Genomic DNA, 59,298 nt, shown 5'->3' on the forward strand with positions numbered 1-59,298 from the left:
TGAATGACAACTAGATTAAAGGTCTAATAAACTTGTTAAGCATGTGAGCAAGTGTAATATTATTGATGAATAATCTTTGTGGGAAAGATTCTATTAAATGGCTCATATGGTGAAAAGAACAAGTGTGATACATGGCATTGTTCATCTAAGTACGAAAAGCAAGCAATGGTGTTAAAGATGAGTTGAGGCTTGGTTGATAGCCTCATAGTGCAAGATTTCTTAATTTGAAGATGAATGCCATAGCAATGAATATTGTATAATCTCATGGTGTTCATGTGTAATATATGACAAGTAAATTAAGGTGAAGATAGAGGCATGATGGCATTGGGTTATTGTTCGGTCTCTAAATAAAATGAGAAGCTTGTTAGCAACAAATGGAATATTGAAGTCAAAAGAAGATATGATCTCAAGTGGGTTTCATTCTTGATGTCAAAACAAAACTAGACTCAAATGTGGCAGCAATTGGATGAAGGAATCAAGCAAGGGATTAGCAATGAGGTACTAAGCGAAGTTTGGTCAAGTGGTGACTTGGGCCATGAGCTTTGCTAGGGTGAGTGGCTAGTGCTTGCAGGATTTTGAGGTATCAAGTCAAGCCTTAACGAGTATAGCAATGGGTTGCATCAAATGTTTATTGAGTCATATAAAAGGGTGACTTGTGATCTAAAGTTGGATTTCATTCATATGTGTTGAATATTGATCCAAGTCACTAGCTCAAGGTTGAAGTGCTCAAACCAAAGAGACAAACATGGATACAACCCTCAAGTGGATATATTGATCAAGTATGGCATAGTTCATGATGATGAAGCTCAAGTAAAGGAATAGTGTGTTTATATTTTAATCTTGAGTATATGTTTGCCGTACTACCAAGAGGGGTGCATCACATGGTTATTTGACAAAGTCTCAGTGCTCAAGTTTCCTATGTGAATTGATGAGAGACACAAAAGCCACACGTACACACTCTGTCGATTCAGGCAGTGGCAAAATCAAAAGCTCCGGTTTTAGAAATAGGAAGTTCCGGTTTTGGATGCCACGTGTCACTAATAGCTAGTTGGTTTGAAAAACCGGATGTTCCGGTTTTGGGAAACCGGTAGTTCTAGTTTTGGTCTGACACCCTAATGGCTAGTTTTTGAGGGGTGGTGTATTTATACCCCACACCCTCTCCAGTTGCTTGCTGCTGCTTCTGAGGTTGCTTGTGTACTTCTTGCCTGTTCTAAGCTAAACTAAAGCCAAGATAGCTCTCCCCAACCCCTCTTTGTAAGGTTGTGTGATCTTTGTTAGTTCTTATGAGTTGGGTAGTAAAGAGGAGCCATTCATGAGTATAGTAGAGCACTCAGTTCCTTGAGCACCGGTTTGCCTCGTCAAGTTTAAAGTGAAGCATTTGTTACTCTTGGAAGTGTGACTCCTAGACGGCTAGGTGTCGCCGGCTAGCTCCCAAAGGTGTGGTGAGCAGCGGCAAGTTTGTGAAGGCTGCAATATTGCTTCCGCAAGAAAAAAGGTCATCTAGTGGGAACGAGGAAAGTGGTTGAAAGAGACCCAGCACATTGGAAGGGAGTTGAGTAGACTCGTATTCCAATGGGCTCCTCAACGGAGATGTAGGATTCATAGTGGTGAATCTGAACTTCAGTGAAACAAATCATCGTGTCTCCTCGCTGATTTGTTCTCATTTGCATTCATTGTTGAACTTGTGAATTTGGTTGATCTACTCAGGTGTTTGTGTTTGTGAAGTGCAGGAACTTTGTGAGCCTGATAAGAAACACCTACTGAGCCTCTACACCAAGTCTAGTTTGACCTTGAGCTCATTTGCCACTCTGTGCGTTGGGGGTTCTCTCTACTCGAGCCAAAACTGAAGGTTCCGGTTTCTGGCAAAGAGAGTTTTATTCCACTACAAATGTGCTTAGTCTCTTAGCTTTGAAAATTTTCGTAGATTGCTTCAGAAATTCTGTAGGTTACGGAATTTCTGGAAACATATCCAAAAATACCAGAAGTCGCTGATAAACTTATTTTTAATTTGCGATAATTTCAGGGTACGCCTATTCACCCCCCCTCTAGGCGATATCAAGATCATTTCCATCACTCATAGGAATACCTAGGTAAGACATTGGATGCCCCCTCCCACTTTACAGTTTAGCATATCTGCAATTCTCGACTGTTCCTCTTTCGAGATTTCGAAGGACAGAACCTCGCTCTGGTGATAGTTGATTTTAAGGCCTGACATCCATTCAAAACAGTACAACAGGAATTTCATGTTGATTATAGTCTTGTCATCGCAGTCCATCATTATGACCGTATCATCTGTGTACTGAACATGAGTGAGTGTAACAACTCTACCTAAATTAAGTGCTTTTAACTCTAAACGAGTGATAAATCCTTAATTTAAGAAGTGAAATGACCTTTATAAACCTAAGAAGCTCCCTTTTGGAGTTTGAATTAAAGCTTGAAATTCTATATACAAACTTAAGTTTCTGCCCAAATAAGAGTTGTAAAACTTTTAAATTCCAACAACTTTTGTTAAAGGCACTTTGACCATTTCGGAGTGAAAGGAAGTCAAAAACAGCAACCGAAGCCGGCTTCCCTAAAAGGACCCTGAAAATCTCTTAAGTCCTGGAATTCGAGTTTCCCTCCATATTGCAAGCTTTCATCTTCCGTTTTCCCTATCTAAACTCGAGTCAGAGCCTTAATAGAAGTTGTAGTACCTCGAGAGTGTTCCAACTTTGTTACACAGACCCAGATCCAAATCGGACCCGAACTTGTTCAAAACCCCGGTCAAGGGGAGGTAAACCAGTCAACTCACCTCAGATGCCTTAAATCCTAAGTCTGGAATTCCAGATTTTTGGCTAACTTTGGCGTAAAATATCTTCGAATCCTCTCACAATCAAAACCGACACCTTAAACAAAGTTTGAAGAACGATCAGAGTTGAACAAGTTTGTTTAAGGGAGTTTCGGGAGTTGTGTTGAAAGATTCGGAGAAGGATCGCTCCAAAGCTGTTCAGGCTTGCTGCCCGAAAGGAGCCTCGACGCCCGCGCACTCGAGCATGTTCGCTCGCGCGTCGCGTGCCGCGTGGCCACCGGCCACCGGCAGCTCGCCGGCGCCCTATCACCAGCGCGACAGCGACAGGACGGGAGCCACGGCGCCCAACCCGCGCCCGCGACAGGACGGAGCGAGCGCAGGGCGAGCCAATCGTCAGCCGCGCGCAGGTCGCCTTCCACCTGTCACGGCTCTGCTCCGCCAACCCTGTTCTGCCCGTTCGCCGAGAAAGCTGAGACGCCCCCGACGTCCCGCGCCTCCGCCCGCTCGCCCAACCCCCACGGTAGCCTCTCCGCCTCGCCCGCCCGACAGACCGGAAGCCTCAGACGCGCGCCGCCCAAGGCCAATTGCCGCCGAAGACCACCCGGAGCTCCGCTTTCTCTGCCCAATGGCGTCGTCGGCCAATGGCCGCCTCGCCCGAGCACTCGCCGCTCCCGGCCTTATCCTTTCCCCACCGGAGCCCCGCCTCGACCCTCCGCGCCACCCCGGCCCTATAAAAGGGAACCCCCTCCCCGGCAATGCCACCCCTTGCCACCGCCCGCACCTGCGCCGTCGCTTTCCCCGCTGAGCCACCGCTTTCTCCCCGTGCCGCCGCTGAGCTTCCGTGGAGCTCACCCCTTTGCGCCACCCCACCCTCCGGCGATTTCGCCGCCACCCTTTTGAGAAAGTTCCCCTCTCCGCTCCAGCCGCTTCTTCCAACACACCAGCCGCCCGCTCCTCCGCGCGGTACTCGAGCTTGCTGATGTCCGCAAGAAGCACCGCCGCCGCCGGACCACCGTCAAAGTCTCACCGCTGCCCAAGCGTTAGCGCGTACGACTTCCCGCCCCAGCCTGCTCCTGTTCGGCCCCAAGGCTTCACCGGTAGACCTGGAGGTAAGCTACTTAACCTCCCTGTCCTTTCCGTCTCGCCCGACCCCTTTTTCCTTTTCGTTTCGCCCGACCCCTGTCCTTTTCGTCTCGCCCGACCTTTTCCCGATCGCCTCACTCGACCCTGCCAAGTTTCACCGACCCTTTCTCCGCCTCGCCCGAGGGCTCGGTTGTAACTTTTTCTTTGACCCGAGGGTATCGGTGAAATATTTTCGGAGATTCCTCTGTGTTGAGTCTGAGGACCTCGGTACGGTTTTTCTTAAACCTGAGGGTCAGACCCTAAGTTTCCCCCAATCCGACCCTCTGATCCTGCTCTCCACCAACAGAAGTTGAACTTCCCCCACCTTTCCTGTAGCTTTGCTACAAGTGTCCGTGTTAAAACATGAGTGTGTTGAAATAACCATCTAAAATGTTTAATCCTGCATTGCATTTCCGTGTAGAGTTGAATCTCGCCGACGGAACGTACGAGCTTCACCCGGCGCCGGAAGAAGACTCCGCCGAGGAACTGCACCCCTTCGAAGGAGAGCCCGAACCGGCGCAAGACCCCGAGGACCCACTAACTTTTCCTGAAGGCAAGCCCCGGAGCATAAATTCCTATCTTGAGTTCATGCAATATTATTGATTACTTGATTGCGCATTTACGTTTCGAGGAGTTGTAATGAAACCTTAGATGCATAAACTTAGTACCTTGTCTGAATACTAGTTGCTAAGGTCGAGTAGTGCAATGCTTAATAGGTTTCGGTAAAAGTCGAGTGATTTCCTGTCACTCGCGAGTTATAGGAGTTGAATGTTCAGATTCGTCGCAACTATAAGGACGACGGACGGGGTCAGACTTGTGTTCGATACTTGGTGGATTGCCCCGTCTATCTAAATGAAAATGAACTAAGGTCGAATTGTGTCGGCGTTCGTGATCAAGTGTTTGAAAGTACTAATCTCATACCTAGTATGGGATGGGGAAGCCTAGTACCTGATTGAACTGGGGCGTGGCATACCTTCCGGCTGTTCTTGGAACGTCATTCCCATGGTGCATCATGTGGGTGCAAGTGCGGTCACAGTGCAGCAATAGGCCGGGACTGTGGAGCATTGCATGCCAAAGGAAGTTGGCCCTGACACGTGCCTAAGGGATCGATGGGGACGGCTGACAAATGAAGCGACCCTTCGTGGTGCGCGGATATCGTGAGATTAGGTTTGCAATGCATGGTTAATAAATTCGAATCGATTCGTCTGGCTCTCACAGATTGGGACTACTTGATCGCTATTCTGCACTGAGTAAAGATGGAACATGATGATGATTTTAAATCTTGATGCTTGTTCATTAATTGCTTGGAAACCATGTTTGTTTAGTAAAAGTTGCTAATCTAGAATGGATAAAGAACATAGAACATGAGCTAAAATTTTGAAAGTAAGGACTGACTTTAGATGCTTTTGGCAAAGAAAACCCTAGAGCTAGAAAGCCTTGCATGTCTAGGTCTCGGTCTTGTCTTTCCGACGGGCCAGTCTTGCTGAGTACTAGTTGCTCAGCCTTGTTGTGGTTAATCTTTTTCAGGTAATGTCAATAGCTTGGGTGTGGGTACCACTTGGCCCACCCAGCTTCCCCCAGGCTGGACCGTCGAGTGGGATCCTTCCTCGGACGGCGAAGGAAGGAGTTTTTGATGTCATGATCGGCTCTGTCATGATGTCATGTATCGACGTTTAGTTTCCGCTAGTTTTATTTGACTTCGAACCTTGCAAATTTTGGTCTAAATTTCGAAAACTCTGATGTAATAAAATGTGGAACTTGTTGTCGTGATGGAATGTTGTAATCTCTGTGCTACTCACCTTCGCGTGAGCAATGCTTCTCGATCCTATTTATGTGGTTTATCGGAGGAAATCCGACGGTCGACCAAGTTGACTTGCTTAAAGTGCATAATCGCGTGTCAAGCGACTTCAATGCATTTTAGTCAGGTTAATTTGGGCGGTTCCGCCACAGTGAGGCCCCGAAGAACAAGGTTGGGAACCACCCCTCTAATGTGACCTTTCTTTTAGCTTTGTTCAAGATGTTGTCTAAGGCATCTGCAGCTAGGTTAAAAAGCAAAGGTGACAGTGGGTCCCCCTGCCGCAACCCGCTGTGTGTCTTAAAGTATGGCCTGTTTTCGCTGTTGATGTTAATACATACTTTCCCACCCTGCACTGTGCTCATGATCCATTGGATGACGAGAGGATCAAAGCCTTTCCTCTTTAGAACCTGTTCCATAAAAACCCAACTTACGCTATCATAAGCCTTCTCGAAGTCGATCTTCTTTATCACCCCCTTTTGTTTCTTCCATCTCAGCTCATGCATGGTCTCATGTAAGAGGACCGCACTGTCTAAGATGTATCTCCCCTTGATGAATGCTGACTGGCACTTGCCAACCACCTTGGATAATCTTGACATTATCACTCGTGTAAAGATTTTGAAGCTGACATTGAGGAGAAAAATGGGCCTGTACTGCTTGACATTGTTAGCATTCCCTCCTTTTGGTATTAACGTGATAACCCCGTAATTCAGTCTTGTCATGTCTAATTCCCCCCTGTAGAAGTTGTTTATCATTTCCATTAGTTCCCTTTTGTCTAGATGCCACATGACCAGAGGTCTTGCAACGAAAACATAGTGGGTCATTAGTGTAGCCTGACTGCACCATTGGTAGGATCCCATCTCTCGGGAGCGAAATCCACCAGTCAGATTACCTCCCTTCTCACAAAAATCATCCCATATCCCTCTTGCACCCATCTCGAACCGAGGATTTCCAAGTCTCATGTATTGGGGTGGGGATTTTGTTGCCTTGATTTTGCTAGGGTATGTTCTTCAGATCATCCAGGTTCATCTTTCTGAGGTCTGCCCCCCTTGGGTCAATTGCTCTTCTCTTCGTGTATGTCTCATCACCTCCAGAATCCTAAGGAGGGCCGGAGTGAGTTGACCAGCTTCTGGGAGCTTCACGCGTGCCGTGCAACCTTTCCCGGAGTTGAGCTTCTTTGTGGAATCCATCGTTGGACCGGTCCTCCCTGCGTTCCCGATCAAATCGACCACCCCCTCGGAGATCTTCCTCAAAGTTGTGCTTGGGAACCCCTCCCTGATCTGTCCATCTTGGAGGTCTCTGTTGATCTCCTCTCATCTCCCCAAATCGAAGGGCGTCTGCGAAGGAGGCGGCAAGTGGCGGCGGTGGATAAACCCTAGCTAGACAATCCCTGCAAATTTCCTCTTTTCTGGCTGGGTATCCCGATTCCCCCAGCAGTGCAGGTTTGGGTATCCAAATCCAGATGGATATGGGCTCATCTCTCCAAGAGTGAGCGTAGAGGTCCTCAATGCTACGGCCAAATGGGGGCCATCCCTGTTTCTAGAAGGCCCGACCCGTTCTGACTTCGTCTCCTTCCTCACACCCAATTGCAGGTCCTCCCCTTTGAACTGAGAACACCTCGGAATCCTGTTGATCGTCGCCTCCAATTGAAGCATGGATAGCTCCAAATCCGCATCCCCCCAAATATCATGTGAGCAATCGCTCGCAGCAGCTGATCCTGAGATTGATTTTGAGTCCCCCCTAAATAAGCAGACCTTTAGCTCGCGGGCAATTCGTTTATAACGACTTAGGTTTAAATCAGCCGAGATAATCTTAAGACATGCCTATAATCTGGTTGACTCAGCTTATCTTGAGCTATATCGGCTAAAGTCTGGTTTTCAGCCCAACCTAGCGCCTTAGGGAGGGTTTATCTTTGGAGCGTTGAGCAGGACGCCAAGAAATTCCTTTAAGGAAGTTGGAGAACGAAGTCCCTGCTACAACCTTGTTAGTTGGACCTTAATCCTTTTCGCCTTCGAAGATTCCCAAATCTGCAGCTCAAATCAGCCCCGACCCCTGAAACCGACAGACCGCAGTTTTTCTCTAAGTCCCGAAACCAGTGTTCTTCCAAACTTTGGAGCCGTGGATCCCCAAATCCACTGCGTTTTTGGACTCAGTCCAATTGCAAGAGTTGGACCTTGGCCTGAATTCTACAACCTTTGTTAAGGCAGTAGAAGTGGTGCAGTTTGGAAATTGGGAGAACCAGAGACTGGAAGATGGACCCAAAAACGGATCCCACAGATCTCTCGGGTCAAGCGCGCCAGAGCAAGCGTGCGTCCTATCTCAGAGCCTCGCCGCCGTGTGGCTTAACCTCCCCGATGAGCGCCGCCTCGTCCAGTCGCCGGTCACGACAAGATGGATCAGCGCGCCTCCTCTCCAATCGCGCGCAGAAGCGCCCGCCCTTTTCCACCTCGTCTCGTCTCGCCCGCAACCTCGCCGGCCACGCCAGGCGCCCTATCGCCGCTGCGACCAAGGAATGGCCGCTGTTGCGCCAGTCCGCCTCGCCTCTCGTGCACATCTCCTCACCAGGATCCCCGGCCGCGCGCCCCAACGCCTTCCGGCTTTTCCGTCGCCCCTCAGTCGCGCTGCCCACGCGCGCGCCCCGCGACGATGCTGCCTCCGCCAACCACTGCGCCGGCAGTGACAACTCTTTTCCCCCGCCTCGCCAGTAGCGTGCCACGGCAAAGCCGCCGGTTCTGCGCTTGCTAGCGTCGCCGCTCACTCGGTCACCTCACCTGCAGTGCCCCTTCCTTCCTTCCTGCCGCACGCTGGCCGAGCTGCCGCACCCAATCCGGCGCTTGACGCGACCAGACCCCGCGCTCGACCTCGCCAATCCTTCCCTCCGGCAAAACTGCTCCTGCATAGCGCGTCTTCAGTGCCCAATACCGTAAGACCCTGTCCCCGGAGCTCCGCTTCGCCGGCCAGTGGAGGCATCGACCAATCACCACCACGGCAGAGCACTCCATCCTCTTCGACCTTATCCTCGCACTGCCCGAACTCTTTCTCTTCTGCGCAGCTATAAAAGGGAGTACAAGAGCCTCTACCGAAGTTCCCTTCGCCATCGTTGCTTTGCCGCACCTTCCTTTGTTTCATGCTAAAGCGCTGCCACATAAGCTCATTGAGGAACTTCCCCTTTCCGCTCAACACCCGCCTTCCCACACCCACCAGCCGCTTGCTTCCTCCACGTCGAGCTAGAAGCTTATTTGTTGTCCACAAGAAGCACCACCGCCGCCAGAAACTTAGCGTCGTTCATCGTTCCGCCTGAGCTTGCTCCTTCCTGACCCCAAGACTTCACCAGTAGGCACAGAGGTAAGTTGCCGACCCCTGTCCGTCTCGCCCGACCCCTTTTCGTCTCGCCCGACCCCTTTTGGTCTCGCCCGACCCCTGTCTGTCTCGCCCGACCCCTTTTCGTCTTGCCCGACCCCTATCTGCTTCGCCCGACCCTTGTCTGCCTCGCCCGAGGGCTCGGCTGTATCCTTTTTCTTTTGACCAAGGGTATCTGTGTAAAATTTTGGGGACTTCTCTGTGTTAAGTCTGAGTACCCTGGTACAGTTATTCCTTAGGTCTAAGGGTCAGATCATAAGTTTTTCCCTATCCGACTCTTTTATCTTATTTTCTATCAGCAGAAGCTTAGTTTTCCACACCTTTCTTGTAGTTTTGCTACAAGTTTCTGAGCTAAAGCTTGCAAGTGTTGTTGAAATAACCGTCTAAGTGTTTTAACCCCTGCATTTGCATTCTGTGTAGAGCTAAACCTCGCCGACGGCACGTACGAGCTGCACCCGGTGCCAGAAGACAGAGCGGTAGCCGAGCTGCCTACTGCAGGAGCTGAAGCAGAGCACCCAGAAGATCAGTTTGCTTCCACCCCGCTCGAAGGCAAGCCCCGGAGCATAACCCATTCTTTCTAAACTTGCGCATGCCTTCATTTGTATTTATGTGCATTTACGTTATAGGAGTTGTTTGAAACCATAGCTGCATGCCTCAGTTCCCATGATCTGAACACTAGCATGATAAGTCCGAGTAGTTGCAGTGCTTAATAGGACTCGGTAAAAGTCGAGTGATCCCCTGTCACTCGCGAGTTATAGGAGTTGCTTGTTCTCCTTCTGGTTACAACTATAAGGATGGTGGACGGGGCAGGGCCTTGTGAACTATTTTGGTGGTAGGTGGATTGTCCCATCTGTCTACTTGAAATTGGTTAAGGTCGGAAAGTGTTGGTGTTCGTGATCAAGTGTTTGAAAGTACTAATCTCATACCTAGTATGGGATGGGGAAGCCTAGTACCTGATTGAACTAGGGCGTGGCTTATACCTCTGCTGTCCCTGGAACGAGGTTCCCATGGTGCATCATGTGGGTGCAAGTGCGATCACAGTGCAGCAATAGGCCAGGACTGTGGAGCATTGCATGTCAAGGGAAGTTTGGACCTAACACATGCCTAGGAATTGATGGGGACGGCCGACACAGGAAGCGACCCTCTGTGGTGCGCGAATGTCGTGAGATTAGGTTCGCCATGCATGGTTAAGAAATTCGAATCGATTCGTCTGCCTCTCACAGCTTGGGACTGCTTGATCGCTATGCTACACTGAGTAAAGATGGAACATGATGATAATGTGAACCTTAATGCTTGCTCTTTAAATTGTTTGGAAACTTTGTTTGCTTAGCATAAGTTGCTAATATAGACTGGTTAATGAATTTAGAACCTGAGCTAAAATATTGAAGGTAAGGACCTACTGTAGTTGCTTTTGGCAAAACAAACCGCTCAGCCAAAGAACTTTGCATGTCTAGAAGTTGGTGGAGTAGTTTTCCCACCGGTCGGTTAAGTCTTATTGAGCTTAGCAGCTCAGCCTTGCTTGTGGCACATCTTTCAGATGATGTTGAAGCTTCTGAGTGTGCTGCTGTTGACACTTGGCCTCCCCAGCTTCCTCCTGGGTGGACGGTTGAGTGGGATCCCTCCTCGGACGGCGAGGATAGGGACCAGTGATGTTCTGATCGGCCTCATCAGGGACATTCGACCCGGCGCTAGCTTCCGCTGTTCTGTTTTATTTTTCCGCTGCTCATGATCTTTGTAAAACTCTGATTTTCGAACCTGTGTTGTAATAAAATTTAAACTTGTTTAGGTGGATGATTTGTTGTGTTATCTGGAACCACTCACCTTCGTGTGAGCTATGTTAACTCGGTCCTGTATAGTGATTTTATCGGATGAAATCCGACGGACTGCCGAGTTAACTTGATTAAAGCATATGATCGCATGTTAGACGACTTAATTGTGCTTTAGCCAAGTTAATCCGAGCGGTTCCGCCACGTCGTTCCCTCTCAATCTCACGATCCCAATCCGAGGTAGGAACTCCTTCTGTTGCGAATCGTCCACGGGTGTCCTGCTTGCAACCTCCGATCTCCCCCTCTGATTAAGGAAAAAACTCTGTTCCCCCCTTCGATCGTGTGGTGCGGAGCAGAAACCACCATGGGACTCACCTCGGTTCACGCGGTCTTAGGGGGAGACTCCGTCGAGGCCGGGGTGTCTCGTCGGGGTCGCCCGCTCGCCGGAGGAGGGTGCCGCCGAGCTCGCTCTGAGCGCTCTCGGGTCTCTGGCCCTCTTAACATCCACCATCCGGCCGCAGATGAAGTGCCTGGGCTTGTCCCCGTCGATGAGCGCGGCCACCGCGTCAGCCTCATCCTCGAACACGACGAAGCCAAAGCTGCGGTCGTGGCCCATCTCCCTGTCCCGCATCATGATGACGGAGCGCACCTCCCCGAAGTGGGCGAAGTGCTCCCGCAGCTCGCCCTCCTACGCGCCTGACGGGATGCCGCTTCCGGCTCTCCCCCGCCGCCCCCTCCTCGTCCGTCGTCGGGCCAGCACCGACCCCCTGCGCCGCCGCCGCCGCCGCCGCCGCCATCGCCGACGAAGAAGGAACCATTTTACCCCTCTCCATTTTACATTAGGCAGCTAGAGCCGATGCACGGTACCGCAGGATGGTGTAGTGCATCTATTCCAAGGTCAGCCGTTCCATGCAAATTGTTGGAAGTCCACTTCGCCGCGGCTATGCTTGCAAAGTCCTTTTGTCTTTGTGTACTTGTTGCAATGCAATGTAAAGCAGCAAAAGGTTTATTCGGTGGAATTGGAACAGAAATGCTAGCTGCAAGTAGCAGCGACGTCTCGACTTGATCAAGTCAACTGAGCTGCGTCAGCGCTCCTGTGTTTCGAAACAAGACGTCTTACGCTCAAGGTTGATTAGTATCGTTCCTGAATTAGCCTGAGTAAGATGTAATTTGGTGCAGAAAGATGAAGCAAGGAAATAATAAAGAGAGGAGCTGCTGAGAAGTTGCGCTTATTTTTTTCGTGAATACGCAGGAGAGCTGCGTATCTTTGTATTAAGAAGAAAAATGTTTAGAGCCTACCCGGACGCACGCACACGGTTTTCGTTCATCGTTTAGATTACATTACGCAAAAGATGCAAAAAGGAAGCATTGATGACAAAAATCAGAGTTGGAGATCCGGAGCTCCTGTCGGTGCCGGCCAGCCTACTGCCGCTAAATGTTTGGCCCTGGAGGCGCACTCAAGCTTCTCTGCTTCAAGCTGTGGCCCGTACACAGTGGTGAGACTCCATTGATCATCTGACGTGCCCAGGGCGATGTTCACGGTGATGGAAAACCGGCCAGTGTGAACGGTGTAGCATGAAACCTCAGGGCCTCTACACGCGACGAGGATGCCACCACTTGCACCCGTAGACGGGAGCTGCGCGAAGCTTGTGAAACGCTGGCCAAGCATCTCGCAGACAAGAAAACGCGAGAGGTCTTGCAGCTTGGTCTCTTGGAGACACTCCACTGTTATGTTTGCGTCTCCTACCATCGTTCGCAGTGCGTCTCTACGGCAGCGAGCATTCAACCCGCGAACGTTCCAAACCAAAATGTTTTCGATTAGGCTGGTCCATGGAGGATTACAACAGAGAGGGAGCAAACGGGCTCGGTCACGCAGTGAGGGCGGCTGACGCCTGAGCGGTGAGCTGTAAGAAGTTGCGCTTATATGCATAAATTTCAGACACCTTGTGTTCTGAATTCCTGATGCAGTATGATATGCAGATAAGAATATTCAGACATTCAGTCGCAGACCGGGATGTGTATGTATATATCACAAGTTGATTTAGAAAGCAAAATGGTAGTATATTCATGATGAAAACAATCCCTGTTAACTCATAGGTTGAACAAGGAAATACATTATTGAGACTTGATAGGCATATAAATGGTGAGCAATCTGACAAATGTTAAGTAGAAGACAGATCTGTAAAAGCGAGAGCAAAACTTTGCTGTACTCTAAATTGTGTGCCAGAATTCAATATCCTTGGAATTATTTGGAGGGCAAAAATATCCCGGAGACTATCATGTTGATTCAAACTTCGTGTAAATTAATGCACGTGTCCTTTCTAGATGGAACTTCAAGTACTGCCAGGTCCATGCTCAGTGATACTGTATATACTAGCATCGTGTAGTGTCAGATATTGACTTAACATAAGAGGAACTGCATCAGATATTCAGAATAATCATGGTTTATCAAATGAGTTTACTGACAGTGGGTGATTTGCTACAACATTTAAATTAATCAAATGCAACTGTTGAAATAGATCTGTTCGGTAACTCTATTTTTGTGACTCATAGTTGCCCTGAAAACTAGTGTTATTTTCCATTTTGAGATTAAGCCACATATAGATGTTGTTAGGTTGTGGGGGCATACATTACATATTGATGTAGCAAGATTGCAGTTTGGTCAGATGGTGTTCCCACTATGTATTCATAATACCTTGATCATATCCTACTTTGATCGTAGCTTGATCTAGCAGAAGATGAATAGATGATCTACAGTTTCTTCAGAGTGTCTGTTACTTGTAATTTCAAAATGATGAAACATGCCATTATCCTGGATCCAAATGCCTTAAAGAAACTACTGCAGTTATTAATTCGGTACTACAAAATTACAAAGGTAACATCGTAGACGCAACTCTTGCAGAAACGAATTGGCCAAGAATTAATAACGCTGGAAGCTAGGAACATGCATCGAGATCAATTGTCATCTACATGCAGATGCAAGGCTTCTTCACCTGAAAACCCTACCTGCTGTTCCATCAAGGAGCAAATTAAAAGCTGCGTATCAATTGGTAGGACAGAACTTACATGTATGCGTGAATCCTTGGCTTTAGCTTGGACTTACCGTCGTTGGTGTAGATCTCGCTGCGTGGAAGAAGATACACGTTGCCTAACTCTAGGGTTTCAGCACAAGTATAGGTGTGTGCTGCCACAAGAGAATGAAACTGCTAGATGATCTGGTCGCCTCGCCTATTTCCCGTGCTGTCCTTGCCCAGACATGATCACGAAGAACGCGTCCGCTTTCAGATCATGCTGGCAGCTTCATCTTCTTGTGCTGCACAGACTAAACTGACTGAAGCACACCTCACCGTGCCCCTCTCACCTCCCGGCCATACTTAGGAGGGAGGGAGGGAGGGAGGGAGGGAGAGAGAGAGAGAGAGAGAGAGAGAGAGAGAGAGAGAGAGAGAGAGAGAGAGAGAGAGAGATTAGCAATTAGCATTGGCGTGCGGCTTGATGGTGTGGGGGCTGTTGGAGATTATGTAGGACTTTTTATGGAGTCCTTTTCGGTGTAATCTTTTGTTTGTTTGTACTATCTCCAAAAGCTGATGCGCAGGGGAAGAAGAATAATGCAAAGGCGAGGGGAGAGATGAGTGCAGTACGTGGTCCCGATGGACAAGGAAGATGCAAGGAAAGTAGAACTTGGCATGCCTGAGCTTTTCTTCCCTTTGATTAACCAATGCAAGCTATGCTATGGTGGGGCTCCCGAAAAGACAAGCCTGCACTGCACTTGAGGAGGCCCTTTCGAGCATGCATCTCCATACCTAAATGTGGAGCTCATTCTGCTTAGCTCTTTAGGCGTGAAGTTCGCGTGCGCCCGAGGTACGCGTGTCGCTCTTCCCAGCGGCTACCATCACTCCGGCCATCGAGCGCGTCGACTTGTGTTGTGCTTCGATTGGCAGGGGCTCAAAGCATGTCCAGCATGGATAAGATTTCATTTTCGAAAATAACGTTGAATGAACTAGGGATAGCTAAGAGAATCAACGGTCGGATGAAAAGTGTGGTAAAAGCTCTGTAATTTAGACTAACAAATTTAAATATCGTGCTTAATAATGATCAGGTCATATACTATACGATTTTGAGCTAAAAATAGATAGCGTTGAGTTGGATGGTAAAGAAAGCACGAGGGTCATGATCCATTACCACTAAGTTGAGATAACACTTAGTCATGAGACAGCGGTGGAAAACTAGTCTTCTTCCTCCTCTTCATCTATACATGGCCCCATGTTAGATATGCCCCTGTATTCACATAAACGGTATCATAAGAGCTCCTATGTGTAGCTTCTGGTAGCTGGTTAAGGAAGGAGTTGCTATGCCTATATACCTTATGATCTATGAATGTTGGTTGAAGTACGTAATTTTAAGACATAAGATGATCAAAACAAGCTCTAAACACGGTCCAGTAAAAATAAGGGTGGTAGATTTAACATTTTTAAACTAGATTCAACGTTTTCTCAAACCTAAATCAAGTGGTCTAGTTCAATACTTTATCGTAATATTACAATAAAAAAATTAAAGTAGTATATTTAAAATATTGTAGGGCACTGAAAATGTTGATACCACGTTCTCTCCCCCACCATAAATATATCATTGCACTGCAGCTAATGCAAGCGCCGATCATCATGTTTTTCTCTCTGTTTTTTTAGGGGAATCATCATGTCTAAGCCCGATCGAGTCGCTTTCGCCTGCCGGTACCACACGTGGGCCGTTAACAGTGTGTAATCCAGCTTGCGCCGAGCGCCACGGCCCAGTCCACCCGGACCAGGCCGTGCCGTGCTGTGGGCCACAAGGAGACTACAGCCCTATGTAATCGAACGGCTCGATAAGCCGACGACAGCCCACAGAAGAAACTCCTCACGTCGCACGGCCCAATAAGCCGACGACAGAAACATCTTGGTCCCTTTGCCTAGCCTGCGTCATCGGGGTGGGGCGACCCGGCGGCTCTTTTGGAACCAACCAACCGTTCGGCAGAGGCGTCCGTTGGGGTGCTCCACGCGCAATCCCTGCCTTCATGACGCCGGCGCCGGCTATCAGCTACGGACACCGACGGATTGCAGAGAACAGGACGAGCTCACGAGCACCAAGAAAGTCACAAACTTACAAACCCAAACCAGAGATCACCACCGATGCATGAAGAGTTCCAGACAGATGCAACGAGAGCTAAAAGAATGCAACTAATGATCACAATTAAGAATCGTGGCTCATATATGCACTACTACAACCAAGGATCCGGCGACTCCGAAATACTACGCCGCCGGCCATCCATCGCTACAAGCCTACAGCACGGCACTGTACGTACAGTGTGCAAGAACACTGCCACAGCAATGGAGCTGCCACTAACGTTGGCTCTCGACGAATCGGAGGGTCAATTTGATTCACGAACTACGGCCACGACGCGAGCGCCGCCCGCCGCCTCTGCCTACTTCGCGGTGCTATTGCTCATGGAGCTAATCCTCTGCGCCAGCGCGTCCACGTACCGGCCCGGCGGCCGTTGCCTCCTCTCCATCTCCGTCGGCACCGGCGGCACCGCCGTCCCGGCATCCCCGCCCCTCATCCCTTCGCTCAGCAGCTCCTCCCAGAAGTCGTCGGTCAGCTCCGCCGCCAAACCGCCCTGGGCCTCCTTCTCGTCCTGCTTCCGCTTCCCGAGGCCCTGGATGTTGAGCGCCAGGTTCTCCAGCTCCGAGGTCCCCGGCTCGCCGCTCCCCAGCACCTCGAACCCGCCCGGCCGGAACAGCAGCTCGTCCTGATGACGCGGGCACCCACTGGCCTCGCCACCGGCGAGCGACGGCGCGGCGTCGATGGGCCGCCGCCGCTTCCTCGAGACGGCGTCCTCGAGCTCCTTCCTCCGGTCCTGGTGCTGGAGCAGCTGCTGGAAGAAGTCCGGGCTCTGCATCGCCCGCGCCAGGAACCCCATCATCTGCACCTGCTTGTGCTCCGCGTGCTGCAGCCGCGCCTCCATGGCCGCCATGTCCGCCCGCGTGCTCTGCTGCTCCTGCCGCAGCTTCACCACCTCCGCCAGCAGGATGTTCTTGTCGCGCTTGAGCCGGTCGATCTCCTCGTCCAGGCCGCCGAACTGGCCCACCTCCAGGCATGTCCCCAGCTGGGCCGCCTGCTGCTGCTGCTGCTGCTGTGATCCGGGGAGGTAGGACGGCGGCCGCCGCCGCTTGATCAGCCTCAGGAGCTGCCTCTGCCCCCTCAGGAAACCTTCGTTCGCGAACTCCCATCTGTCCGGATCGATCTTTCTGAAACCCTGCAGTGATCGCAAGACAACGAACAGAGCAATATATAGTTAGTTCAAAGTTGTCCAGAAAAAAAGCGCAGATGGAGGTGAAAGGTGAACGAAGAAGGCAGATTATCTGTATGTTTCACAAAGTATGTAAAACTGTAGGTTTCACATAGTTTCTTTCTTGTAGCGTCATCCGATGTCTTGATCCATCTAGCTACGCAGTAACAAGTTGAACAAAGAACGTGTCAGAAATTTAACAGCTTGCCATGGAGATGCATGCAGGTTCTGCCATCTCCCGTCATCATCCTGTGCGTCTGAATCATTCTTTTCGGTTTTATACGCCACATTTGTCACTACAAAATTACGGATATTGGCAAACGATTCCATCAGTTCAACTAGAAATCCAGATTGTGCAGAAAATTCATCTAACGTCACCACCATTTCAAAAAAAAAATTACATCACCAGGAAATGTGATCTTGCTCAGGAAATTCATACTGTATATTGACACAGATCGCAATGTTTAGTAGTAGACTCGACTCGATTGATCACTCATGCTACTGCACTCCACAATGCAAGGAACTTACTGCAAAAAACATCACCTCACAAGCACAAATGCACACTACTCGAGAGCAAGTGAACACACCCAAGAGAAACTAAATTGGCAAGCCAGGACAGGAGACTCACATAGGTGTTGAGCTGGCGGACGAAGCTGGAGAAGTTGTTGTGCTTGAAGAACCTGGGGAGCAGCACGGCGGCGAACACGTGAGGATCCCACACGACGAAGCTGTTGCCGGCGCGCCCCCACGAGACGACCTGGTCGGTGGCCGGGTCCGCCACCAGGTCGAACGTCTTGGTCAGGAACGGCGGCGGCCCAACCTCGTGCAGCCCCTCCATCGGCCGCGGCGCCCCCTCCGCGTCCATGTCCTCCACCTCCTCCTCCGGCGGCGGTGAGCCCGGCGGCCACTCCTCCTTCACCGTCACCATCCCCGGCAGCAGTGGGTGGTCCATCGTGCCACCGCCACCCACGAACCAACCCAGACGCCGAGCCTTTTCTGCCCCCGGATGAGCCGCAGCCAAGCAACGATCCCCAGGCGAATTCCGCTGCGATCGTCGAATCCAGCGCTGGCGATCCCGAGAACCAAGAATTAACAGTCGTCGCTCGTGCTATAGTGCTCTGAGCCACTCGTGGCGTGGCGTGGCGTGGCGTGGCGCGGCGCGCACGGGAAGAGAAGGCCTCTGTGCTACGAGAGTGGCGGTGCGGCGGCGATAAATACCAGCTTGACCTTTGTACGCGACTGGTCAGGAGGGGAATGGAACGTTCTAGACCGCGGGGCGCGTTCGTGGCGGGGTGGAGCTCGGAAGGTTCTGGACGTCGCGGGGTGTAGCTGAGGTTGGCGCGCCCGGCGCAAGTGGCGAGATCCACCTCCCCAGAATCGACCGCCGACAGGAGGACGACGACGGCGACAACTCGTGGCCATTTTTCCTGATCGCCTCGCCTGTAGGCACTGCGCGTGATTGGCTGCCGAGCTCGTGATTGGCTGCAACTTGCCGCGCCGATCCGCCGGCGAGATACGCCGCGTTCGCCGCGAAAGGGACGTCCCTTTTTTCTTCTCCGAGTTTTTTTTTCTTCCCCCACAAACTTTTGAGATCTTTTTGGCCTCGCGAAAAGTGTTCCTCATCACCCTACTCACATGTCAGTTGTCGCCACTACGAAATGTATCTGAAGATGTTTGGTAGTACGTACCTGTGAGCAGCAATCATGATCAGTTGATCATCTCATGATCCATTCTCCTAGTTTTTAGTCGAAAAATTTGGCATGCTCAGGAAATTTGAAGATTTTGTGTGGCAATGTAGTCGCACACATAAGTAATTCACCGGCATCACAAGTGTTCTTCGCAGGTGATCATCTCTGCCGACCAATGCTCGCAAAGCGACTAGACGGCAGCCGTAAAACGTGTTCATCTTCATGAGCACACACTTTCTCGGCTGGAAGAGACCTAGGACGAACCTGGTAATCATTCCAGGAGCCAGCCAGTTCCATCACTCATTTCACTCTGCGCGAACTTTTCGTTAATCAGCAGTAGGACTGTACTGTGACTACATCATTACGAAGATCTGGTCGTGCTACTCTGAGAAGGACTTGAGTTACTCCTCTTGACCGGGTGCAGACAAAAAAAATGTTGGACAGCAAAGCAATTGAACCACGCCAGTCAATCAGGCTGAGAGTTGGTATGAGGAACTTTCAAGCATCCCTTTCGGCAAGCCAATCATTGCGCGCAAGCTTTTCACAGATTTGAGACGAGCAGAGGGTTTGAATCTTCATCATTCATCAAAGACCACATCATTCATACCATTTTACAAAATATCTACGAAAGATTTGAAGCAGGTTTTGTGCAAACTACTGAATGGCACACGAGCATGATTGTGGTATGAGCAGATTGCGGTAGCACATCTTATTCGGCAACACTTGTAAGGTGTAGCACAACAAGCAGACTCGATAGCAAACATGCCGATATGCTAGTGCACATTCAACGAGCTTCAACAGCTTGGTTTCCACCTCGGTTGATGATTCTATCGACATACTCCTTCCTGAAATCATGAGAAAGTTTCATTAAGTCAAGGCGAACAGAGGATAAAGTGGGCGATGAAAGGGGAAACGAGAATCCAAGAAAGAACGTATGGAACATAATAATGCTAAATTTTCAGAGTTCAGACATAGGTACCTAGCCGGGAGATGGTCATGGGGGCGATTGTATGGCGTCCAAACAGGCTCTCCAACAAAGAGACGCATTGCCTGCACAAGCCACAAACATAATAAGAAAAATCCCATTCAACACCTTGATTCACTAATGTTCGTTATTCTATATAGCTTATTATGGAAGATTTAAGATGTGATCAGGAAATTTGCAGGAGTGGCATAACACATAATTCATATCATAAACAACAAAATTGGCCCTCTGGAATTACATAGGCGTTTTCTTCCACTTAAAATAATCGTAGCCTAGTGAATACTTCAAGAGTGAATAACATATATAGCTACATGCAGAAACATCATTGTTTAATCAATTTAGACAACACCAGATTAAGAAGACAAAAACCCGTAGTGGGAACAGGGAAACAAGTCAAAGATACCTTGATGTAGTTGTCCGTATCCAATGTAAAGCGGTGATACATTCCTGCAGGCAGAACAATCATGCCTCCTTTCTTCACTGCTATGCGGATCCACTGATCATTTTGGTCCCTCACGTCAAAGTAGCCTTTAAAACACATAAGAGAAGCAGTTGTGTATGTCAATTAGATAAAAAGGAAATATCTTGATTGTTACTGCTCTAAATGCAAACAAAAGGCACCTACCGCTACCCTCAAGACAATAGCGTATCTCTTCATCAGTATGCAAGTGTTCTTCAAAGAAATTCTTTATCTTAGCCTCATAGTTTGGCAACTTCTCTGGACACACATCACAAATGTCCTGCATAAGGAAAATGTTTATCATACTAGTTTGAATAGGTATTGACCTTGCCACTCTAGATAGAATCTAACAAAATAAGTAGCCAGAGAAAAACTTATTGGCGAACCACGTAAGAGTAACCCCTGGCTTCACGAATTTGCTTGAGGTTTTCATCATTCTCCCAGTCATCAGCATTTAGACGCCAGCTTAATATTCCTAGCTCTGGGGGTCCAAGATGGTAACATTTCAGCATCAATAAGTCTATCATATGGATTCAAGATTAGAGCAGGACATGCACAAACCTGAGAGTTTGTCAAGAGGGATGAACTCTTTGGGCTCACGATGATGTGGAAGCCTCTGGTCCTCTTCACTCTCATCCATGTACCAAGCTTGGATGACCTCCTCCTTGCCATCCTATGTTGATAATAACCATTAAAACAAGATCACATAGTTAGGATGCATTCTGACAAGCACAAGCATGTTCGGAGAAAGGAACCATGACCTAGATTACCCAATCGCCATGTTACAAAATATATGAATCATAATTCATAACCAGTGCAGAATTGTGACTTGTGTATATAAGCAAATATGAGGCTTTGGCAAGCTTAATGCAATTATGAATTAACCAAACACCTAATGCAGTTCATACTGTGTGCTAAGACTCGTATGGTGTCTAACATTCTCAGGAGTTTAAAGAATATATTGAACTGTGCATGTTGCATTGCTCAAGACTAAAAATTTACAGTGTTCAACCAAGGCAGGTCCTTAGGACCATAAGCTCTTAGGATTAATATCAGTGATTAATTTCTACGATCTGTACTAACTTATTCTGCATCGGACTCAACAACAAGTTGTGCAACAAGTAGAAGTAAAAACTAAAAAGAGCCATGATGTAGCAATATCCAATCACCGTACTATCTTTCTGGCTTTGTGTTTGCACCATAATTCAAATCAATGCATAAATAGATGAATTATAAAAGAAAAATATGATATGCACCATAGTGACAACACGAACTAACCATCATCAATGCACGGTACCACAGGTACTCTACTAATTTAACTTAACAGTCGCTGTATGCTAAAACCCAAATGGTCATCTCATATTCTCACAGGTTCAAGAAAGACCCCACTAAAACTTATTGCTCAAGAGGTGAGGTCAGAGGACATTAAGCTTTTAGGATTGATGTCCATTATTTATGGTTATGATCTTGACAAACCTAGTACGAATTGGACCCAGCAAATGTAGTTCTACAACTGGATGCAAAAAGGAAAAAAAAATAGAACCAGCACCCAGCTACTACTTTTAAGTTATACTATAAGACTTGAGGGGCCAACAACACACTTGAGGGGGCTCTTTACTCTACCGAAGAAATGGGAGATGCTACTGAAGTACCTGAAATAGGACTTGTGTCGGTATGATGATGACAGTGCAAAGCTTTGTCTGGTGGACAAATTACAACTTGTCACGATCTTAATAACTCCAACCGTTTAATTTACTAGGATACTACTGCAACTTCTATATATTAAAGTTTAGGGTTGCTTTACGATTACTCAGACAGTCAGACTGTGTGAACATCGTGTCCAGGCTAATCTTATTCCAAGATCCCACTTTAGCATGCCTCAAAGCCCTAATCAGCGAAGAAGTTAACCGAAATGGATATATCAAATCCAAACCTAATTTCACATGGATAGTCTCTCCATCCCCAACTCTATAGAAAGTTAGAAACCACCTCGAATAATTTGGGAGGAATTCCAAGTCCCATCTATCCGGGCTTCGATTAAAACAGGCGTTTTTCTGCTATTACCAACCAAATCACGAACCGGGGCAATCGAATCGACAAAAACCCTGAGGAAACATGAGCGGAACAGAATACATATTTCCTGACGCCAAATTCATCAACGTCTCAGTTCAGGAACAAGAACGTGGAAAAGGATTCGAACAGAGAGCTCGCGGTACCTGGAACTGGTCCTCCATATCGGAAGTTTGTGTGCGGTATCGCTTGCTCTTTGCCTGCCTTCGTCTTTCTCGAATCCTCCCGAAAGCCTGGAATCTGATACAAGGGGCCTGCGTTTCTTATGAACTGCTTGGACTGAACGCAAATCGGCACTTTTGTAGATTGCCCCCCGCAGTTCTTCAGTTTAGATAGATCCACCTTTTAATTTACAACAGTAGCTTGTCTTCAGCTTTGAAATGAGGGTTCGGTACATGTTGAATCTTGCAGAAATTTGTGGTAATATATTTGGATCCGTAATATATTTATATTTACTTATGTTATTTGATTAGAAACACATTCGACTTCTAGTTTCTTTACGTACGTTTAGACTATGGCGTAAGTCGTCAATATTGTCAATTTGTCATGGCGGCATCAAGGTATGAAATTCCCCGACTCCTGCAATAAGTTTTCACTTGAAATTTTTATTGATTTCTATTGCTACACGCTCCCAAATGGTCCATCACTGCAAATTCGAGTAAAATGGTTCTGAGAGGGTACGGTTGCAATTGCTGTTGTATCAAGGGCTGTGACAGAAATGTGTCTAATTCTAATTAGCAGCATGAACCATGATGGCACAAAAAATACCATGACGATGTGCTGGCAACATTGTCGCGTTGAACACGTAAAGACAAAAGTTTTCTAACATTGAACAAAGAAGATAAGGCCAAGGGCAGTCAGACCATAGAAAAGACAAAACGGGTGCAGGTGTGCTCGCCTGATGGCTGCATGAAATCCGCTGCGCCTCTCTCCGGACGGTCACGAGTCATCATGATTCACGAAGTCGTGCGATGCCTTCCCCAGGGGCGTTCGGTTACAGTTACTTATTTATATTTATTTTTAGTACCTCTCATATCACATCGAATATTTAGATACTAATTAAAAGTATTAAACGTAGATTATTTATAAAATCCATTAATTAGAAGTATTAAACGTAGACTATTTACAAAATCCATTACACAGATGGAGGCTAAACGACGAGACGAATCTGTTAAGCCTGATTAATCCATCATTAGCAAATGGTTACTGTAGCAGCACATTATCAAATCATGAACTAATTAAGTTTAACAATGTGCTACTACAGTAACCATTTGCTAATGATGGATTAATTAGGCTTAACAGATTTATCTCGCCGTTTAGCCTCCATTTGTGCAATTAGTTTTATAATTAACTCATATTTAGTCCACCTAATTAGTTTTCAAATATTCAATAGGATAAAGACTAAACTTAACTCGAGGAATCAAACGTCGCCATAAACGGCTAAACGCAATACACAATGGCTCGCTGCCCTAAGGTCCAAATGTTTCCTCCACAAGAGTTAAAAATTCTTAACTTATGTTTTGATAGGTTTTAGTAGATTTGAACTAGCAAAAAATTTTTTTTGAGAGGAGTAGATTTGAACTAGCAAAATGGGGAAGAGAACGGGGTGTCACGTTTTGAGCCCAGCCTGCCAGATGAAAAGCCCAAACCTATGCGGTACCGCAGGCTTTTAATGGGCCTTTCTGTAGAAGGCCTGCTACTGGTCCTCTGCAAGGGCCTCCTGCGACGTCGCGCGGCCCATGCTGCTACTAGGCCCAAATAAAGTTTTGGCCCCAAGTGTTTCTTTGTTCCAGAATCAACCAGTTGTGTTTTTCTTTTGAGGAAATCAGTCAGTTGTGGTTCATTGCTGGCTTTAGCTGCTGCTACTATTTTTTTTTCAGCAGAGAACAGGAAAAAAAACGACGGACGAGAACATTCATTTCAAGGAGATCCGATGCCAATCCCTGATAACCCCTGCTCGAAATTTTTTCTTCTTGCCAAGTCAGGCTACCTGCGCTTCACGGTTCAGGCGCCCTTGTTCTTTCCGGAATCGGCTCATCGACACGCATGACAACTGGCTACGCGTGCGTGCCCGATCCGTGAATGGAATGGAACGCAGGGCACAGCAGCCGCTGCGCGCTGAACGCGGCAACCCTTCGCTCGCAGTCCCCGCATGCCGCAGACACTCAAGCTGGGCCGCCATGGCTGCCTGCCTCTCTGAGGCCGCAGACATGCAGGCCGCAGCTGCAGCCGCGACGTCATGTCTCTCGCGATATTCACCGCTGGCTAGCTGACAGCCACCCTTACTTACACGAGGACGGCAAGCGACGCCGACGTGCGTCGCCGAAGCTGCCAGCGCCCAGTTCGGGAACGGGCACGCCAGGTACAGGCAGGCGCACCCTCGCCGCGGGTCTCCTGGTCGCCGCACGGCACCGGCAGGGCGCGCGTGCGTGACCAGTCCCCGTCGTCGAAGCGATGTGTTCCGTCTCGAGCTCTCGATGCGTGCCTGCGAGCCTGGGACTGTGCCATGCGTATCTGCTTCCCAGAGGACGTGCAGGCGGCGGTTCACTACTGCCGCTGTCCGCTGACAAGGTGATCTCCGATAAGATCTCGTGCGCGCTACCTGTAAAGCAGGCCGGCCAGTGCAGTGCATCGTTGTGAATGTGATGAGCAGCTGAAGACACAATAATTACTGTTGCGAGGAAACCAGGATTGATGAGTAAAGAAATCAATCTCATCGTGAATTAGTTAATTAAAGAAGAAGAAGAAAGGCCGGACGGTGTATGTGCATTGCACGTAGCCACGTAGGCCCTCCCGGGTCCTGGACCTTTTGTACGCACGGACATTCTCGCCATGTTCACGAACAGTGCGCGCGGTACGTGCACGTGCTTCCTGCTTGGGACGACACGGACACGCGCCACGCGCACACGCAAGTAGTGATGTGGCGCAGGCAATGGCATGCGTGCGTGCACATTGATTTGCATGTGTTCGTATAAAGCTTTGTTGCATCGCCGCAGCACCGTCCTGGGCAGTTGCTCAAACTCACTCTCTTGCTCTCTTTAAATGGTGCGATGGGTCGTCGATAGCCTCATGAATTCGAGCCACTCCGAGCTGAGTAGCCAGCATGCACGCAGCGCCCGTGCGTCAGGACTCGATCAGGATTCAAGGACCCTTGCCCTTCTTGTTTCTTCCTCGGCGCCGGGCCGCCGGCGGTGTGGACCATCGGGGCTCTGGCCGGACCTGCATCAGGCAAAGAAGAGGAAATTAAGGAACGCACGGCCACGGCAGGCCGTGGGGGTGGTTGCAGGTCAGTAATTGTAGCAGCTGGGATCGGAGGCTCGCGTGCATTCATTGGTTGGACGAAGCGGCAGCAAGATGGAGGGGTAGAAGGGTGAGGCTGTAGTACTGGCATGTCAAGCCGGCGATGATGATGCCACCGGAATACTCCAACAGTGTCCACGATCTGGTACGTGTTGGCCCTTTGGCTGGGGAGAAGAGAGAAGACTGGTCAAGATCGATCGACGATTCGATGGAGGTGGATGCTTCGCGACTTGACCATGGCGATGGATTCGAGTCCCAGCGTGGCGTGTCCGAGTCGATGTATGCTACAGCCATGCACGCGAGCAGGCTGTGAGATCGAGTGAACAAGAGCTTGGTAATGGTAGCCGCGCGTGGAGTGCAGAGTATACGTACTAGCACGAACAGTGTCCACCACTATACGTGCGGCCGGCCAAACCCAAACGCCAAACTTATACCGTCGCGTCATCTCAAACATTGCGGCATGTACGTGCGCGCGTACGACGCACGTGCCCTCGCGCACTGTGCGCTGTGTTCCGTACGTGTATGTATATGTAGGCAGGTCGTAGCCTCTCGTAGCTGCCGTATACTTTTGCAGAACTATGCACGTCGTACGTAGCAGCTGCAGCTCATCATGATGTTTTTGCCGTGCATACGACGACGACGACGAGCTCACCAGTCCACCAAAACCAAGCGAGCATGAGTGCATGAATATGGGTCCTGGCCGGCGATGTTTTTTGCGTGGTTCCAAATAGGTTTTCCACTGTGTGTGGGCGTGGCAAAAACCAGTGCTAATCGTTGTACCCCTCGTGCTCCCTGCACTGTTGCGCTGAGTTGATGCGTGAGCCACACATACAGCACACCTAGCTACCACTCGCCCAAAATCGGGCCATGAACTTGTCACCTCCGACGAAAGGCGCCCATGACTCTACTCGTGGAACCCGAGCCATCCATGAATCCATGATCCATCCGTCCCCCGACCGACGCGCTCGATCAACCCGCCGCCATGTTGATTGGCGCGCGCCCGGGACGGGAGCGTGCGACACCGCGCGACTCGAGTCCCCGAGTCCGTCCATTGGGCGGCGGTGCACCGAGCACGGTTGCACAAGGTCCATGAGTCCACGGGTTGGCGAGCGGAGGAGAGGGCCCACGGCGCGGCAGGGGCACAGGATGCCGCGCCCCTCGTGCGTCCCATGCCGAAGTGACAGAAACGACCCGGGCAGGCACATGGAAGGCCCACGTGTCGGGGACGTTCCACGCTCGCGCGCAGAGCAGCTGGTGGGTGTGGTCCCCCCTGGGCGGGCAGGCCTTGCTGGTGGTGGACCCGCTTGCGACCGCACGCTCGGCCCGGTCAAGACCGTTCCAGGGCCCCCTATTCGCACTGGGCCGGGAGCCTTCTTACCCCCTGCTGCACATCCGTAGACCCGGTCCACGAGCCTCTCTCTCGTTCGAGAATGGTCAACCACGGTCAAGCACCAAGCTCTCGCTTCCCAGCTGCAGTGGCCTGTGTGGGAGTGCCGCACGTGGGCCTGGCCCGCGGGTAGGCTCTCTGGTGGGGCCGTGGGGGGTTGAGAGATTGGCGGTGTGGCTCCCACGCCGTTCACCGTTGACCGGTCCACTGCACGCCCGTTGGACCGGGCCCACCGTACAGTACGTAGGCTGGCTGGCTCTCCGCTCCGGTGCGCGAGCACTCCATTTTTTTTCCCCGTCCCAGGCTCCCAGCCGCCCAGGTGGCCAGGTCCCAGCGCTGCGCGGATGAGCCTCCTCTGAGAGGAGCTTGTCCCACTGACATGCAGGTCCGATTGTGATTTCGGCCAAAACGTCAGTGAGACGTAGCTGCGCTGGGCCACGGCAGCGTGCGTGCAGCACCCGAACAAAAAAATCACAGACTGAAAAAGTGAAGGGAACGGACAGGTATGGCGCGCACCAGCTGCTTCCATACCCGTCTCACGTGACCACGGCCGGAAGGAGAGAGAAGCCACGCAGCTACCGTAGCTTCTGGCGTAGTGGCACGCACGTACAGCGAGTCTCGTCGTCCATCACACCAAAGCCACGGCCCAGCCACTCTCGATCGTTCCATGCATTGGCGGGGTCCATGCGCCAGTACGTGGGTGCGTCTACATGCAGGCGCGGGTCCCAGAGTCAGCCTCGTCCCACGTCGTAGGAGTACTATTTCTAATGAAGCCTACCACTGGGCTAGCTGCTAGAGCCCTAGCCCTACTGCTCGCCATGCATCATGCATGGCTCACTGGCCCCTCCGGTGCACGTCCAGCCGGCTCTCGTACGTGCAGCTGGCCGGGTGGGGAGAGCGGGATCTTCCAACGTGTGGGATCGGTGGCCGCGGGTCGCTTGACCCTTTTCTGGCCCGATGCAATAGCTGAGCTAAGAGCTAGGCCGATCGATCCATGCATGTGCCGCTGTTTCATTTGATCCAGCGACATGCAGGGTTGCTTTGATCGTTTCGATGTGACCGATTGCCCCCGCCCAACGGGAACCCATTTGCGGGGATCCAATAAATCATGTTTCATTCAGGTACGTGCGTATGGTATTTGGGTCGTTATCAAGATCTCTCCGTGCAATCTTTCAAAGGCTCTACTATGTTTATAGAAAAACTTTTGACCCGAACAGGTTTAGCTGCGTAAGTTTCATACAAAATTCCAGCACGTCCATGCATAGGACTATAGGAGTTTATCATCCAGTGAAACAAACAAGATAAAAAGGGCGTGACGGATAGCTTTCGCCAGAACCAGTCAGTGTTAAACATTAAGGGTTAATGGCCTTCTGGGATTATCACAGCAGGGTTGTGCTCTGTGTTGTTAAAGAAAGGTGTGCGTGAAGGTGACCGGCTTACAATGCAGCGTTTTTTTTTTCTTCGAGAAGGATTACAATGCAGTGCTGCTGTACCATGAATGTTGAATCTGTGCCTGTTGCAATTCACTGCATTTTTATTTATAAGTAAATTGCACCTTCCATACAACAACTTGTTAGCTTGTAAAATGCTCAGTTTAGTACAATAAGTTGACATGTAGGTACGGATTAGTCAACAAGTTGTAAATACCTAATTTAGTACAATAACTTTGCAAATCGGTGCACTTACAGTCCAACATTACAAAAAAACGTATTAAGCAAAATAGGGACCTAGGACCTCTATGCTTTTGCTTATGTATTCAATATTTGTATACAAGCATGTTTGTCTCTGTCTTTTAGGTGGTGGTTGGTTGGCTCAAATGTAACGTAATCTGATTACTGAAGGTAACGAATCCCATTATATATGCTTGGTTGCGGCGGTTTGTAATCAATTTACACTGTAATATAATCCCTTACCTAAATAATATATACACAAGCTTGTTACCCCTCCTCCCCCACTGTAATCAGATACAACACCCACACCGTAATCTGATTACGTTACCAGAGTGCAACCAAACAAAGAGGGTAATCACCCATTCCACCACTAAATACACTGTAATCTGATTCCCTTTGCGTTTACGTTACCTTAGCGCGAACCAAACACTATCTTAGCTTATTTTCCCTTTATAAATAACTACACGAGGCTTTAAAAATATTTATGCTAAATTTCTAAAAGGTATTGTTAGTACATATTAATATATTAGGTTTTTAGCTGAGCAATACATAAAATCAAAGATGTGAACTTATTAATACTGAATATGGAATTTAATATTCCTAATCAAAATTAAATTATTGTATAAAATAATTAATATGAAGACATAACATTAGTTTCCTAAAAACATGTTACTCGTTTTAACATTTTGACTGCGGATGCGCCAAGTTATCAAGTTATTGTATTAAATTGAACATTTTACAAGTTGTTGGATCAATCCACACCCACCTATCAAGTTATTGTATTAGATTGAGCATTTGATAAGTTGTTGAACCAATCTTTGTAATTTATCGTGCTTTTCCGTAGGTGGTCGTGGCGACAGACGTGATGTCTCATATACGCCTTTCGCTTATGGGGGTCGACCGGGGCACCTGCGATTAGCTACAAGTCCTATTTGACCACCACCGAAGCTACTCGTTGCCGGGCTTGTTGGATCGACGATCGAACAACCGACCGGCCGGGCAAGCGACGACCCCGCCGTCCTCGCGCGTGTACCCTCTTGGTCGATCGGCCTCTCACGTCGGCTTCGCCTTTCGTGCTCCAGCGTGCCGGCCTGGCCTTTCCAAGCCGCGCGCGCGCATTGATTGGCTCACCTAAAACATTGCGATCTGGGCGGAGTTGTTAGGAAATGTCACGGCCAGTTGATTTGACGGCTCCCTTCTCGGGGCACGTACGGCGTGCCGCCAGCATAGGAGTGTAGGACGCCCGCTGCATCCGATCAATCCAGACTGATCGATCGTGCGCGCGCGCTCTGCTCTGCGGTGCCAAGTGTGAAATGTGCACATCGACGCACGCAGCCTTCCGGTTTTGCGATTCAGGTTGGCAGTGCCAAGTGTGAAATGTGCACATCGACGCACGCAGCCGTCCGGTTAGTAGATTTTAAAATGCCTTCCGGTTAGTAAATTTTAAAAAAATTGGATTAGATGGATTTTCAAAATCTAGATTCTAGGTAAAATCTGAATAGTTTTGTTTGGATCCCTGAGTTCTGATTTTATGGTTGTTTGTTGGATAGATGATTTTTATACCCTCGCTACTATTTGTTGCTCAACTTGGGAGCATTAAATAATTACATGGAAGGAAGATGGGCAAAATGGTAAATTTCATGTGCAAAATCTGATGGAAGTAATCATGAGCAACTTCTAGGGTTCTCAAAATCTAGAATTTTGGCTTCCCCAAAAGCTGCCCCCGTTTGGAGGCTTCTTAGATTGTAGCTTCTGAATTCTGAGAATCCGCCCAAATCCGAACAGGGCCTAAGATCCTAGCTACGTGTAACTTTAGTGAAAAAGAAATACCTCCCTAGTAAAATGGCTAGACTCACTATTTGTAACTTTAATTTCTTTGTTGCTATTCTTATTCCTTTTATTGAGATATAACTCCCTACATAGTAATCATCCCGGATGGATCTCACTCGGGATAGTTTTTGACAAGGCAGTGCGTACCCATCCGCAGCAGGCTAAGACGGCGTTCAGCGGAGGAGTGTTGGAGCGGACTCATTAGCAAGCTCAACAAGAAAAGGGACACATGTTCCACCATAAACAATCAATTAAAAAAGGTAGCTGTTTCATGAAGAACTACATCTCACAAGAATGGGGGGGGGGGGGGGGGGGGGGGGGGACACACGAACACAAGAACGAAAAAAGCAACGTACATGAACGAAAACGCTAGCAAACTCTAACTCGTCGACCATCATCTTCATCCTGTGCTGGTCGTTGCTGCAGGTAGCAAAGAATGTGCTTGATGAAGACAACCTCCGTGGCTCATCAGCGCAGCATGGCGCCTAAAAGATATATGGTTTTGTTTCACTAAATACCAACCTTATTTTTCATGAATCAGGAAGGTTCGCACCCCTACTGATTCGGTTGAGCCTGCGGCTCGACTGCAAATGCAGATGCAGTAGCCAGCCAGTCGATAGTCAGTTTTGAGCAACATCGGTTAGAATATATGATTTGGGATTTCTTTTCTTTTTGACAAAATATAATCAGGCTGTGCAGCCGATCGGTTGTAGCGTTGTATAGCTACAGCCATAGCCAAGCAGCTACAAGAAGCTAAAGCGAAGGCCGAAAGAAATTAAAGTTACAAAAGGAGTTTAGCTATTTTACTACGTAGATGAGGTATTTCTTCCTCCCTTGATGGATAACTATAGCGAATTCATGCCTGAAGGTACTCGTAGCTAAATTTGGGCTGGGATGATGTTGTTGGAAGATAGGACCATTTCTTTCTTGCCAAATGCTCCACATTCTCTCACTCATGTCTCTTCTCCACATTATAAACATCGTTCGTGCATCATGAGATAACCTGTAAAAACCAATAACGTGTGCACTTGCATAATCTTATCTTCGACTGTCTGCAAAGCGCAGGGTCTTGCTGGTAAAAACACGAGACCTGCCGCATCGTTCTGAAAAAAGCCGGCGGGCGGCCGTCCATGGAGTCAGAGCACGCACGTACCGATCAGGCGGTGCACACGGCACGGCAACGCCACCGGCCAGCCAGCACACGCCGTGCCAGGCCCCGGCCCGTCACGAATCGCGAGGCGGAGCGCCGCGCCGCGCTCGACCCCACCCCGCCCACCCAGACTGCGAGCCGAATTGCTGCGCCCCCCTGCCCCCAAGGGCCAGGCGCACGAGGGGGCGCCGAGGGAGCCCTGCCCACCCGCCCGCACGCCGCGACGCCCGAGCGCCACCAAAACCAAAGGAAACCTTCCCCGCAGGGCCCAGGCCAGAGGCCACCACCACCTCCTCCTGCTCCGCCGCTCCGCTCAGCTCGCGCTAGCTGCTCCAAATAGCAAACGGAGAGGAGCCATCACGCCCACCCGCCCGCCGCGCCCCCAGACTACCACCACCCCCAACCGCAGACAGCCTCCCGTCTCTCTCTGAAGTCTGGATCCCTCGCTCCCTTGCCTCAGCGAGTGCACGCACGGTCCATGCGTGCGAATTGACTCGCGCACACACGCCATTCACTCACTCCATCGCTCTCTCTTCTTCATCATTAGCTCGCTCGGCGCTCAGCTTCTTGTCAGGTACAGTGCCTCGCTTCGTCCCCGAGCCCGGCGCTGCGGGCGCCGCGGCAGCGCCGGCGAGATCTGGTCCTGGTCGAGCTATCACGGGCGCGCGCGCGTCCATGGGCTGGCCGAGCCGCAGCGGCCGGAGCCGGCGTCGGACCCTCTCCGCCGCGCTGCTGCTGGTGGTGCTCCTCCTCCTCAGCTCCTCCGCTCCCGGTACTGTCACTCATACAGCACATGCCGAGTCTATGGCAGTTCACTTGCATTATTACCAGCTCACATGCGTGTCTTTTCTCGCGCTCTGCAGGGACGTGCACGTCGGCGAGGGGGAGAGCCGGTCGGGTGGCGCCGGAGGAGGGGTACTCGTGGGATCCCGGGACGACGGCGGCGCGGCGGGGGCTGGTGGGGCCCGGGTCGTCGCCGCCGACGTGCCGCAGCCGGTGCGGGGGCTGCCACCCGTGCCGGCCAGTGCACGTGGCCATCCAGCCCGGCCGGAGCTTCCCGCTCGAGTACTACCCGGAGGCCTGGCGCTGCAAGTGCGGCAACAAGCTCTTCATGCCCTGACCCACCGCAAGCTCTTCATGCTGACGCTGACGCTTCGCTCACTCACTGAAGCTAGCTAGACACTCCTCAAGGCAGCAGCTGCGTCGCCATGGCTGCTGGTGGCTGCACTGCACGCAGGGGGTTAGCCGGCTAGGTGTACTACTACTACTGGTGGAGACTGTGAGACTATGAGAGACGTGGAAGAGAGCACGGCAAGGAAGAAGCGATTTGATTGGAAGAGGAGACGAGGACGAGGAGATTTGCCCGAGAAACTAAGCTAGCCATGGATGGAGGCTTCGATTCTATCAGCTAGGGATTGAACGAACATTGCTGGGCTGAGTTCTTGGAGATTGATACGAATGTAATCCGTTGTAAGTAACCGGTTGTCTGTTGTGTGTACAAAGAGAGATGCCGATGTCGCCATTTTTGTTCTTCTTTTTCTGTCTTTTCGCTTCCTGCTGTTTGTTCCAGACTCCCTTTCGGTTCTGGGGATTTCCCTGCGATTATGATCTGTGCTGTGAACTTCTTGATACCCCGGACATAACGTTGATCATCTTGTACTCGTAAAATTTCCTAAATTTTGTCATCTCTTTGATCCGGATCCTGCCTGGTTTGTTTTCCAAAAAAAAAAATTCTGTTTGCTCTGGATGGAGGGATGATCGGATGAGACCTGAAACTACTTCCCTTCAGGTTCTTGCCGTGTTCTTGTGGGAGGTGCATCCATGCAGTTAGGCAGCACTCAAATGAACCATTTTTTTCCTCACTTCAACTTTATTTCATCAAAATTCCCCATCGAATGAACAACCTAAAGTTTGGAGCAGATGCGTGACAGAGTATTTGGTTTGCAGCACAGATCGATTGACGACTTGAGGTAGCATCTGAGTGCGCAGAAAACCACAGAAAAGCAGCTCGAGCCAACCCCCTCAAAGAAGAGAATGGAAACAGTGGCTCGGATAACAGGAGGTTGTAGGCGTACAGTACTGGAACCCAGCTTTTACAGAAGCTAGAAATAAAGGGGAAGGGAAGCGAGCCTGTGTGCATATACAATGTCAAGGAACAGTGAGCTACGCTGGTCTTTTCCTCCTCTCTGGCAGTGGCACTAATTTATGTTACTGCCACTGCTGGTTCTGCTTTACTCACGTCAAATCAGCATAAGTTCCCTAGAGAGGCCCTGGCCTGGCCCGAGAGAAAATGGAGTCAGTATTCCAGATGCCAATGCTTTTGTTTTTGCTGCATACTGAATACGCATTTGTTTACATGAGCTAGGGTTATGATCTGCAGGCCTAGGGCAAGCTAGTTCAATCATCGCTGCATTATAATCCTTCCCGTCGCAGGCTAGGCTGCATTTTGTGTCATTCAGGCACGCACCATGAGGCCAGCAGCTGCAGCTTTGCGAAAATGGTGGCTTTTCTCCTCGCCTTGAACATCTGGTCATTCCTCTCGCCTTGGACGCTTCAAATTTGGAAACATACATTAAACAATTCTTGGGGCTGCGATCGAAAAGCAGATAAGAAAATTTTCTGGGCATGGTTACTCCTGTGTCAGTGACACTGAGGCTTGTCCGTGGGCATTTTTAAAAGCCTACTGTGAAGCTGGCCGGAGATGGTACAAGAGGTCCTAAAAAGGGTTACAGCTTACGACGCTGAAAAGCTTACAGCTCCCTCAAGTAATAATGCGTCACTCTCATTTCGTAGCTAGGGTACAGCTGCTGCTGGATGGTGGTAATTTACTAAAAACTGCTGCTCTTTTACAAAGATAAGTAAAAATGAAGATGCTATGCTGAGAAGTAAGTAAAGTACAATACAGTAGGAGAGCAAAATCTGTGTGCTTGTGCAGTCGGTAATGCTCCCCTGAAAAATAGGGTTCTTGGAAGAGCTTCTATAGCCAGGCCCCAAGTTTTTCTCTCAAAAAGAAAAGGGCGTGGGCACCTTCGCAGTTTGCGCCGGCGCAGCTGCCAAAGCTTCACCTGTTGGCTTTCTAACAGTATTCTTGGGAGTGAGGTTGCTTGCTCTCACTGCAACACGCTCTCGCGCTGTTGGTGAGTAGTGCAACCACTTCCCTGATTCCCTCCACGCAGAACCAAGAGGAACAAGAACACGGAGCAGTAACAATCTGAAGAAACCAAGTGGTGGTGACACAGAATCGAGCATCTTTCTTTGTCCAAGAAGGGGAGTGTGATACAGGCGAGCTTCTGTAGCTTGGAAACAAGGCGAGTGATCTTCGTGTCTCGGAGCGCAATGTGCACTGCTGTTTGGAGAACCATGATGGCATGATGGACAGCAACAACTCAGCTGTTAGCGTTGTCAGTCTCACTGTACAAATGAGTTCATATTGGATGGAAGCAAACAGTAGGGTTGTGAATATGCAGCCTTTTTTGTTGGCATTGTCAAATCTTTACTACTGTGTCTAACATTTTAGCTTGTCGAGTGACCGGAAACATTAGAAGTTTCTACCTGTACAGAACTGGGAGAGACTGAAAGGCAATGTTTCAAAAGATTTGTGAAGCAACTAAGCAAGGCTATTCTGCACCCTCATATAGTCATATGCGATCAGTTTCATTAGGATTTTCTTTTTCCTTACAATATAAGCAACAGCTGCTACAGACGCTGAAACTTAGCTGCCTAACTTTTGCTCGCCACTTGCAATAGCCACTTGTCACTCAGCATTCATCCATGATCTCCTCTTGAATTCTGTTCATCAACACATAACACATACTGAAAGAACGCTTCCAGCCCAATGATTGTTATATAAAGCCACGAAGGCCCATGGCAGGGAATCCATAACAAATGGGACCCATGACAGACGATAAGGCAGGCCTAGTTCTATTTGGCCCATAAATATCTCTACCCATGGCCCATTTGGCATTTCGCTTCAGGGAACATCCTTTTTTTTTTTGCGAAATTCGCTTCAGGGAACATCGGGAAGGAGAAATATTGTATTTAAAAAATAATTTAAAAATCTTAACAAGAAGTTCCAAGCAAGTAAGTAATCCTAGCGGAGATTTTTTTTTTGAAAAATAACCTTAGTGAATTTAAATGCTTATAATGCTCTTTTTTTAATTGTAACAACGATTTACCTGAGAGGTCGCAGGCTAGGTGATTAGAGATTAGTATCTCATCATAATCTGATCGAGATGTTCAGGACCAGGCTAGGTGCAGCAACGCAGGCATCCCATGAACAGTAAAGTTACTCGATTATTCACAGAAACATTTATTCCACATCCACATAAACTGATCAAGTCTCTAACGTCTACAGTGGAAATCAACCATCAAATGCAATCCTGCAGCAGTATAGCACACATCCCAAAAGTTTAATCCTAACAAGCTATCAACTCTATGCTGTCCCGTGGATAAAAATAGTCTAGGGCTACCGTGCGATGCTCCATCGTCCATCTATATCACCTGACTCACGGCCAGTGAGACTATCAGCAGCAGCGGCATTAAAATTCGCTGTGAAATGGATCCTGCATAGTTATAGGCAACGCCAGTAGATCAGTTGTCTGAATCTATGCATGAAAACACACATGCATACACTCATTGACATCTGAAAAGAATTTTGTACCTGGCGCTGCTGCAATGCCATTGTTAGAAATGCTCTCCGAGCTGGGTGGTGCAGGGGATTTGTTGGAAGAGTTTGAGAAGGGAAGGATCCCTATTCTTGAGCAATCTGCACCGATGGAACCTGCAAGAGTGCCATGAGTTAGCCGTTGTGGGATTTGTTACGGCAGCCTCTGTGTTTGTAAGGTAAATGGCTTGGAGCGTTTGATCTTACAGTTCTGAAAGCAAGGCAATGTGGTCATGTTGAGAAGGTTGCTGTAACCCTCCTTGCACTCACAGTGGTAGCTGAGACCAGAGCCGTTCCTGCACGTGCCTCCGGTGCCACAGTATGCTAATTCACATGCTGTAGGAACAAAAGGATAGAGGCAGAATTAATTGAATAATTCATATGGCATGTAAATATCATGGTTACAGGCTTACAGCAGAAACATATATTCCAGGACTAATGAGATGGGGCAATTACGGTTGAGTGAGAAGTTTTTAGGTGCTGGCAAAGGCGTTGGTGCTGGTGCTGATGAACCGTTGGAACATGAGCTGTCAATGGAACCTGAAAGGAAATGTTATCATTTGATCATTTGAAATGATGTGAGCATACATTAACAAAGTTGTTGTCAGCACAAAAAAAAAACTGTCCCTTGGAGGGTATTGATGAATATTGCTGACATCTGGTTAGATACGTATGTGGTAAAGTAAGATAGAGGTAGCTGCAGAAAAATCCTTGTGAAACCACATGAAGATACAAACTGGTTTTAGTGTATCCAGATGGAGTAATCTAATAAAGGCATTATGTAATTTTCAGCTGTGTTACTTGTGGTATGAAAAAGCATAAAGCAACTCTGAAAACGATACTAGACCCAAACACTCTAAAGAAATCCATCCTTTTTTCTTTCTGATTGAGACGCGCCCTGAATATAAGAACTGCATTCTCAAAAGAGACAGTATATGGAGCACGAAATTGAAACGCCACACGCATAGAGCCGGTCCAATTAAGTTTGTATGCGTTTAGACTTTGCCTGCATACTTGCCAAAAAATGATGTCAAATTTTGACTAGAACAAGACTCGCAGAACATCAGCAGCCTTGAGTTACCACGGGATAAATCTGGAACAGACACAATGCATGAAGAGTGCAAGTACAGTCCCACACATCAGGCTTTTTAAGATGTGCCTAGTTTCCTGGAATTTAGTCTTCCTATCTAAAATTCAGATATTCACTCCGAACAGCCTTTGAGCTGGCAGAAGCCGTACATGAGCAAACTTTGATACGCAGGCAGTATGGTCTTAGCATAGCTGTTGATTAGTGAATCACAGAATCAGTGCCTACCACACTCCCAGTATCCGTACACACTTCGACCATCAGGGAGCACAATGATCGTATCCTAACAACCATACTGAATTCACATATACTAAAACAAAGGTGCTGATCAAGTGGTATCATCCCAGATTAAAGGAGCTGGCACGCGGTTATGCGCCGAATCTGACGAGACAAGCAAGCAATGGGCAGACGGTATTAGCTGGCCTGGCCATTCGCGACCCGTGAGCCTGCCGAACTACGCAACGCAGCACGCGACAGTGAACACAAGGAAACCAGAACTCATATTCAATTGGCACCCTACTTGTTGAAGAAGAAGAAGAAGAAGCAGCGATTCGAATGGCTCGGAACGCTGGTTCCTGTCATACTTACAGTTGGGGATGACGCAAGGCAGGAACCTGAGTTCGTCGCCGACGTGGAGCTGCGTCCAGCCCGGGTCGCACTCGCACCTGTACCCCAGCGTCCCCGGCGCCACCGTGCAGTTCCCCTTCCCGCACGCCACCGTGCTGCAGATCGAGTCTGCTCGGGATCAGACCGGATCGTCAGGGAGCAGGAGCACCAACGACGGCCAAGACACGGACAGAGCAAGTCGGAGAGCGGAGGCTTACTGATGACGGGCGCGAAGATCGGGGCGAGCGGGGAGAAGAAGTCGTCGGCGGTGGCGGCGGTGACGGCGAGGAGCGCCACGAGCGCCGCGGCGCGCTGGACCCCTGCCGCGAGCACCATCTCGGCTGGCTGGTTCCTCGGGCTCTTCGATCTCTGCGCACGCGAGGCGGCGGTTGTGCTCGTCGTCGCTTTTCCGTGTGTGGGCGGTTGCGTTTAAGTGGGAGAGGCAGTTGGTTGGCAGGGCAGGCGGCGATGGGCGTTTATGGGAGAGGGGCCTTCCAGGATTGACTCGCTCAGCGCCGAGCACAACAGAGGCGCAACGGGCAAAGTCAAAGCGTATTTACCGGATGGCGCCCGTGACAGAACCGTGACAGTGAGCATGAACTACTAGTGCAGAGCATGAACTACTGGTTAGGACTTGGGAGGATGGAGGGAGGGCGCGTAGCATTTAAATTTGCAAAGACGATATTTGGAAACCATTCATAAACATGGACTGAAACTTTTGATCATGCGCGAGCTACTTTCTGATCCAAATTCCGTACCTCTCGCTTTCTTCTCTCTACTCAAGTGTTCAGCAAAAGCTCCGCCCCCCCCCCCCCCCCCCCCCCCCCCCCCCCCCCCCTTCTCTTCACTAAACCAAGTTCACGAGCCAAAGACTGCTCTGACAAGCTGTGACGACTCGAACACTCATTCATGCATCCACGGGGGAGGGGATGGGCCGATGGCGATGCTTATCCTCTCAACGCTAAGCGCGTCCCGGAAGCACCATGATTCAAACACGAAAGCAACGCGGCGTGTTCGATTGATTGATCCAAAGGTCGCCACCTGTACGCCCTGAAAATGGACGTTAACAGTAAACTTTGTGAGTGTTCATCTGCCAGAAAATTAAAGGAGAACACGCTCGAATATGTGTCTCCCTTTATCCACCCCATCCCATGAGAAGGACACCTGGGAGAGAAAAAAAAAGTCAAATAATGCGAGCCTCCGTGCTCTTTCACACGGCTTGTGCACGGGGTTTTTCGATTGGTTATCGTGAACCTCTCTCCCTACGAAACGAGATGGCATGCCCTGGAAACATGCCAGGCGTCACCTAACCCAGTACTGTACTACTGTACAGTTTGGTGCTGGTGAGTCAACTTAACGAGGATTTAGTCTGAGAGAAACTAGAGCAGGATACACAGGAGACATTTTTCTCCTTGGAAGAAATTCAGAGCAGAGCTCTGCTTATTGGCATTCTCTATTTCTCTTCTTCATCACGTAGGTGGAATGAATAGTACTCATATGTCGTATTGGGCTATTTCACCACACGACCATACATAGTGTTGGGCCGTACTGTGAGAAGAAGTTGTTACGACGGCCCAACATTTGCGACACCATATCTGGCCCAAATAGGGCCCTTTTCTAAATATTCGGAGCACATTCATTCCGAGCAGGAACTTCTTTTTGTTTTTTTTTCAATCCAATTGCTCTGAGAAGGAAAGGAACTCGCTTTGCTGTCATCGTCAATTCAATTGCTTAATTCCCAGCGAGCACCGACCCATCAGTCATCAGGATCAGGCATGGCCGCTGGCGCCCGTGGAAAAGAGCATAAATGTACAAGTACATCACGAAAGGAACATGGCGAAATTGCAGGACGGCCGCCTGCGCTAGCTTGCCGCGAATGGAATGGCTAGCACTAGCAGGCTAGGCAAAAATAGCCGTAGGGTTCGCTCGCCACGCGCAAACGCCAAACCAGACCGCTGCAAGACGCGCTGCCACCCTAACTCTTTCTTTCCAAATCGGTGCAGCGATCGCCTTCGTCGCCACCAAGTTCTCAGGATTCTTTTTGCCGCCCGCCGGATGAGGACCGGCGGTCAGAACCGTGAAAGTACAGGGGCGGGGCTCCTGGTGGTTCGCTCGCTCGACCAGTCGACGGCAAGCTCCCACGCGCCGACCCTTGCTTGATCAAGCTGCTGCGCCAACCTCAACCCCCGCGAGGACGCGTTCCGCGGCTGGTTTTACGGGGACGGGGTGCCGGCGCTGGTGCAGGGGCGCCGGCTGTCCAGAGTCCGCGGGCGCGCCGTGGTGGTGGTCGGCTACGCCTGCCACCTGCGCGTCCCGTTGTTCGCGACGCTGCCGCGGTGGCTCCATTACGATCAGCTGAGTTCCCTTGCTCTCTTTCGGTCTATCTGCTGTCCTTGCCATTCTGGTGATGACGGTCTGCCCGTCGTTGGTTGCAGTCACCGGAATCCTCTTGACGGTGGAGCTGGTCTTCTTGGAAGTGTGCGGTTCTGCATCAGCAAAGCCGGTGACATAGATCCAGCCCCAGCGTGAGGACAGGCAAGCGCCTTCATCTATCGATCAGCATAAGAATAATCACTGACTGCTGCTTTCGTTTTTCTGTCTAGTTCATGCGGCAATGATAACGGCCCATGCCTCCAAACAGGGCCTTTGTGAGCAAAGCCCAACCAAGGCCCTTTTTAAATTTTATTGGAGCAAGCCCAAACAAGCCTAGATCCAGTATTACTTTCGTTAGGAAAAGAAAAATCCAGTCAGTAATTCCGAGCACCGACCGACCGACGTCAGGACCAGGTGCTTGTGCGAGGAACCTTCAAATCCGAGCAGGGCAAGCCACATGCGGCAGACCCATGCAACATCATGCTGCTCCATCCAGCTGGGACGCCGGTACGGGACAGTACGTCCACGTCACGGTCACTGGCACCAACAGCTAAGCTGATGGTCGGGGACTCGGGATGGATGGATGAGTCGATGAACTGCAACTGATGACGGGGCAGCAGGCAGGCAGGAAGGCTCGGGACTTGAATTGAACAGGGAGGAACCGGGCCCGGCCGTACCGCGCACAGGTGCCCTGTCCCCATCTCAGATTCCCACAGGTTACGACCAAGCGCAGTGGAAACCAAAAGCGTTTCTGAGCATGTGAGTTCTTGGCGCCAGCGGCTGTAATCGTATCCGATCCGAATCTGACGCATCCAAATCTGAAAAACCAGGCACGGTCAATCATTCCGGAATCATTTCTTGTGCTCACTTGCAGGGAGTCTCTGACAGTCTCCGGCATGTCAAAATTGCATGGCACAGCAAAGCACCAGTGGCAAAAAGAATCGAGAAGAGAGCTGAAGTTCAGGTAATCAGGTTCGGAGACCTGAGTCTGAATGAATGGATAAAAAGGACGGGCTGACAGGCAGGAAGGGCCATGGATCGCTCGGACAACGGACACGCACAGCTCACGTTTCGCCATTGTCAGGGGGACGGGACGGAACGGAGCTGATCCGTGAATGATTGACATGGACGGACCCGCCCACAGTTGCAATAATGCTGATGCGCTCCCGTATTAAAAAGATCCTGACAGGCGAAAGCGCGCGACGCCGGTGCTGTTGCTAGGATCCACGCCATGTTCGCGGTCGCGGCGGCGACCCGCTTCACGTGGCCGGCCGTTCGATCGCCTGGCCGCGGTTGACCGGAGCGTTGAGCCGGTCGCGGGTGGTTGGCTGCTGCCTCGTCGCACTCGCATCCTCCGGTTGGTACTTACCATAGATTACGCCATGAAATACGACGTGCGTAGTATAATCGAGTCTCTCTCGCTGATGTAGGAGTAAACGTGGCGGCGGAGTCGTCGGTGCTTGCAGGGATCGGGCGAGCAATGGGGAAGGCGGGGAGGTGGCTCAAGAGCTTCCTGTCCGGGAAGAAGGACAGGCCGCACGCCGACGCGATGGCCATGGCGGCGGCGGCGCCTCCTGCTTCGGGGGCGCCCAAGGACAAGAGGTGGAGCTTCAGGCGGGCGGCGCAGGAAGGGAGGGCTGCCGAGGCGACGCCGGCGGCGGGGCGCGGCGGGACGGACGACGGGCTCGGTCTGTCGGCGGCGGACATCGAGTTCGACCAGAAGAAGCACGCCGTGGCGGTTGCGGTGGCGACCGCGGCGGCCGCCGACGCCGCGGTGGCTGCGGCGCACGCGGCGGCGGCGGTGGCGCGCCTGTCCTCTCGCAGGGCGAACCTGCCGGCGAGCCTCGCCGAGGACGCGGCGGCGGTCAGGATCCAGGCCACCTTCAGAGGATACCTGGTACACACACACACACACACCTGTGCCTCGCAACTCGAGTTTGTTTTGGATAATGTAGGCATGTAGCACGACCGTATCGATTCAGTTCGTCTTGCGTGGCAGGCGAGGACTGCGCTGTGCGCGCTGAGGGGCATTGTGAAGCTGCAGGCTCTGGTGCGAGGCCAGCTGGTGAGGAAGCAGGCGAACGCCACGCTCCGCTGCATGCAGGCCCTGCTCACGGCGCAGTCCCACCTGCGGGCGCAGCGCATGCGCGTTCTCCAGGAGCACCACCACCCGCCGCCGCCGCCGCCAAGGCCACGGCAGTCACCGCAGCACCCGAGGCACCGCCGGTCCTACGTAAGTTGCATTGGGTTCACCCGCAGCGCAGCACCTGCAAGAACACTCTCGTCCCTGGCAATGTCTAACTGCGGTGAGGATGGAACGGGAACGCAGGAGATGGACAGGTCCTGCGAGGAGAACGCCAAGATCGTGGAGATGGACATCGGCGAGCCGGTGCGGCGTGGCGCGGCCAAGGACAGGCAGCTCCTCGTCGAGCACCACGGCCGGTGCTCCCCGGCGCCGTCGGCGATGACGGAGCTGAGCCCGAGGGCGTACAGCGGCCACTTCGACGAGTTCTCGGTGGCGACGGCGCGGAGCAGCCCGCAGCACGCGTCGTCGTCGGCCTCCGAGGCGTGCCCGAGCTACATGGCCAACACCGAGTCGTCCCGCGCCAAGGCGCGGTCCCAGAGCGCGCCGCGGCAGCGCACCGACGCGCTGGAGCGGCAGCCGAGCCGCAGGAAGGGGACCCCGCCGAGGGGCGCCAAGATGCAGCGGTCCTCGTCGCTGGCCGGCGCGGCGCCACGCGGCGGCGGCGGCCAGTCGTCGCCGTGGCCGGCGGGCCTGAGGCTGGACGCGTCCAGCGCGTCGCTCAAGGATAGCGAGTGCGGGTCCACCAGCTCCGTGCTCACCGCGGCCACCGTCTACAGCCGGACGCGGTCGCTCGTCGGGTTCGAGGTGAGAACAAAACCGCAAGATTCTTCTAGTGCCCGACTGCCCGTGCAGATCATCATCGTGCCATGTAATCCTGACAGAGTCTTGTTCCCTCTGTTCGCGCTCCAGGTGCGACGTGGCCTGTACTGAGTCCTTGTCTCTGCTGGCGTATGCCATGGATGTTGGATGGGTGGCTTCAGTTCTTCCGATGACCCAGGATTCCTCGTCGGGAGCTTCAAGCAAATGTTTTGTGACCATCTCGCATTAGTATCATCGATGTGCCAACAGAGCAACATGGCCGGTTCAGAGCAGTACATAGTCGCATTCCAAACTGTATATTTTTGTAGCTCACTTGTGATGTTTTGCGAGGTATTGGGTGGTATAAGCGGATACCACGATACAGAATGTAATAAGGTTTGATCGCAAACCCTCGTGGAATATACAATATTGTTTAGCTGTGAACGAAGCAGGAGTTTACACTAATGTAATGGGGGCTTATGAAATGTACTGTACGATCCAACTGCAGAAAACACGGGACAGGATGTGCCAGGCAATAGCTACTCAAGAAAACAGTATACATCACATTTTGGCCAACCTTGACAAGGAAGATGGGCAAGGAAACCTGAGTAACAAAGATGCCCAAGCTTACACGATTCATTTCTGTCGCTTTGGTTTTTGGTGGGGCTGGTAGGAAAGCTTCATAAAAATGCAATGCAACATGAGCTGGAACAACAAAATGACCTCACATGAAATGGAGGTGGTCTAAAATAAAATAAAAGTTAGCCTAAATTAACTAACCATAAGTTTAAAATTAAAGGATGGTACAATACTTCATATTTCTCTCTAAAAAGACACAAAGAAAAAGATTTGAAACACTAAAAGCATATAAAAAGGTCTATAAGTTTTCCAACGCTCCCTATTTAAAGCATACATGTTGCGGAAATCATTAGAGCAATGGTACAATGTTACTTGATGGTTTCGATTTAAGAGCTCAAGATAGACTGTGATCTTAATAAAGAAAAATAAATAAAAAGACGGGTTGCCTCCCGAAAAGCGCTTTAGTTATAGTCATATAGCTAAACTTCTCACCTCGATAATGTTCATGCGAAGCCATGGTTCTTTGCGCGAGAATCCAAAGTATCCATGCAGCTTGGTGTCATCTTTTGTAATCTTTTGTGGTTTGCTTCTAACATCTCTTTGTATTCAATGTAGCCTGCTTGGAGGTTTTTATTTTATTCTAAGCCTCTGAATTTGATCATGTACGCTTGATGAAAGCATTGCCAAGCTCCTCTTCATTGTTTTCATCCTCATCTTCTCTATGTTGCTCTCATCGCCTAGCTGCTGCCTCTTCTTCGTGGATTTTTCTTTGCATCCAGAACAAAATATATACCAAACTATAGATCTATTGAAAAGTTTATGAAATTACCTTTCCAACGACTGGTCATTCATCTAAAACGGAGTTAAAATGAGAGAGTTATGCCCATTTTATTTTAGCACTGCGTGCTGTCCAGAATTGATTTCAGGACGCGCGACGTTTGATGATTCGGCCACAATCGCCTTAATTCTTGATTCGTTGGAACGTAAACTTCATGGGACTTCTAAGTATCAAAAATATTATATGTGTTTTCTTCTGAGGTCATGCAAAATCTTGATGACAACAGTAGCTTCTCGTGAATTGATCCGGAAATATTGATGATGTTGATCTTAAGGTCTTTGGGGCATTATGTCACACACACTTTGGCTTCAAGGTCATCACCATTGCTGCACCAGCTAGTACCATAATGGCAATGATGCATCTTCTCCATAATTCTTGCTTTACCCAAGGTGCCGGGATCAAAAGAGGCTCGTGCGCTTTGTGTTGACGATCTGAGCAGTTTTCCTCCATTATTGCAACACAATTAGAAGCTCTTGACCATCCCACTGAAGAAGATTGGTAGTGTCATGGTGCTACTAATCTTGTTGTCTCCAGTCTTGATCAACTTCAAGTTATCGCCTTTTGTGCAGAGAGGCCCTCCAATCATCCCTCTTTGCCTTACATGGTTGCTTAACATCATCTTCACCTTCTTTGTCATTCTTCGCTGCTGCCTCTTCTCCATTGAATTCCTCTGGGTCGAGTACATATTATGTACCAAACTTCTGCTCCATTGCAAACTGCATCAAATTTTCTTTCCAACAAGTGGTCATTCACCTAAAGTGGATTCTGGATGAAAGAGTTATGCCCATTTTACTCCGGCACTACGTTCTGTCCCGAGCTGATTTCAGAACGCGAAGCGTTGAAAGATTTCTGAAGCGTCCCCACATAAGTAGAGACTAAATGTGATACAAATATCAATCCTAGGAGGCCGATAACACATTTATTCAACAGATAATTCAGTTACCGTACAACTCCCGAGGGAGTGGGCGTGAAAGCCACGCAGCGATAAACAGTAAATAAATAACGGCGGCTAACCAAGCGACTGCCAAAAGACAGCACTCGGGACTACACGGTAGCAGCAGCATCTTGGGTAGACCAACACCACAGGCAGCGTCAGGTGCGGACACAACCTCTACTCAAGGTTCTCGGCGACGAAGTCCGGGTCCTCCTCTGTAGCAACGAAGCAAGGGTGAGTACAAACGTACTCAACAAGTCCAACCCCATCCACGGAGGGGGATACAAGCAAGTTTATGCACAAGTATAACAAGGATAGGCTAGAGTTTATTTGCGGAAAAGCTAAATTTTAACACATGCAGGGGATCGTTCCAAAAAGGGTTTTGTAAAGTTTTCCTTTAATACCCGAAACATTGAGTGGGGTTGATCCTATACAAAGGATCCAAGTTTTTATCGCTATCGGACTCCCCATCCGCCATAGCACACGGCACATCTGCCGGACTCTTCCAAAAAATCCCCCCCCCACACACCCATGACATCCTTGCCCAATTGCTAGTTATGTGACCAAGCCGTAACTCGTCCAATGCCGTGGACACGGCTACCCGGATAGGTTTTAACTCTGCAGAGGGTGTACACTTTTCCCACAAGTAGGGTACCGCATCATGATCACCGTAGTGACGGCACGGATCCTAACAAAGCCATTACCCACCTTAGCTAAGACTGGCCAGCCCTCGCGGAAACACCCAAGGGGTTCACGGCTCGTCCCTGAGACCGTAACCGGGACCTAAGTCACCAAGATCTTACTCCTTTTCCATGGGTTCCCGTTGCTCACCAGCACCCCTGAGGACTAATCAGTTCAGCTAGTGGGATTTATGCTAAGCCGTTGCCCATACAACGGTCGAGTGGTTGCACGATGGTAGAATTAGGCAAGATGACACATCAACTCGGTCCTTAATCACGACAGGATGGATATCTCCCGACATTGCTCAACCACCAAGGTACGAGCACAACAACATGGCATCCCACACAAGGAACACCCATCCATCCCGTCTACACATCCTTTTTTTCCCGAACCCAAAAGCCACTTCTCTTACTTGGACACACACACACACATTTATTTTCCGAATACGCCATTGTAATAATGATTGCAGTTGAGTAACAAATTCCTAAGCGTTCTAGCAGTGGTTATCATCAAAATAGAGCAAGTCATATTTAGAGATAAGCATAGGATAACAAGGAATGTTTATAACAATCAAGGGGTGGCTATCCAACCATGTCTTGCGATGAAATAATATGCACTTTGTAAAACAGGCCAATAGGTTGTGTTTGAAAAATTGGGTAATAAATATGCATCAAAGGGTGAGATTGGACTTGCCGTCTTCAAAGCCTTCCGGGAGTTCCGGCTCGCGGTACTGGTCCTCGAGCTCGAGCTCGCGGTCAAACTCTTCCTCGGGCTCCTCCTCGGGCAATCCGCGATCTACGGCACACACAAACAGACACACCAATAAATAAAAGAGGAAACAATTTTTAACTGTGAGCTCCAAACAGGAAACGTGAACGGAAAATAGGTAGAAGGATTATTTTTGGGAAATTTGGATATAGATCGGCGGAAGTATTCTGGAGGATGACATGGTAAAATTTGGGGTTAATTGGAGGAAGTTTGGCGCATGAAATGACGGGTTAAACATGGATTAGGGGCTTAAACGGAGGTTTAGGACTGATTTGTAATAAACCAGGGACCTATTTGTAAATACTTTTGGAAGTGGAGGGGCTTATTCGTGAGGTTTCCTTTGAGAGAGGTGGGTGGGCTATTTCGCGAATAGTGGATTTCAGGGGGTTAGATCGGAATTTGGCTTTCTTCTTCCTCTTGTGCGCACAGTGTACCGGAAGAGAGAGAGAGAGGGCACGGCCGGCCTAGGGGCGGCGGCTTGGGGTCGCCGGCGGCGAGGGGAGGTGGCGGGAGAAGGCGGAGGGGCTCGTGGAGGCTCCATTTTGCTACTTACTTTGGGGACTTGGGTAAGGAAAGGGGTGCGGCCGGCGGTGGATCTTGGCGGCGGTGGTGGCGGCGGCTCGGGTGGTGCACGGGTGGCGGCGGCGGTTTGTGGGCGCAGGAGGATGAGGTGGGCGTGGAGGAGATGGCCGGGGCGGCGCCCCTTTTATAGGCCGGCGAGGTGGCCGGCGGGGCCGGAACCGGCGGGCGGTGGTGGGGGTCCGGCAGGAGATGGCGTGTGGCGGGCGGCGCCGGGGCGGGGTCCGGCAGGAGGCGGTGGGCTCGGGGCTTGCGTGCCGCTCGGGGGCCGGCGGGCGGCGATGGCCGGCACGGCACCGGTGCCGTGGCCGGGCCGGAGTTTGGAGCGGATGAGGTAGGGGCCGGCGCGCCTCCCGAGGAGGCCAGCGCGACCGGCGGGACCGGGCCGAGCGGCGGGTCCCAGGCGAGCGGCGGACCGGGTCGGCCGCCGGTATGGCGCCAGGAAAAGGGGGGGCGTCGGAGTTAAGGAGCTGGGGCCTGGTGGTTCGGGCGCCAGGAAGGAGGAGAGAAGGAAAGAGAAGAAGGGAGGGAGGAAGAAGAAGAAAGAAGAGGAAGAAAGAAGAAGGAAAAAGAAAGGAAAAAGGGGAGGGAAAAGAGAAAGAAAAAGGAAGAGACCGGCGGCATTCGCGGCACGCGGTCGGGGCACGCGCGCGGCGTCTGGCACGCGGTGAGATTTACAGGCACAGATGAAAAGGTGGGTGGGGGTCGGCATGGGTGCCGGGACGGCGAAATCGCCGGGGAGATTGCCGATTTTCGGGAGCTCAGCGGTAAAAAGGTTTTAAAGACAATTTTAACGGGTGATTTTAGTTGGTGATTTCTGCGGATGTGACAAACCTACCCCACTTAAATTGAATCTCGTCCTCGAGATTCGACTGAGTCCTGAAGAGATGGGGGAATTCCTTCCTTAACGCGTCCTCGCGTTCCCACGTGGCCTCTTCTTCGCCATGCCTGCTCCATTGTACTCTGCAGATCCGAACTGCTGTATTCCTTGTCCTTCTGGTGACAGTGTCCAAAATCTTGACAGGCACTTCTTGATACCGAAGGTCCTTTTGTAGGTCTATTGTTTCCACCGGTACTTGTTCCTCCGGTACTCTCAAGCATTTCCTTAGCTGAGAGACATGAAATACCGGATGTATATCCGACATTTCTTCGGGCAGTTGGATACGGTATGCTACGGCCCCAACTCTCTTTAACACCTGGTATGGTCCAATATACCGAGGGGCTAGTTTTCCTTGCACTTGAAACCTTCGAGTACCCCGAATCGAGGATACCTTGAGGTAGACAAAATCTCCCTCATTGAAGTACAATTCCCGTCTTCTTTTGTCTGAGTAGCTCTTTTGCCTGGACTGTGCAGCCTTCAGCTTCTCTCGGATTTCTGCCACACGGTCCTCTGCTTCCTTGATGAAAGCTGGTCCGACTAAGGAGCGTTCTCCGACTTCTGACCACATCAGAGGGGTTCGACACTTTCTACCATAAAGAGCCTCAAATGGTGACATGCCTAGACTGGCTTGGTAACTATTGTTGTATGAGAATTCTGCATAGGGTAGACTTTGTTCCCAATCCTTTCCATAGGTGAGGACACACGCCCTCAACATATCTTCCATGATTTGATTTACCCGCTCTGTTTGACCATCGGTCTGAGGGTGATAGGCTGAACTAAAATCCAGTTTGGTGCCCATGGCTTTATGTAAGCTCCTCCAAAACCTAGAGGTGAACTGAGTTCCTCTATCCGAGACGATCCGGCTGGGCACACCATGCAGCTTCACTATGTTGTCGACGTAGAGTCGAGCTAGTTTTTCTCCCCCGTATGTGGTCCGTACGGGTAGATAGTGAGCAACTTTAGTGAGTTGGTCCACTATTACCCATATGGAGTCATTCCCCTTTTGAGTTCTGGGCAAGCCTACTACAAAATCCATGCCGATCTCATCCCACTTCCAAACCGGGATGGGCAAGGGTTGTAGCAAGCCAGCTGGCTTCTGGTGCTCGGCCTTGACCCTTTGGCAAGTGTCACAACGGGCGACAAACTGAGCTATGTCTGCCTTCATCCCATTCCACCAGTATTTCTGCTTTAGGTCCATATACATCTTTGTGGATCCGGGGTGAATGGAGTATGCTAAGTTATGGGCTTCATCCATGATGGTCTGCCGGAATTCTCCATCCTTGGGGACACAAATTCTGTTCTTATACCACAAGGTTCCCTTGTCATCTACTCTGAAATCCGGGGCTTTATTTTCTCCGGTTTGCTTGCGGATTTTTACTAAGTCTTGGTCTGAACCCTGGGCTTCTCGGATTTTATCCTCCAAGGTGGGCTGGACACTTAGCCTGCGGCTAGTATTCTGGGAAATGACATGCACATTCAACCGGGCCACTTCCTCTTGTAGACGGGCATTCTCGGGTCCGGGCTGTCCATAGGACTTCCTGCTTAAGGCATCAGCTACAACATTAGCTTTGCCGGGGTGGTAATGGATTTCTAGGTTGTAGTCCTTTACCAGTTCTAGCCACCTCCTTTGCCTTAAATTCAGATCGGGCTGGGTGAAAATGTACTTTAGGCTTTTGTGGTCGGTGTAGATTTCACACTTATTCCCAATCAGATAATGTCTCCAGATCTTGAGGGCATGCACTACGGCTGCAAACTCTAGGTCATGGGTTGGGTAGTTCTGCTCATGGGGCTTAAGTTGTCGGGAAGCATATGCCACAACCTTCCCATCCTGCATGAGGACACACCCTAATCCTTGTCGGGATGCATCACAGTAGGCGACGAAGTCCCGCTGGATGTCTGGCAGGGTTAGCACTGGGGCTGTCGTCAATCTCTTCTTCAGCTCTTGAAAACTCCGTTCACATGACTCGGCCCAGGTGAACTTCTTGTCCTTTCTGAGCAACTCTGTCATGGGCCAGGCTATCTTGGAGAATCCCTCAATAAACCTCCGATAATACCTAGCTAAACCCAGGAAACTCCTGATTTCACTAACATTAGTGGGCTGCTGCCAGTTGGAGACGGCTTCAACCTTCTCAGGATCAACTGCTACTCCTTCCGCGGTCAAGATATGACCCAGGAATGCCACTTTCTCAAGCCAAAATTCGCACTTGCTGAATTTAGCATAGAGTCGGTGGGCTCTCAATTTTTCCAAGACCACCCGTAAATGGTGTTCATGCTCTTGAACACTCTTGGAGTAGATAAGTATGTCGTCAATGAAGACTACGACAAACTTATCTAACTCGTCCATAAACACCTTGTTCATGAGGTTCATGAAATAAGCAGGTGCATTGGTCAATCCAAAGGACATCACTGTAAACTCAAATTGACCATAACGGGTGACGAAGGCTGTCTTCGGGATGTCGCTCTCCTTGATCTTGAGCTGATGGTACCCCGATCTCAGATCTATCTTGGAGAAATACTTGGCTCCCTTCAGTTGGTCGAACAGGTCATCTATTCTGGGGAGGGGGTACTTGTTCTTAATGGTGACTTCATTCAGTGCGCGATAATCCACACACATCCTCATACTCCCATATTTCTTCTTGACAAAAAGTACGGGGGCTCCCCACGGGGATGAGCTAGGCCTGATAAAGCCACTCTGTTGCAACTCTCCCAACTGTTTCTTTAGCTCGGCTAACTCTGAGGCTGCCATTCTATAGGGTCTCTTGGCTATAGGGGAGGTTCCGGGGACGAGGTCAATTACGAACTCTATGTCCCTATCACGGGGCATTCCAGGTAGTTCCTCAGGAAAGACGTCCGGGTATTCACTCACTACCGGGACTCCTTCTAAGGTCTTGGTCTCCATGCTGAACACCATGGGGTCCGGACCACTTCCCCTAGTGTGACAGGTCACTTGCACTCCATCCCGATTGGTCAGGTGCACCACCTTATCAGCACACCTTATATGACCGTCATGCAGGCTTAACCAGTCCATTCCAAGAATCACATCTATCCCTTCAGACTTAAGTACTACTAGATCCGCTAGAAATTCTACCCCACTTAAATTGATCCGTGCCCAAGAACAACCTAGTCGACACTGAATGTCGGCTCCAGGGGTCCGGGTTAATAGGGGTAACTTTAGTAGTACTGTAGGTATATGATGTTTTTCCACAAAACTTGAGGATATGAAGGAATGTGATGCTCCAGAATCAAAAAGTACTGTTGCCAAGACTGAGCTGACTAGGAACTCACCGAGTACCACGCCCTGAGCTTCGCGAGCCTCCTGCACGCCGATGTGGTTGACGCGGGCTCGTCCAAATGACTGCTGGGGCGGCCTCATCTGCTGGCTGTTGTTGTTGCTAGGGTTGCCGCTGCTGCGGACTGGCACACGGTTGGCTCCTGACAATGCGGCCCTGGGCCCAGCTACTGAGTTGGACAAGGCTGATGCTGCTGGCTTGTTGGCATAGGGGCAGTTGGCGATGAAATGTCCTTGCTCTCTGCAGTTGAAGCATGCTCTACCATTGCTGGTGACCTGGCTGGCGCTACTCTGTGGGGCCTTGATAGAGTTCTGGCTCCTGCATGGGGCAGCAGTCTGATGCGAGTCGGATGCTTGGGACTGGGTCTGATAATGCATGGGAGCTTGGGATCTGGGCAAGGGGTGACCGAAGCTCCTTGGCTTTTGGAATCGGTCCTGCTGGTGTGCCTTGCTTTCCAGGAACCGACGCTTGTTGTCCCTCCGCTCTTCTGCCTTGGCCCTCTAGGTCAAGATGGCCATGTTCATCAAGGTGTTGAAGTCAGGGTAGATCTGGGGAGTGAGTAGGGTTCTCAGCTCCGCGTTCAAGCCTTTCTTGAACATGTCCTGCTTCTTCTCATCCTTGTCCACCTCCTCTGGAGCATAACGGGCCAGCTCCATGAACTGGAAGGTGTACTCCTCCACAAATCGGTTGCCCTGGCGGAGTTCACGGAACTCATCCGCCTTGCGCTTCATGGTGGCGGCGGGGATATGGTAGCGACGGAATTCCATCACGAACTCATCCCAGGTGATAGTGGAGGCATCCTGGGCGGCAGAGCAGTAGTTCTCCCACCAAGCTAGGGCAGTCCCAGTGAGCTGGTGGGCAGCCAAGAGAACTTTGTCCCTGCCCTCACAACCAAATGGCTCCAGCTTCCTCTGGATGACGCGCAGCCAGTCATCTGCGTCCAGAGGGTTGACAGACCTGCCAAAAGTGGGTGGCTTGGTCCGGAGGAAGTCCGTCAACTTCTCATTCATGTTCTGCCCGCGGGGCCTCTGGCGAGTAACGGCGTTGGCTAGAGCTTCCAGTAGGAGGGTCTGGTTGTTCATCACTTGAACCAGATGAATAACCGGTGGGGGCGGTGGCTGCTGTGTCCCCACCTGACTTTCTCCCCTTCCTTCTGGCTGGCTCACTTCCTGCTCCTCAGGAAGCGCTGCCGGAGGCGGTTCTTGCCTTTCTGGCTGCCTCTCTGCACTGGGGGTGGCATGGGCCTGACTTGGGGAAGTCCTGGTGGCACGCTTGGGCGGCATCTGCAGATTGAGTGAGACTTTATGAGAGTGTGATTTGGATTTTAGTGATCTTTAAAGTGGTTAATTCGTATTTTCGAAGAGACAGAATCCACCTCCTGTCGACAAACACACAGACTAACAAGCAACAAACACAAGCGATTTTATTTATTTTGCCCGGGGGGGGGGGGGTACAACACTGCTGGGGGTAGAGCCAAAACACGTACTACACGACCGGTTACAGCAACACAACTGATGGCTGGGCACACTACTCGCGGGGCGAGTCTTCTCCCTGGACTGAGTGATCTTCTAATGGAATGAGAAGGGATGGCTCATCGTACTTGTTCCATGCTCTGCACTCGAGAGAGGAATCGACGGCTTCTCCCACCGTGAGATCAATGCCCCTTCTGGAAATATCGGGGAAAGGGGCAACTGATGGGATTGGGATACCATGGTACTTGTAGTACTCGAGAGCGAGAGGATTCCCTTCAGAGCAAGGAGGTCCTTCGGCTTCCGGGGTGACCATCCATCTTTTAGTAATTCCGCTGAGATGCGCCCCCTTGAGCTCTCGGAGGTGCTGATTCTGAGCTTGCTTAAGGGCTTCCATGGCTGCATTTTCTGCGCTTCGAGCAGCCGCCACTTGTGCCCTAGCTTCCCTTAGCATTGCTTGAAGCATCCTTATGTGAATCTCTGCCCTCTCGACATGGCGGACCTGTTGCCTCAGCTTTACAGCCTGCTGATCATAGAGTCTATCCAAGCTGACGAGGTAGGCGGCCATATGATATATGGTGGCGTCCTCTTCGCGCCGTCCGTGTTCATCCAAGGCCCTCATTCGGGCTCTCCACCCCGGATGGTCTTTTTCGGCGGGCGGAAAGTACCTCATGGATGTGGGTTCAAGGTGCATCTCGTACATCTGGCATAGGTAACCGAGAGCTTTGCGAGCCGCTACTGGGTAGGTGTCTCGGTGTCTGAATCCCATAGCTGACACTTGGAGTGGCTCGATGTTGGGGTAGCGAGCACTCCTTTCAATGTGGATGATTACTTCACACTGAGGAATACCGTAGCGCTCGTATTCCCTGCTGGAACACTCCGGGGGCTCTCGAATACCAAGGCGCTTCAAGCAGACAAGCAATAGCTTGGGAAAACCGGGTTCCTCCGTGCAACGGCTGTGGGTCCACAATCCATCCTCGGCCATCTGGAAAAGATCCGGGGCACAAATTAGTTTTACAATAGAACAAAGGTAGGAAGAAATTTTGTAATTCTTTTGTTTTGGTCAAAAAGGGCTAATCTGGTCCTAAGGTCGTGTCCTACAGCCAACGACGGCTCTGATACCACCTGAAGCGTCCCCACATAAGTAGAGACTAAATGTGATACAAATATCAGTCCCAGGAGGCCGATAACACATTTATTCAACAGATAATTCAGTTACCGTACAACTCCCGAGGGAGTGGGCGTGAAAGCCACGCAGCGATAAACAGTAAATAAATAACGGCGGCTAACCAAGCGACTGCCAAAAGACAGCACTCGGGACTACACGGCAGCAGCAGCATCTTGGGTAGACCAACACCACAGGCAGCGTCGGGTGCGGACACAACCTCTACTCAAGGTCCTCGGCGACGAAGTCCGGGTCCTCCTCTGTAGCAACGAAGCAAGGGTGAGTACAAACGTACTCAACAAGTCCAACCCCATCCACGGAGGGGGATACAAGCAAGTTTATGCACAAGTATAACAAGGATAGGCTAGAGTTTATTTGCGGAAAAGCTAAATTTTAACACATGCAGGGGATCGTTCCAAAAAGGGTTTTGTAAAGTTTTCCTTTAATACCCGAAACATTGAGTGGGGTTGATCCTATACAAAGGATCCAAGTTTTTATCGCTATCGGACTCCCCATCCGCCATAGCGCACGGCACATCTGCCGGACTCTTCCAAAAAATCCCCCCCCCACACACCCATGACATCCTTGCCCAATTGCTAGTTATGTGACCAAGCCGTAACTCGTCCAATGCCGTGGACACGGCAACCTGGATAGGTTTTAACTCTGCAGAGGGTGTACACTTTTCCCACAAGTAGGGTACCGCATCACGATCACCGTAGTGACGGCACGGATCCTAACAAAGCCATTACCCACCTTAGCTAAGACTGGCCAGCCCTCGCGGAAACACCCAAGGGGATCACGGCTCGTCCCTGAGACCGTAACCGGGACCTAAGTCACCAAGATCTTACTCCTTTTCCATGGGTTCCCGTTGCTCACCAGCACCCCTGAGGACTAATCAGTTCAGCTAGTGGGATTTATGCTAAGCCGTTGCCCATACAACGGTCGAGTGGTTGCACGATGGTAGAATTAGGCAAGATGACACATCAACTCGGTCCTTAATCACGACAGGATGGATATCTCCCGACATTGCTCAACCACCAAGGTACGAGCACAACAACATGGCATCCCACACAAGGAACACCCATCCATCCCGTCTACACATCCTTTTTTTCCCGAACCCAAAAGCCACTTCTCTTACTTGGACACACACACACACATTTATTTTCCGAATACGCCATTGTAATAATGATTGCAGTTGAGTAACAAATTCCTAAGCGTTCTAGCAGTGGTTATCATCAAAACAGAGCAAGTCATATTTAGAGATAAGCATAGGATAACAAGGAATGTTTATAACAATCAAGGGGTGGCTATCCAACCATGTCTTGTGATGAAATAATATGCACTTTGTAAAACAGGCCAATAGGTTGTGTTTGAAAAATTGGGTAATAAATATGCATCAAAGGGTGAGATTGGACTTGCCGTCTTCAAAGCCTTCCGGGAGTTCCGGCTCGCGGTACTGGTCCTCGGGCTCGGGCTCGCGGTCAAACTCTTCCTCGGGCTCCTCCTCGGGCAATCCGCGATCTACGGCACACACAAACAGACACACCAATAAATAAAAGAGGAAACGATTTTTAACTGTGAGCTCCGAACAGGAAACGTGAACGGAAAATAGGTAGAAGGATTATTTTTGGGAAATTTGGATATAGATCGGCGGAAGTATTCTGGAGGATGACATGGCAAAATTTGGGGTTAATTGGAGGAAGTTTGGCGCATGAAATGACGGGTTAAACATGGATTAGGGGCTTAAACGGAGGTTTAGGACTGATTTGTAATAAACCAGGGACCTATTTGTAAATACTTTTGGAAGTGGAGGGGCTTATTCGTGAGGTTTCCTTTGAGAGAGGTGGGTGGGCTATTTCGCGAATAGTGGATTTCAGGGGGTTAGATCGGAATTTGGCTTTCTTCTTCCTCTTGTGCGCACAGTGTACCGGAAGAGAGAGAGAGGGCACGGCCGGCCTAGGGGCGGCGGCTTGGGGTCGCCGGCGGCGAGGGGAGGCGGCGGGAGAAGGCGGAGGGGCTCGTGGAGGCTCCATTTTGCTACTTACTTTGGGGACTTGGGTAAGGGAAGGGGTGCGGCCGGCGGTGGATCTTGGCGGCGGTGGTGGCGGCGGCTCGGGTGGTGCACGGTGGCGGCGGCGGTTTTTTGGGCGCAGGAGGATGAGGTGGGCATGGAGGAGATGGCCGGGGCGGCGCCCCTTTTATAGGCCGGCGAGGTGGCCGGCGGGGCCGGAACCGGCGGGCGGTGGTGGGGGTCCGGCAGGAGATGGCGTGTGGCGGGCGGCGCCGGGGCGGGGTCCGGCAGGAGGCGGTGGGCTCGGGGCTTGCGTGCCGCTCGGGGGCCGGCGGGCGGCGATGGCCGGCACGGCACCGGTGCCGTGGCCGGGCCGGAGTTTGGAGCGGAGGAGGTAGGGGCCGGCGGGCGGCGCGCCTCCCGAGGAGGCCGGCGCGACCGGCGGGACCGGGCCGAGCGGCGGGTCCCAGGCGAGCGGCGGACCGGGTCGGCCACCGGTATGGTGCCAGGAAAAGGGGGGGCGCCGGAGTTAAGGAGCTGGGGCCTGGTGGTTCGGGCGCCAGGAAGGAGGAGAGAAGGAGAGAGAAGAAGGGAGGGAGGAAGAAGAAGAAAGAAGAGGAAGAAAGAAGAAGGAAAAAGAAAGGAAAAAGGGGAGGGAAAAGAGAAAGAAAAAGGAAGAGACCGGCGGCATTCGCGGCACGCGGTCGGGGCACGCGCGCGGCGTCTGGCACGCGGCGAGATTTACAGGCACAGATGAAAAGGTGGGTGGGGGTCGGCATGGGTGCCGGGACGGCGAAATCGCCGGGGAGATTGCCGATTTCCGGGAGCTCAGCGGTAAAAAGGTTTTAAAGACAATTTTAACGGGTGATTTTAGTTGGTGATTTCTGCGGATGTGACAATTTCATCATAACTCTTTGTACGGATCTCCAAAATTAGTAATTCTTGATACGTTGGAAAGAAGACTTGATAGAACTTCTGCATATTCAATTTTCCTTTATTGTACCTCTCTGATCATAGGCAGAAAATTGATCACAACAACAACATTCAACCTAAGATATTGATGATCCAATTGCAACTCTTTGGGCATGACCCAACACCTATTACATGAACAAACAGACCTCCAAGAAACATTAATTTTAAAAAATTCATTGACATAGCAGCATACCTTGTTTATCATCATTTGTATTATCTTCATCGGTGTGGACTCGATAGCAGATGTTGGGCCACTAACAAAGTTAGCACCTACTGCTAAATAGTTGAGCTTGATATTGTTATCATCTTATCGGAGTGAGTCGAGACTTGATGAAGTTCATGTTCGATCATCTGGCTGTAACAATCTAGACAATTAAACCATGATTAATCTTAAGTAAAGTTATTAGAGCCTAAGGGAACAAGTGGCAATTGTGAAACCAAGTAAAAAGATACTTGTGCCCCTCACAAGCTAAACCGCTGTTTAAAACGTAACTAAAATTTTTTCTTAAGAACTTAAAAATCTGTCCAACTAAGAGTTGTAGAACTCAACTTTCCCAACAACTTTTATTTTTAGTGTTTTGTCTGAATCTGAGCAGAAGACCTTCAAAAACTCGAAATTTGAATCTATGTCAATTTAAGAAAAACAGTTGAAGTCCCAACTTTGAGGCTCTTTATTTCGAAATTTCTAATATAAACTCAAGTTGAACTCTATACTAAAGTTTTAGAGCTTCGAGACCTTAACAACCTTGAATAAGGGAGCAAGGTCGAAATCTGCACAGAAAGCTTTCAAAACCCAGGTCAAAATCAGCCAAATTGGTCAACTCAGCCCAAGGCATATTGGCGTGAGCTTATCTCTCAAAAGTTGAACAGAACATCAGAAAAAGCTTTTATAAGAGTTTGAGAACTAAGTTTATACAACAACTTTATCAATTGAACTCTAGTAAAATTCTCATAAGAAGCTTTTCAAAATTTGGGCTCAAGTCAGCCAAACACCTTGAAAACAGCCAAACAGCTGAATGTTCTCTAAGTCTGGAAATCCGGCGTTCCTCCAAACTTTGAAGCTTTGTATCTTCAAATCTGCTGCGAATTTGAACTTCGTTCAATTACAAAAGTTGAACTTGGGTACGAGGACTACAACTTTTGTAAAGGGGGTTAAGGTCGCGCAGTTCAAAAATCTGGAGTAACTGCGCTTGGATATCGGCCCGGCAAGAGATCCTGCAAATCCCTCGGCCCAGAGCGTGCCAAAGCGCGCGCGCCGCGTGGCGCGGCTTCACCGGCGAAGCCGTCTCGCTTGGTCTCCAGCCGTGGAGCGCCCAACACCCAGTTGCGCTTCGCGCTCGCCCTGCACGCCCTGCCCGCTGCCCTGCCGAGCGGACGCCCTGCTCAGCACCGCCGCCTCCACCAACCGCCGCTCCGACCGCGACAACTCCTCCCCGCCTCGCCAGTGACGCGTCCCGGCAAAGCCATTTTTGCCGCGCACGCTCGCTTTGCTTCACCTGCGCCTACCGCCTCGCCTGTAGTGTTCTCGCCTGCCGCGCCACTCTACCTCCTCTGTCCGCCAATGGCGCCGCCGCCATTAATGGTCGCCGCAATGCCACGACTCCCTTTGGTCCCGTGCGCTAGCGCCGCTGCCTCCGCCTCGCTCGCCGCTCCGCCCCGACCCTATAACGGGAGGCCCAACACCGCCTGTGCCCCCTTCCCCGCTCGCCCTCGAACCTCGCCGCACTTCCCTGCTCTCACCCTCAGCTCCGCCGCACACCCTCTTCGTGGAGCTTCCCCTTCCGCACTGCCCCGCACCTCGTCGACACCACCACCAGCTTCGCCTCCCC

The 59,298-nt window shown here is 50.4% G+C and overlaps 5 protein-coding genes and 1 long non-coding RNA gene across 8 annotated transcripts; 2 read left to right on the forward strand and 4 right to left on the reverse strand.

Moving 5' to 3' along the window:
* Nucleotides 1-12,871: 12,871 nt before the first annotated feature.
* On the reverse strand, nucleotides 12,872-14,283 carry LOC117836867 (uncharacterized). 2 transcript variants are annotated; one of them, XR_004636193.2, is made up of 2 exons: nucleotides 13,935-14,283; nucleotides 12,872-13,837 (listed from the first exon to the last, which is right to left on the reverse strand). It is a non-coding gene; the product is annotated as an uncharacterized lncRNA (long non-coding RNA). The 2 variants fall into 2 exon arrangements; XR_004636194.2 differs by having other exon boundaries at nucleotides 12,872-13,840.
* Nucleotides 14,284-16,023: 1,740 nt separating this feature from the next.
* Nucleotides 16,024-18,725, reverse strand: LOC117839235 (heat stress transcription factor A-2d). Its single transcript, XM_034719519.2, has 2 exons — nucleotides 17,779-18,725; nucleotides 16,024-17,117 (listed from the first exon to the last, which is right to left on the reverse strand). The coding sequence occupies exons 1-2, from the start codon at nucleotides 18,100-18,102 to the stop codon at nucleotides 16,287-16,289; spliced, it is 1,155 nt and encodes a 384-aa protein (XP_034575410.1). The 5' UTR covers nucleotides 18,103-18,725; the 3' UTR covers nucleotides 16,024-16,286.
* Nucleotides 18,726-19,401: 676 nt separating this feature from the next.
* On the reverse strand, nucleotides 19,402-22,659 carry LOC117839236 (probable inactive acireductone dioxygenase 2). The gene is made up of 7 exons (XM_034719520.2): nucleotides 22,500-22,659; nucleotides 20,845-20,956; nucleotides 20,670-20,764; nucleotides 20,449-20,563; nucleotides 20,227-20,351; nucleotides 19,818-19,888; nucleotides 19,402-19,683 (listed from the first exon to the last, which is right to left on the reverse strand). The coding sequence occupies exons 1-7, from the start codon at nucleotides 22,515-22,517 to the stop codon at nucleotides 19,623-19,625; spliced, it is 597 nt and encodes a 198-aa protein (XP_034575411.1). The 5' UTR covers nucleotides 22,518-22,659; the 3' UTR covers nucleotides 19,402-19,622.
* A 9,337-nt stretch (nucleotides 22,660-31,996) lies between these two features.
* LOC117836598 (EPIDERMAL PATTERNING FACTOR-like protein 5) lies at nucleotides 31,997-33,342 on the forward strand. The gene is made up of 2 exons (XM_034716064.2): nucleotides 31,997-32,462; nucleotides 32,554-33,342. The coding sequence occupies exons 1-2, from the start codon at nucleotides 32,366-32,368 to the stop codon at nucleotides 32,808-32,810; spliced, it is 354 nt and encodes a 117-aa protein (XP_034571955.1). The 5' UTR covers nucleotides 31,997-32,365; the 3' UTR covers nucleotides 32,811-33,342.
* A 2,621-nt stretch (nucleotides 33,343-35,963) lies between these two features.
* On the reverse strand, nucleotides 35,964-38,621 carry LOC117836158 (uncharacterized). Its single transcript, XM_034715537.2, has 6 exons — nucleotides 38,265-38,621; nucleotides 38,029-38,175; nucleotides 36,810-36,893; nucleotides 36,561-36,689; nucleotides 36,351-36,470; nucleotides 35,964-36,252 (listed from the first exon to the last, which is right to left on the reverse strand). The coding sequence occupies exons 1-6, from the start codon at nucleotides 38,380-38,382 to the stop codon at nucleotides 36,182-36,184; spliced, it is 669 nt and encodes a 222-aa protein (XP_034571428.1). The 5' UTR covers nucleotides 38,383-38,621; the 3' UTR covers nucleotides 35,964-36,181.
* Nucleotides 38,622-41,501: 2,880 nt separating this feature from the next.
* LOC117836473 (protein IQ-DOMAIN 19) lies at nucleotides 41,502-43,747 on the forward strand. Of its 2 annotated transcripts, none has more exons than XM_034715909.2 (5): nucleotides 41,502-41,776; nucleotides 41,886-42,316; nucleotides 42,419-42,652; nucleotides 42,749-43,309; nucleotides 43,415-43,747. In XM_034715909.2, the coding sequence occupies exons 2-5, from the start codon at nucleotides 41,900-41,902 to the stop codon at nucleotides 43,433-43,435; spliced, it is 1,233 nt and encodes a 410-aa protein (XP_034571800.1). In that variant the 5' UTR covers nucleotides 41,502-41,776; nucleotides 41,886-41,899; the 3' UTR covers nucleotides 43,436-43,747. The 2 variants fall into 2 exon arrangements, with proteins under 2 accessions (XP_034571800.1, XP_034571799.1); XM_034715908.2 differs by having other exon boundaries at nucleotides 41,509-41,776; nucleotides 41,850-42,316.
* The last annotated feature ends 15,551 nt before the right edge of the window (nucleotides 43,748-59,298 follow it).

Source organism: Setaria viridis, chromosome 9, assembly GCF_005286985.2.
Source record: "Setaria viridis chromosome 9, Setaria_viridis_v4.0, whole genome shotgun sequence".
Taxonomy (NCBI): Eukaryota; Viridiplantae; Streptophyta; class Magnoliopsida; order Poales; family Poaceae; genus Setaria; species Setaria viridis.

Excerpts from the sequence above, each read along its gene's own strand:
- LOC117839235 (XM_034719519.2), bottom strand. The coding sequence starts at position 18,102 with ATGGACCACCCACTGCTGCCGGGGATGGTGACGGTGAAGGAGGAGTGG. Across the intron at positions 17,118-17,778 it reads TCCGCCAGCTCAACACCTAT|GGTTTCAGAAAGATCGATCC; the intron begins GTGAGTCTCCTG and ends CGATCACTGCAG.
- LOC117839236 (XM_034719520.2), bottom strand. Across the intron at positions 20,765-20,844 it reads CCCTCTTGACAAACTCTCAG|AGCTAGGAATATTAAGCTGG; the intron begins GTTTGTGCATGT and ends TTGGACCCCCAG. Across the intron at positions 20,352-20,448 it reads CTATTGTCTTGAGGGTAGCG|GCTACTTTGACGTGAGGGAC; the intron begins GTAGGTGCCTTT and ends TGTGTTTTAAAG.
- LOC117836598 (XM_034716064.2), top strand. The coding sequence starts at position 32,366 with ATGGGCTGGCCGAGCCGCAGCGGCCGGAGCCGGCGTCGGACCCTCTCC. Across the intron at positions 32,463-32,553 it reads CCTCAGCTCCTCCGCTCCCG|GGACGTGCACGTCGGCGAGG; the intron begins GTACTGTCACTC and ends CGCGCTCTGCAG.
- LOC117836158 (XM_034715537.2), bottom strand. The coding sequence starts at position 38,382 with ATGGTGCTCGCGGCAGGGGTCCAGCGCGCCGCGGCGCTCGTGGCGCTC. Across the intron at positions 36,471-36,560 it reads ATTGCCTTGCTTTCAGAACT|GTTCCATCGGTGCAGATTGC; the intron begins GTAAGATCAAAC and ends GCACTCTTGCAG. Across the intron at positions 36,253-36,350 it reads TGGCATTGCAGCAGCGCCAG|GATCCATTTCACAGCGAATT; the intron begins GTACAAAATTCT and ends ATAACTATGCAG.
- LOC117836473 (XM_034715909.2), top strand. The coding sequence starts at position 41,900 with ATGGGGAAGGCGGGGAGGTGGCTCAAGAGCTTCCTGTCCGGGAAGAAG. Across the intron at positions 42,317-42,418 it reads CCACCTTCAGAGGATACCTG|GCGAGGACTGCGCTGTGCGC; the intron begins GTACACACACAC and ends CTTGCGTGGCAG. Across the intron at positions 42,653-42,748 it reads CGAGGCACCGCCGGTCCTAC|GAGATGGACAGGTCCTGCGA; the intron begins GTAAGTTGCATT and ends ACGGGAACGCAG.